The sequence below is a fragment of the Solanum dulcamara genome, chromosome 9 (genome assembly GCF_947179165.1).
Source record: "Solanum dulcamara chromosome 9, daSolDulc1.2, whole genome shotgun sequence".
NCBI classification, from domain to species: domain Eukaryota; kingdom Viridiplantae; phylum Streptophyta; class Magnoliopsida; order Solanales; family Solanaceae; genus Solanum; species Solanum dulcamara.
Genome location: NC_077245.1, coordinates 74248321 through 74320409, shown reverse-complemented (window position 1 = coordinate 74320409; position 72089 = coordinate 74248321). Strand labels below are relative to the sequence as shown.

Sequence of the window (72089 nt, the reverse complement as noted above, 5' to 3'; positions counted from 1 at the left end):
TTGAACATAGTTTCTCATTGATTCCTTGGCACCAGATAGCAGTGACAATCTTCTCCTCTTCTCTTTCGTCTTTCTGGCATCATAAATCTTCTTGGATGCAACTCTTGTAGAAGATATCGGAGCCATCAAAACCCATGGATTAACAGCTGAAGGTCGTGCACGCTTGGAGCGAGGACGTACGGGAATGAGAGTGTCATGTTTGATGGGTATACTCTTTCCACCAGAGCAGGAGTTGCTGCCTTCAAGAACTGAAACTGGACTCTGTGTCTGGAATGTACCAGTCCCTTGGACCTCGGTAAATTTGATCTGATAGAATAGCACTAAATTAGGAATTCATGTGATATAACTGAAAACAGTTTCTGCACTCTACCACTATTTAGAGTTACAACAACAACATACCCCTACCTCAGAGTAGTCCCCCAAAGTGGGGTATGAGGAGGGTAAAGTGTAAGCAGAACTTACCTCAGAGTAGTCCCCCAAAGTGGGGTCTGAGGAGGGTAAAGTGTAAGCAGAACTTACCCCTACCTCAGAGGTAGTTTACGATAGACCTTCGGCCTCAAGAAAAATCAGTACAAAAAAGTCAAAAAAAGTCAAGAAAAAGAACTAACGGAAGTACAAGAAACAACAAATAATAACAAAAACAATAGATAGTAATAGAACAAAAATTACAGCAAAACAATATGATAAACAAGGTACAAGGAACGATAAATAGTACTCAAATGAAATAATGAGTTAAGAAAAAGTTCATAAACCTTTGGTCTCATGAATTAATTTATTAGGTGGACTTTTTCCTGCAAATTGTTTTCTAATACTTTTCAATGCAACGGATTAGTTTTTTTTTTTTTTACTTCGCAAAAGCAAGACTGCTGTGCTTTAAGAATAATCCTCTTTTCTTAATCTTAATGGTCAGCGACTAGAGTGCCTTCACAAAGGTTAAATGTCCTCTTATATGAAACATAAATTTACTCTTCATTGAAAGATCAAAACTTTCTATGACAGATAGGTCATGAAGAAAAAGGATTTTCCAGAGAGATGCAAGAACTTCATCTTTACTGACTCAGTCCATCCAAATCTTTCCAGAAACATAGCAACAACAACATACCTAGCATAATCCCATAGGGTAGAGTGTACACAGACCTTACCCCTAACTCGTGGAGGTAGAGAGGCTATTTCCAAAAGACCCTCAGCTTGAATGCATTGAATGCAGCAAATCAAAGTAGTTATGAAAAAGGAAATACAACAGTGGAGAAAACAGGTCAATGCGGAAAGAAGTACAGGGCATCGAAAAAAGGAACAGTAACAACAACAAAACAAGTAACAACAACGAAATAATGCGGTAATTGAAACACAAGGACAACAAATGGTAACAGACATAAAAGCAAGAACCTACATGTATAAGGCTAATACTACAAAATACACGATGCTTCCAAACTCGCACCAAGACTAATCCCTCCAAAAAAAGAGACAAAGCTCAACTACCTACTAAACTTAAGGTTAATTAATCTTTAAGAAGAACTTTAAAAATGAATAGAGATATCTTTAATAAGTCAGCTCCAATGGCAGAGACTGCGACTTAACGTCACTAGTTGCAAGCGATCATAGTAACTTATATAAGCCACATTACAAACTTCATTCTTTAAGCAAGTAAACTACTCACAAGATACTCTTATACCTGGCCAATTTCTACAGTACATCATAGCACTACATGTCCAGCATACACTATAGCACATGAAGAACGATTGTGATTAGAGCAAACTATTTCCAGTAACGAATTTTCATTAGCAGAAGAGACAAAAAAGGAACAGCTACTGTAACCCAATCTTCTATGGTTGCTTTTACATTGGAACACTTGCACTTTTTTGATAAGCACACCATATAAGTTTTCTTTAGTGGTGCCAATTTAAGTAAAAATTAAATATATATTTCATCCTTCCTTTTCAATCCTGTAACATTTGCAAGCTGGTACAGTATTTGATTTTATCTTTCAGGCGGAACTCCATGTAACTGGTCCTGGCCTTCACTCATGAAGCTTTTACAAATGAAAAACTTGGAGGAATAGAAAAAGACAAACAAAGAACAGGTGTAACAAGGAAAGAAATAGAAAATTCTTTTTTCCACACAGCTATTGGGGAGTGCAAAGGCTATTTTTTGTTTCTCAAACATTGGATTTCAAACAAGAATGTCATTGCTTTCATATGTAAATGCATAACTCAAAACTGTAGAGGCTTGGCAGGAACAAGAAGATAAAGGTATGTCCAAGTAAAGCCGAATTCACTCCATGCTATTACTTTCATATGTGAATTCATATGAAAGCAATTCATATGAAAGCCAAAAAGATAAAAGGTTACGTGCCAGTAAAGCCAAATTCACTCCATGTCATTGCTTTCATATGTCAATTCATAATTGAAAATCATAAGAGGCATGGAAGGAACATGAACATACAGCACATGTGCAAGTAAAGCCAAATTCACTCTTCAGGAGGCAGGGAGCATTAACAAAAAAAAAAGCACAAATTTCAAGTTTTGACACTGACCCTGGTATATAGACTTTCAAAATAAATTACCCAAGACCCCCCGTGTTATCAACAGCGAAAACCACAAAAGAACTCTAAGGTACATCGGGGCTTTAAGCGCAAACCACAACTAAAGCGTGGGCTTTAATCAGAAAAGGCGCAAATGGATAAAACATATAAATAAATATGTTTAGTTCAAGACTAATAATTACAAGCATGAATAACAATTGAAATTTCTGCAAGGCGAACGCTTAACGTGTTTTGAGCCTCGCTTTAGGGCTTAAGCATACTTTGACAACACTTGTTCACCCTTCTTATCAACAACACAATAAAGAACTAAAAATCAACTACTAAAACCCCAAAACCATAAGTTTGCACCAACTCCCATATTTATTTAAACACAAATAAAATCAAAAAACACACATAGCTACATAGAGCATTCATACATTCACAAGCTATACAAGTAAACTTAAAACACTTACAGGAGGATCTGATTTTGCCACCGCATTCACCTGACGATTGCCAATGTTGCCTTGAGGCATGGGCGGAAAATCCATTAGAGCATCTGTAGGGATTGGTCCAAAATCCTTGGAGTCACTACCATCCCACTCTACACCACCTAGTCCATCTTCTTCCAAACTTTCCATGGGCATATCCAAGAAATTGAGTATGTCATCAAAGTCGTCATCAACAATAGGACCAGTAGGAATTCCATCCATATAACCACCATGCTCAACCATAGTCATCTTCTTCTTCTGAGGTACAAAAAAAGATTGTAACTTTATAACACCAAAAAGTTATAACAAGATATTAACCACTAAAAAGTATTCAAAAAGAACTCATACACAAAATTTATACAATGTAACTCACCATATAGATTATATTTTTTTCCAAAATTATCTATCACTAATTTAAGTAATTGTTTTACTAATATTTTTTAAAAAAAAATAAGAGTAACGCCTATCTATAATGTTGGATTTATATTTACCTATTCAAATTTTATCCCTATTAAAGGGTACACGTTTTTTTTTTACCTATGCAAAACCTTAGTAGTTAAGAAAGAAAATTAATAGACATATTAGGTTAAATGTACTAAAAATTATATCAATCTAATTATGCTAAACCACTTACCAGATTAATTAATTAATTAATTAATAAAATAGCAATACCACATTACATTAATTATTTTTAAAAAAATATATCAGAATAATTGCAAATATATGGAAAATCCCTAATACATTAAATCAAGGGATTGCTGCATAAAGAGAAATCTTTTCATCAAAATAGTAGTAATTCTTAACCAAATTAGGAAAAAAGAAAAAAAAACACCAATAATTAAAAAAAAGCCATTTTTTCCTAATTAAAAACGACGACGTTTTATCAGTCACTTTCCTAAACAGTACCACAAAAAAACTTTTGCCCTAGAAAATTAAGCAGCCACAAACATGTCGGCTAAACAAAAAATAGAGAAAATTAACCCCAAATTAACAAAAAAAAATTCAAGAACTATACATTTTCAGTGACCCAAAAACCCAAATTAACCATTTAAACCAAAAATAGCTTTAAAAAACTCCATTTTTTATACCCATTTTGCTTCAAGAAGCTAGAATAACTTGGGTTTGGGGTGGGGTGGGGGGGTTCCTTAAAAAGATTAATTTTTTGGTAAAATGGTGAAATGGGTATGAGGAAAAAGTACTAAATTTTATTTTTTTTGCATGTAGAGAAGAAATTGTACTTACATTTGGAACAAAAATAACTCTTAAACCCTTGAGAAAGCCATTGAAGGTTAAAGAAGAGGTTTTTGTAGAGAAGAGAGGAATAACAAAAAAGATAGGGTAAGAAAGAGAGGATATAGATAGAGGAAAAAAAACAAATAGATTTTTTAATTTTGTTTTTTTTTAATTTTATTAAAAGTGGGGGAAAATAAAAAAGAAACTTTTTTTGAAATCTTTTATATCTGAATGGTGTTTATTTGGAGTTTTGGAATTTCAATTTTTGAGAATTTAGGTTTTTGTGCCAAAAAAGAAGAAGTGTAAGGGTGTGTTTGGTAAGGAAGAAGTTTTTTATTTAGGTTGATCAAAATATTTGAAAAATATAGCTAATAATTGACTATAAATTTTAGATTAGATTTCAAAAATTATTCTTAAATATTTGTTTGACCATAAAATTTGATTAAATTTTGAAAATATGATCTTCAAAGCAGTTTTTAGGAGAAAATTCATTTCCATTCACAATTTTTTTAAAAAAAAAATGTCAAGAGAAATACATGTCGAGACACAATTTCAACAACAAACTTAATTTTCAAGTTTTAATTTCAAAATCTATCGACAAACGGGAGTATAATTTCTGAAAAAAAATAAGTACTTGAAAATGAGAAATAACTTTTCTAGTGAATCAAAATTAGAGTTTATTAATAATTAAAGACTAAATATCATTGTTCCTAAATTAAAGTTTAAGTGACAAATGTATGTATAAAGACATACATCTTGTAATTTCAAAATGAATTTGTTGTGCAAAGATTATGTCATAATTTTATTCGTAAAATTACACTAAATATACTATTATTATTATCGAATACAAATAAGTTTTTCAAATAATTTTGACGGTATGGGACCTAAGATTGGTGTAAATGTTAGTATATGATAATTGCTGAGCTGTTGAGTAGGGTCCAAAATTGGTGATGGTCCTTCTGATCAAAGGGTAGAACAGTAAAATAATCCATTTCTTAAAAAGAATTTTATCTTTTTGGGTCTATTTTTCTTTGACCCCATAAAAAAAAATATCTGACAATAATAATTTGACCAATAATGTACATGGTTTGATGTTACTGTGTGCTGATTGGACAGTTTTCTTTGTTGAAATGATTATTTTTTTTTGTATTTTTGAATCATTATTTATTGAAATAAGTTTTGGAAAATAATTGTTATTGGATTTAATTGCACTATACATGATGTTTGTCGATCTACAAAAATATATCATAGAGTATCGCGAAAAATCGTTTGATGGGTGATGAAAAAAATTAATTCATATCGAATATAAATATAACAAAAGATATGTATGAAAAAATTATGACAAATCATTATATTTGATACATAATGAAGTCACAAAATGTATTATTTGTAGACAATATTGTCAAAATTGACATAAACTTATGAAGGTATATTTTGGAAGTAAGTTTGAATATTAGCCTAATTATAATGAAAAGATCAAAAAGAAAGATTTTGGGAAAATACACCAAAATTTTTGCCCTAGGTAGTATCAATTGAGAGTTATGATTAGTTTAGTCAACTTTATTAAAAGGGAGAGGAAGAAGTTAAGGGATGAGATAATTCCCTTTTCTTTTATTCCAAGACATATAATAGGGTTTACACTCATAAAGAGAAAAAGAAAAAAGAAAAAAGACAAGACTTTGAAATTCAAGTTATACCATCACCTTTTAGTTTTAATAGCCATGGTGTATGAATTAATTTACGCACATATTATCTTTCATCCACAAAAAATATTAGATAGTGTTGTCTATCAAAAGTCGAACAAATGAAAAAACAAAAACCTTAACTTTTTTGCTTTCTCTAAAAATTGAACCTAAAACTTAATGAATCTTGGCCTTACTTCATTGACTACTAAATGCTTAAATTATACCATCATACTCCTGCTGGGTACTGGCATGTTCAACAACATACACAGTGTGAATCCACGAGCTACTGGCATGTTCCTTAGTGAGGTGAAGAAATTGTTTCTGATAAACCCTCAACGCCAAAGCTATTGGCATGTCCCTTTTAGTAGTTAGATTTCAATTAAACATATTTGAAAAATATAAACATTTTTTGCTTCTCTTTGAGGCTCTTGATTTAGCCCTTACTTGGAACAACTTACAACAACAACATATCCAGTGTAATCCCACAAATGAGGCCTAGGGAGACAGTTTCCGAACAGAAAAAATAAAAAGACAGTTTTCGATAAACCATCGGCTCAACTCACTATATACACACACACTACTAAGAACCAGCTGAACAGAGAGGAGAACTGAAATTGATATAAAAAAGCATAAAATTTTACATTAAGCTTTTGCTTTTACCCACAAAATTGCATGTGAGTGTAGTTAGTAGTTACCTCCACTAGTGAGGCTTGAGCAATCTTACATGCTACCTGAGCTATTTTTTTTCTTAAATCTTCCTATTCAATTTCTCTATCTTTTTTTATGGGTCATTTATGTTGGTGATATCATAACTTAAGTTTTGATGTTCTTCTTTTTGCAGTTACATACAGGACAGCAAACAGAAGCACAAACAGCACGAAAACGGCAACAGAAATGGCTTCCCAAGAAAATGCACGATATGAATCACCAAAGCCACTGTCCAGCTGGTTCTGCAAAATAACACAGCCCGATTTGTCAAATAGAATGCTCTCGCTGAAAACCATGTCTTCTGTATAATTATTTAGGATGAGACATTAATGTGCACTAGCGCTATGTAGCGAATGCAACGATGCACGATATGTTGAATAAATGAGAGAGATCACAGAGGAAAACACCAAGTAAATGGAAAGTCCTAGTCTTGAAAATGCAACAGGCTTCATTGATGGGTAAGCGTTCGTAAAAGACCTCTCTATCATGCCAATTGGAGGAACGAATAATGACTCTGTGAAACCCCACATCAACACATAATAAGACACATTAATGAAGTCACTGGAACACCTATATCTCATCAGTATATTTGCTGCGTGAATAATAATTTTCAAAAAAATAAAAGGGCAGCACAGTGCTGCGTTCATGCAGGACCGGGAAAGGCCCATACTCTGAGGGGGTGTGATGTAGACAGCCTACCTTGACGCAAGCATCCCTAGCTGATTCCACTGCTCAACCCACCACTTATTGGTCACATTGAGACAATTTTACTGTTGCTCTATGGCTGCCCTTCGTGAATAATAATTCTCAGAGGCCAGTTTCAATGTAGTTATACAAGCTAATGCGATGAAATCTGAGTGACATACAAAATTAGACTACTAATATAACTAATATAACATGCACATGATATTATTAATTATAAGCATAAGTTCTAGGTCTTCCTTAATTGTTTATTTATCCCATTCACAGAATCAAGGGTATGGACTATAGTAAAAAATACTGGGTAACGTGGGCACTTACTGTGACAACCTTGTTCAGTAACATGCGTTTGTGTTGATTTGCAAAGATCGTCTGGGCATATTTATAAAGCTCCACATCGAGGTGGTTTAATGATGTGATCTCCTGAAGAAGGGCTTCAGACACCTGACGACGTCCCTATCAAATATGAAACTATGATGATAAGAGGCCAAAAACAATATACTTGGATTCATACTTGAAAGTTCACCAATGCTTGTCAAGGAAAATGAAAATAGCAAGCTATTGAAAAACAGAACACAGTTTGGCTACAATACCTCCTTTGTAAAATTTGCTGGATCAATTTTCTTTAGAGAATTTACACGTCTTTCAGACTGGGTCTTCCTTAAGTTCGAAATGCAGCTCTCGTATACATCCATGAGTTTTCCGACAGTCATCTGTTATGGAGGCAAAAAAGTTAAAGTAAGGAAGTTCGCATGTGTTGCAGTTAGAACAGAAACACATCGTCTTGGACTTCATAGCAATGGGCTTACATTTTCCTTTGTTGATTCACCTCGCTCAGCTGATGAGATATGATTGGACTTTTGGTATGAGCTGTTGCTCTGAGGTTTGGGTAAAATGAAGGATTAAGATCACAGCTTAATTTGAAATTCGAACAGGCACTTAGAGCAAGTAGGGAAATTAATGATCACATATCAAGAGAGACATAGATCTTACATGGTGATAAGTTGCATCAAAATCAGATTCTAGTAGTGAAGAGCCCTGTTCTGCGCAAAACCAGATGATGTAACAGTCAAAACTACAATCACGTGTCCTACACTCCAACTTGAACAACACTAAATTCTAGCAGAAAATGTGTCATTCTTGAAAAATCAATCGTTGAATCATATCTATATACTCAGCTTTTGAAACATTTCTAAAACTCAACTTCTAGTTATGACCAATACTGGATTTTTGATGAAAACTAATTATTTTTTTAAAAAGTGGGACCACCAAGATTGGCCTCTCGTAAGGTGGAAGCTTCAGTGACAGGTTCAGTACACACCCCACCCCCCCACCCCTCAAGAAGAAACAAATATAGAAAGAAAGTGCATAGCAGAGTCACTGCATGGCTTGTTCAAATTGATACTCATCCATTGGATGTTATATGCTGCCGTTAGAAGAAAAAGGGGAATATTTCTAGCCAAGGCATCAATTCAGTTAAATTATATAGCTTCTAAACTGACCAGAGCTGTTCTTAGCAGTATGATCTCCATGTGATGTTGATCCAGTGAACTGTGAAATTGCCTGAGTACCGACTACATTAGCAAACATGGTGGCTGATTCTTTGTGGTTCTCTGTGAGTCCAACATACAACATATCGTCCAACCTCTTCTGCAAAAATTTATAGATATCTACAATAATTCCGACCATCATCAAGAAGCGGATGTAGCAGAGTATATTACTCAGAGTCAAACTTAATTTAGAGTGGCTTGATTACCTTTGCAACCTTAAGCACATAATCTCCAAGAGACTGATACTTCAATACACAGTGACGAACATCATGTGCCTCTGTCAGATAAGAGTTGTTTGTAAGTCCTGCGACCTATAAATTAGACACTATCAGCGAGATGAAACAGCTTCAAGAGCATTTCCTTTGGTTAGGGAGAAGGGACCCCCAGAGAGGTGGGAGGGGTTGTGAATAGGGGTGACAATGGTACGGTTCGGGTAGTTATTTCTAAAATTTATACCATACCAGTTTCAGTTATTTTATTTTATATAACCAAGATTAGACTTTTCAAAACTATCCCATCATCTCGGTTTATCTTCGACATCGGTACGGTTAGGTTAATTTTTGGTATTTTTTTTAAAAAAAATTCATGTAAAAGTTATGCGGTAGAAGTTAGAACACGATACCCTGCATACTTTTATCTGACTTTGACAAGAACTCTCCAGATATTTTTAGAGTTTAAAAGGCGGTGAATCAAGAAAACATGAAAGACGACAAGAATAGAGATCCATCCCACAATTTTATAGTAATGTAAAATATAGTTAAACAAAGAAAATATTTTGATCACACGAGCGGGAAGAAATCAAACAAGATGGGACTCGATAACTGAGTCTACAAAAATTAAGTAATCAATAAGAGAAATTTAAATCATATGAGAGGAAATATATCTAATACCTTGTAGCTTACTAGTTACTACTCGAGATGCTAGAACTAATTTAGCTTCAATAGGAGTAGCATAATAGGTTTCGGAGTTGGAACTTTGGATGTTAGTTACCTGTTGGCTTGTTGGCGTTCCCATACCCAAGCCCAAGGCGAAAATTTTAGTGCTCCGTTATTTTAATACTTGTATATGAAATATATTTTTCACGTATAAATTTATTCGGTACAGATGTCAGTTACAGATTTATATAGAACCTACAATTTTATTATGAGAAACCTAATAATCGGTTAGGTTAGGTCGGTTAAGTCATTCTTATAACAGAAGATAGTTTTAGTTCAACCTGATGATGTGGACATTAACCTTGAAGGAAGTTGACACATATGCCACAGCTGCTGAAAAGCTTAAAATGTGGACGTCAACGGTAATGAATGCTATTTGAGTTTGGAGGATGGATGGGAAGGAGGCCAGTTAGATGAAGATATGGAAGACAGCTCCCTTGTGTTTAGATGAAGAAAGGAGGATGGAAGGAAGGAGGCCAATTAGAAGAAGATATGGAAGACAGCACCCTTGAGTTTGTTTAGGATGATATAGAAGGAAAGTCGAAGGAGATTTTCTCAAGGACAACAGACCAACTTGGAAAGTCAAATGGGAATTTTTGTTCCAATTATAGCTTTGGTATGAAGAAAATATTCCTCTTTTGCATGGGTAGCCGGATGGATATTTTGGAGCTTACAGTTATATCTGTTTAATATTTTGACACAAGTACGAAATGAAAATAGTCATTTATAAAGAAAAGAGAGAGAAAATTGTTTATATCCTCAATTCAATGTAATTACGAAAACATTGAATGTTTCAAAAAATCCCTTGTTAAAATAGCCCACGAGAAATATAGCAAACAGCACTGTATCTTTTTGGCACACAATGTATGACGCCAGCCACAGTCAACGACGTGATATGCAGTTGGATCTTCAGAAGAAGAAAAGAAGGTGAAGGATCATGGAGGTTAACAACTTTGGCTCTCATGTAGATATTGAAGAAAGAAATAAAAGAGCGTTTAAGGGGTGAAAAGTACTTGTTCACATACTAGGGAAAATTATTTTGTTCTGTAAATTTTTGGGGCACCACAAGGTTCCAATCAGTATAGTTGATTGGGTGTTATTGGTAGAAAACATACTTTTTGTGTAAGCTCTCATCTTTTGTATCCACTTGTATGCCAACAACACTGGGTTGTTGTTGTTGTTGTATGCCAAGAATCTTTCTCACCAAATCAATAACTTATTATTTTGTCAGCAGAAGATAGCCTACAAGAATGAGGTCTGGCACCTTGTATGATGCACAAATGAGCAAGGGCGGAGGGTAGAGTGTCGCCTTCAGGTTCGGCCGAATCCAATAACTATGGTTTAGGCCTTCTATTTATCTTCAAAATACATTGAATATGTATAGATTAGAACCCGATGAGTTAATAGATCAAAATCTAGAACCCATAAGCTTCAAAACCTGGCTCTGCCTCTGCAAATGAGCAGGCACAAGCTCTTCACAACGGGGAACAGAAAAAAATTAAAAATAAAAAGCATCCAACATTGCCATCAAGCCAATCTGGAAGACGATACATGCTAGTAATTTTTGGTGCATGTATGGCCAGAAAAAAACAACAAATGTTTTGAAGGTTTATCAACTCCAAATCACTCCCTCAAGGCTAGATGTCTTTTGTATCTACATAGTTGGCAGAACCTTTCACCCATAGGTTCCCCTGAGAACTTTTTGAACTTTGTTAGCTCCCTGGTACTATAGTCTTTTTGTAATTGAGCTAACAAAATTTTGTTATCTTCCCTACTTTTGTATCATTCTACATCTTCTTAATGCCAACAATGAAATTTTTATTATTTTACCCAAATAAAATTAAAAAAACAAGAAAATCCAACATTGCTCTTGCATACAATAATGTTTTTTTTTTCTTTCAAATCCTTAAGAAAGAGTCCCTCCTATGCTACACCCAAAGAAATGATAAAGCGCCTCACCTTATATCATTGTTACTTCTGTTTTTTCGGCATTAATTGAATAATCTGTTTAGCAGAGACTTTCTCAAACAACAACAACAACAACATACCCAGTGAAATCCCACAAGTGGGGTCTGGAGAAGATAGGGTGTACGCAGACATTACCACTACCTCATAGAGGTAGAGAGGCTGTTTTCGAAAGACCCTCAGCTCAAAAGTCACAGTTCCAAACCCGAGAGAAAAACAATATATATAACATAATAAAATAGAAAATAAAAAATGCAAAGTTTTACAAGACAAGAACAATAACAATAGCAAAGCAATGCGATAATCAAAGGCAATAACAACACAACTATAAAGGCACGCCTAGACCTACGACCATCCTAAACCGACACACGGCAAGACACCATTCAATTCCTACTAGTCTTCTACCCTAATCCGTGACCTCCACTACTTTCTATCTAAGGTCATGTCCTTGGTGATATGAAGTAGCGCCATATCTTGTATGGTCACCTCTCTCCAATACTTTTTCAGTCTACCCCTACCCCTCTGCATAGCCCCAAATCCAACCGCTTGCACCTCCTAACTGGGGCGTCGACACCCCTCCTCTGTACATGCCCAAACCATCTCAATCTCGCTTCTCTTATCTTGTCTACCACAGATGTCACTCCCACCTTCTCCCGAATAACCTCAAAAAAGTAAAATTGTTGCGGCAACAACAACAACAACAACAACATACCCAGTGAAATCCCACAAGTGGGGTCTGGGAAGGGTGGGATGTATGCATACCTTACCCCTACCTCATGGAGATAGAGAGGTTGTTTCCGAAAGACCCTGTTGCGGCAAGAGACTGTTTTATGATACAGCATCTAGCCCACAAGGCAGTATCTGAGATTGGTCTAGGGTCAAGATATTCAAAGTTGAAATCAATTTGCAATTTCATTTCAGTTTGTCAATGTCTTCTGAAAAAAAGGAAACGAAAAAGAACCCAACCACAGTTCTAGTAACCAGTTAAACAACAATTAACCAATAAAGCAGAAGAACAATATGAAATTTATAGTAAAATACCAACATAAGCATGTGTTCACAACCTTCACCCATAAGTTCCGAGTTGGATCCCTACTTTTAGCTCTTGTAGAACTCCAAACAATATAATTCAGAAAAAGAAAAGGACAAAAGGTTTCATATTGTAAATATAAAACCACGCAATACCTGAAATGTGGCTCCGTTGTGAACGATATCCCGAGCAATAGGGTTGTTGATATACTCATGTAGAGGCATCAACATCTCCTCCGTATCATATGGATTAGTGCCTGTAACAACAGAATGACCATTTTGTTCTCTTGCTTCCCTCTGCAGTCCAGGGGATATGCAAATGCAACATATTAATGATTATGCAAGATAAATTCATAATGCTACATACATATGCATGACAGAAGTTCCCCCCACCTTGCTGCCCCTGCCTCCCCTCCTCCACATCAAAATGGGCAAACCCACTAAAAGATTATTAATCATTCTAATTGTATTTTGTAAATACAAAAAATGTTCTGAATCCTGATGTTTTGTTGAGATATGGTTCCTATTATGCTAATTAGTTAAGTTTGGCAATCCTTTGACAGTGCTAGCAGGATAAATGGATAACAATACTTACACTAATCATCTTAATTCCTCTACTGATTAGACACCATTATCAATCACAAATAGATAGACAAGGTTATGTGTTTTGGACCAGTTGTTGTACACTAGGAAGAGAAATTATCTACTATTATTAGCACAAGCATATGGTAATTCATTTAGCAACAAAATAAGTGCAACTAAGAAGCATCTAAATAAAACAGAGAGGCAAAGTATGATGAAATGTCTGAGAAACAGGACATCCGCGATTATCACTGCCTCAAGAATGATACAGAGTACAGACTACACTGTGGAACATGCTCAAAAACAAAACAATGATAATTTATTCTTTCGATGGCAAGGAAGCAGCGAATGATCAGTAAAGGAGCCCATTCGACAATGTGGGCTAGTAAGGAACTATCTGATAAGCATATTGCCATTGACAAAATCTAAATATATTTGGAGGAAGAGGAAGCGAAACTAGATAAGACAATTATGCTTTTCGGTTGATATATTTAGTTGAATAAGGTTTTTAGATATATATGCTATAATTTGTTACTATAGAGGCAAACTCAGATAGTAAAGCTCATTGGACAAGAAGATGAATTGACAAATGCTGTTAAAAAGACATACTCGAGCAAATAAATCTTCTCTCATCCAAGGGACCAAGTACTTCCATGGCCAGATATCTAGAGTGCTTATTGTATTTTTTGAACGCAGCCGTCCAGACATTTTGGTGGCAGATGTTAAGTTAGGGTGCACCAAGAACCTGGCTGCTACCTCCACGGAAAACTCGTAGGTACTAAAAACACGGTCAATTGGATTCCTAAGTATTGTCACCACAGAAGTTTCATCCTTGGGAAGTTTGTTCATCATGCTGTAGTCGTCATGAGTAACCAACAAGCGGCATTTTGGTTTTCTGCACCAGCAAACAGTAGTAGTAGAATTGACAGCAACTATTAATAAATTTCCTGAAATTGAAAAGGTAAAGGAAAAGAGGAAGCAGAGAATAGATGGAACAAACTGTGCTAATCAGAATTGTTTCTCTGTTACAATATTTCACCATAAGAAGACTAGCTGAAGTACAAGCAGAGCGATTTAGTGCTCTTGCACACTACAAAATGATTCATATAATAGCTTCTACCTTGGAAGCTTTCAAACAACGAGATCTTACAAAATCTGTATTTAAGTTTGGCAATCCATTTATTTCTACTCAGTAAAGCTAAATACTTCAATATTTCTAATGCATCCACTGACTATAACTTCCAAAATACACAAACAGGAGTACAACAATAATCAAGTGGATAAAAGTGACCTTATCATCAGCAGTGTTTACTTTTTCTAAGACAGCAACATCAGTATTCATTATCAGAGGCTCCACTGGAATGCCTAATGCAATTTCTTATTTCAACATAAGTTATAAGTTTGCTTTGGTGATGCTCCATCACGACTATACTTTAGTTTCCACAAAAAGGCCTTCTTACAGCTTCTAACAGAACATCTAGCAACTTTGAATATAGAAATGTCCAATATTTGCCAATCAATTTAATGCATAAAGAACGAAGAAATATATTACCTTGGATCAATCCTTAACTTATCATACGAACGTGGACACTCCAAAGAACTGGCATAAAGTTTTTTAAGAAAACTGCACAGACAAGACAATACAACCATTAGCCAATATATAAATTATACTATGATTAATTCATAGAAACAGTTTTTTTCCTTATCTCAGTCAAAGGGAAAGGAATTTATAGAGGGAAACCATTTTTACCAATGAAAATATGTTCGCCCTCCAGTCCTGGGGACATGAAGAAAAAAGAGCAAGTTCTGCAAGACATGTTTGTCATCTTTGACTTCCAAATCAAGTGAAGAAGATGCCCACTGCTTGACAATGTGTTCACACCGCTTGAAGCCATCTTTGCTCTCAGTTGCCTTTGTTATGGTAGACACTGGGCGCAAATAACATTATCAATCCCCAGATAAATATAAATCCCCATTCCCCTAAAGTGAGCTCAATAGCATGCCTTAGAGCAAATCTCTATGAATTTCATATGAATTGTATGTATAATGCTTCGCTCGCAAAACTTCACAATCAAAAAACACAAGCACTGATATTTTTTTTTATATATCCTCATCATGACAAAGCATCAATGTCATGGAACATCCAGCTTTTGATCAGAAGAAAAAAAACTGAAATCACAACGAGGCCTCAAGAACTTATCTCCACACAAGTCCAAGGTCAAACTTCATACAAATCGCTTCGAGGGAGAACTTTTTTGCTGTCGAACTTTTCATAACATGTTGTTCAAAGACTCAATTAGCTTGTTTTAACAAGCTTTAGTGTTCTCCCGAACCCAAGGAAGAAAAAAAGGAAATCAAGAGATGTATGTACTAGCAAGAAGTACAATGTCCATGAGCTATACTACTAGGACTAGAAATAAACAAAGAGGTATAATTTTAAACAAGTAGATAGAGAGAAAACATACATTTCTTCAGGACATAAAATCATAACATTAAGTGCAAAAAGTAATGGAACAATAAAGAGACATACCTGAGAGCAGAAACACCAGGATCACAAAAACATCAAATATATGACCTCTCTGCCTCATTCCCACCTCCAATCTATCCCAGAAGTCAAACTGAAACGACCCAGAAAAACTTTTAATGTCAGAATCCTCCAATGAACTGTAACGCACTCATAATATTCAGGAATCAAAGTAAAGATTCAAACTTCCTCAATTTTAACCAGGATAAACGGCCATTACTCCAAATTTTAACACCCACCCAAGTACAAAATCCACAATAAAAGGAGGGCAAGCGAGTTCTTTAACATTCAACAAGCTGAATTCGAAGGGCATATACACTATATATATATATACACACACACACACACACACACTCGTAATATTCATGAATCAAAGTAAAAGATCCAAACTTCATCACTTTTAACCATGATACACGAGCCTTAGTCCAAATTTTAACACCTACCCAAGTACATAATCCACAATTAAAGGAGGGCAGGGAAGTTCTTTAACATTCAGCTAGCTCAATTCAAAGGTCATATACACAGCATACACACACACACACACACGCAGAGAGAGAGAGAGAGAGAGAGAGAGAGAGAGAGAGAGAGAGAATTACTCAAGAATCCAAGTAAGCATTAAAAATTTAGCATTTGTAATCTTAACATTATATTAAACACCCACCCAGCTACGAAAACACTAGCCCAAAACTTAAAAATTCAAATTAGAATTTCTAACCATAAAATTATCAAAATTAAACACCCACCCAGCAATGAAAACACCAAGCCAAAACTTAAAAATTCAAAATTTAGCATTTCTAACCATAAAATTATCAAAATTAAACACCCATCCAGCTATGAAAACCCAGCCCAAAACTTAAAAACATTCAAAATTTAGCATTTCTAACCTTAAAATTATCAAAAAGTAGCACCCACCCAGCTATGAAAACACAAAACTTGAAAGTTTTTTCTCTTTTTTTCCCCCTGTGAGTGGGTTAATTACCTTTAAAATGCATGAAAGAAAGAGAATTGAGGAAAATTGGGGCTAACCTATTATGGAATTTCGAGATCTCGTGCTCATAAATATGCACAAAAAACTGTGTCGAGAATCGACAAAAACAAACTTCCTCCACTTATCGGGAAATTGGTGGGGTCCACTTCACTGCCGCCGGCAAACCTCTCCGATCGGAGAAGTATCCGGAATCCAAACACTGAGATTTTCCCACCGGAAAATTCGAACACTGTTTCGCCGATAGATCAGTGTGAAGGTATGTATTTATGTCTTTATTAAAAGGGAAAATTAAAGTCATAAAAAAAAAACATTTATTAAAGTATATGTTTTATGGTAACTGAAGTTATTTTCTTTTTTCTTAAAAAAATATTATTCAATAAATAATTTTCGATGTATAATATTTATTTTTTTGAGAAAACTATTTCATATATTAGCACTAACAACCTATTCTAAGATTTGAGAAGGATGGTGTGTAGAAGGTTTCATTATTTTCGAAAGACATTCGACTTAAGAAAAATATAACAAATTGAGCATGAAATAAAAATACAGTAAAAAGAAATCATGTTGAAAATAATAATAAAAAAAAATATATAATAAATAAAAAAAGTATTACATATTAAAGATAAATAATAACATTAGCACGATCAAGATATCATTAAATGAATTTCTCATTAAAACCATACATCGGATATAAATGGGCTTTTACGTTTTACTATAGTATAAAAGTCTTCAAATTGCACTAAAATGACTTTTTTACCTTTAAATATTTATTTCAATATTTAAATAATCAATGCAGTGTCTGTAAAAGGAATTCCAAGTGATAATAAGTAATAGTTCTCAATTTTAAGAAACATTTTTTTAAAAAAAAATTAGCAAAAGAATATTTTAAATAACATTCTTAAATAAGTAAAATTTACTTCCAAACGCAACTTTTAAGTTTCAAATACTCCTATTTAATTTTTTTCAGTTCAATTTTGAATAATGTCCAACGTCTACGTGGAATTTCACTATAATTGTCGATTTTAGAATAGTTTTGGTGGGTCCACCACTTGAGCTTTTTTTAGAAATATTTATTATTTTTTCAATAAATAAAGCTTATCAGTATTTGAAAATTCGAAAAGTAATTACTTGACTTACAAGCTGGATGTGTAAAACTTTATTCTTAATTATCTTTTACTTTCTTTTTCTTTTCTGATTTGTAAAACTTTGATTTTATTTTTCTTTTAACTTTTTAAGTTTTACAGCACTTGCGTTGCACATTTATGCCGAATCATATTATTTTTGGAATTCCATAAAATAGTATTCCCTCTGTCTCAATTTACTGAGGTAGTTTGATCATGCATAGAATTTAAGAAATATAGAAAGACTTTGCAGTGTTTCAAGATTATCATTAAAAAAAGTACGCGTACACCTTTATAGACTTTTTATCATATAATTAAATGGAACCTAACTTGGGTGAATTGTTGATATTATCATTAAATATTTTTCAAAGAAAAAGATGTGTAATTTTTTCGAAATTGAGTAAAAACTATACATGAAATAATAAAGTATAAATTTTGTGATTGTTTAACATATATGGTGGTACCATGACTTATGTAAAGAGATAAGATGATTGAATATCTTATGAAGCTACGAATTTTTTTTCATAATTTGATTTCAAAAATGAAATCTCAATTGTCTAATTAGGAAATGTGAATGCTACCTAATAACTTAATAAGACTTATGAAATCAATATGGTCATCCATCATCGTTCCTACATCACTTCATCAGATTCTTGGTGTTGATGTTTTTATTCGTGTTTTTGCTATAGTTAATTTGGACTTTTTGTAATTTGGACTTGTAAGGCAGTCCCTGAAATTAAAAAAAGATACTAGGGATCTCAATGAGAATTGAATTTTTCACCCGAGACATCAGCTAGTGAATTTGATATGTTCTAAATCTATATTCTAATTTTTATCAATATCTTATTTGTGGAACCAAACTTTAGCCTTATGCTTGTCGTCGTTATGTTCTGAGGTATTCATTTGAGAATAAAGCATACACGGTTCTCAACTTAAAATAGATTTTTACTGTTATTTTTTAGGGTAGTCATTTTCTTCTGATCTATAATTATATTTGTACATTCCCATCTTCTATTTCTTCGTTTACTTTCATGCCTTTATCCGTTACTAATATTTCTGTATATGATACTACTACACATTTCTCTCCTCTAATAACACAAATTCCTTCATTGAGAAAGTTTTTAATCCACATTGGGTGTTTACACCTAATCAAATAATTAACGTTAAGAATCAACATTATGAAAGTGATTATACATATCACTTAAATATGGTTAAGTGTTAAAAAGTGTATATATTCAAGATATATGTCTTATATACATTGGCTTGGTGTAAAATGCAAACAGATTTTTAACAGTTGATATGTCATGTGGAAATACACTTACAAGTTACAAGTACTCTTAAGAGCAACTTATTTCAGATTTATAGCACACAATTTTGAATGTGCTTTTTAATTAAGTGAATTAAAACTGAATCTGACTGGTTCTAATGAATGCCTAAGGATAGAATCCGTAAAACATAAACACCATATATATTTATGATTATGTGATTTGGATAATTTAAAGTGATATAATTTATATACACAACCAGATTAATTTTTGTGTACTTCATCATAGTTTAACTTGTGATAGTACGTAGTTTAGTTACATTTTTTATCAAATTAGTAATTACTATTTATACTAAACTATTTTAATATTAGACCTCCACAACAAATAAGGAAGGAGTGTTTATCTCTGTTATTTTGAGTACAACATGCAAATTGTAAGGGTCTGCGCTATAATGTTAACATAAGCATTTGCTGAAAAAAGATCCTTATGCAAAACTTGTTTTGGAGCCATACAATCTGAAAGAAAATTTTCTTTCTTACTGTTATTACAATATATCATATCAAATAAGACTAAATTTCTGTGAACATACTCTAGCTACCATCCCAATAAATATTTTTCTAGTGAATTCAAAAACTCTTCAATAACTACAGGTAGATATAAACAAAGCATCATCGGTTATGTGCATTATCATATAGAATAAAATGAAGATAAATATCTTGCAAAAAACAAATGAAAAAGTATACATCAATTCATGATTTGTACAGTACGATCTAAAAGAGATAAATTTGTGGGTAATATCAATGATTTATGTTGACACAAAAACACAAACAGAACAATAGAGGGTGAAACTTTCCTTCCCTTTCTGAAAAAAAGCACAACAAAATCTCTAAACAAATTAAAAGGCGGAATATTCAGTAGCAGATTCAGGATTATCACTTAGAGAGTTTAAAAAATAGAAGTATAGTGTCTAAGATTTAAACTTGGAATCTCAAGATAAATTTGGGAAAACTAAATCACAGAGTCATCAAGTCTTGTAGTGAGGGGATTCAAAATCTCTATATATACATAGAATAGAAAGTAAAAAAATATATATTAATACAGTCTAATTTTTATCAAGGAGATTCGAACGAACACCCTGACACCCTCTTAAATCCACCCCATACCGTGACAAAAAAAAAAAGGCAGAGCAACACAAACCAGACAATAAAGAGCAAAAATCGAACACAGCGAAACTGAAGAATCTTGAGGCCAAGCGGACGGTTTTGCACAGTTTGTAGTGTATTGAAATTTCACATGTGTAATATAAAATTCCATAACAACAGTTATTTTTCAATTATAAGGCCGAAAACAACAACATGGTGTAATCCCATGTGTGAGTCGGATAAAGTGTATGTAGATTTTACCCTTATCGCATGGAGATAGGAAGATTATTTCCGATAGACCCTCGACCCAAGGCATTGAGGTATAAAAGTCTAATGCATGATGAACTCAAAAACCAAGACTAAAGGGCCAACATCCCCACATGAACAGTTCCCTAGAGGCAAAGCCATCCTTTACCTGTTTCATAATTACTGCTCTTGAGCCTTTCCCCTTTTGAGGTCACATGCATGAAACTCATTTCCCACAACACCCCCATTTGGTTCCTTTTAAAAGAGAAAACATTGCATTTGAAAAAGAAAAGCATGTTTCCTCACAATAACTAGAAACAGCACACTTTTGTTGACTATACAAAAAGGAAAGCCGGTACACTATACTCCAGCCAGGAAAGAATTGGATCACAGGTGTCTATTATACGCAACTTACCCTACATTTCTGCAGGATACTGTTTTTCCACAGTTCGAACCCGTGACCACCAAGTCGTATGGCAACAACTTTACCAATTACGCCAATGTACAATTTTGTTGGCTGTACAAATTACACTAAATGCAGCACTATGCTGGTGTGGCTTTTGATTGAATCAATGAATTGGACATTCACTAGTCACTTTACAAGAAGTTTTGCAGTTTTATGTTGGTCATTCATGTTTCCTGTGCAAATGAATACCCCTACCTTCCTGTAAGCATATGGACTAACCTAAAATACACTTGAATGTTTAGAAACCAACTGAGATTATACAAAGATCAAGGTTTCACTTGCACAGCTTTAGAAACGTCCAGATGGTTAAGACGGCAGGTACCTAGAAGATATTCAGGGAGTTCTTCGGGCGTGTTAGCCTGTGGAGAAAGACAGTCACTGTGCTTTAGTAAAATTCATATCAACAAAATGATCATAACAAGTTGCAAATTGATAGAATACAGATCACGAGTTAAACTGTCAGTCTATATGGGGAATAAGGACATGGAATTTTACCTGGACAAGAAAGGCCATCTCAATGACTAGATTGTTTAGGTAACCAACAACAAGGCTGACAACACCTCTTGCCACAGTAGATGAGCCAATATCAATACCAAGCTGAAATTACAACAAAACTCTTCAGGTTCACATAGTGATTTCCGTCAATATTAGTTTCGGGTTCCACTTATACTTCTTAAGATAGTTAACAAGATATAGCATACTACCATTTTTTCCCAAGAGGCAAAAACTGTTCAACATTTACCACAGTGGTAATTTTTACAAATCCTTAAACTGTGAATGTTTAACTGCAGTGAGGATCAGTTCCTAACATTAGGACAACACTGTGCATCATTTAGTGCCAAAATACTCTGGTACTTTACCTCTATGTAGTTCTTTCCACGAAAATAATTAATTTCTAGCGCTTGACCAATAAGACAAGCTTTCTTCCCAACACTCTGCTTGACTATCCATGATCCCTGAAAAGTGAATGCTCAAGTCAAAGTATCCCAACAGCTAAGACAGAAATGGATGACATATGTTCAAAGTACCTACAGAAATGCTAACAAAAGAACACCGTAGAACCAAAACGTGAATAACTACCATAACAAATTACAATCTTCTGCATGGAAAACAAGACTCTAAAGATACATGGGTTTCTGAATAATAACATAAGCATGCAACATCCTTGTGTCTTCCTAGACAACCTTTCTGCATTTCTCTAGGCCCGAAAAGAATTTCTTTGGCCATGATCCTTTCTCATATAAATATACCCTTGAAATTGAAAGATTTGCCGTTGTTAATTTTCATTACTGTTGTTTCTAGGTATAGTTACATTTGCAGAAAACAAATTAATCAATTGGGGATCTAGTTGTAGATTTACTCAATTTGAGCCCTTGGGAAACTGAAAGTGCATCTTTTTAGTGGAATAGAGAGGGTATTAAATTTGCTTGCTTAAAGAGTTCCCACGAAAAATAAGAACCCATTTAAACGGGTTTCTGTTTCTTTCAAAGTTGCTGATCATTTTCTTAGAATGAGGACGAAGTTGTGGGTAACATAATGTTGATTGCCTTTTAACATCTTTATGAAAATCTTCAACAACAACAAACCCAGTGCAATCCCAGGATGTACGTAGACCTTATCCCTACCTTTATGGGGTAGAGAGGCTATTTCCAATAGACCCTCGGCTCAAAAGAAAAATCTCTATGAAAACCTATCTGCTAAAAAAATAAATCAAAAATGACATTTAGCTTTTGCTAAAACATGAGCACACTACCTACCATAATGCTTAATAGATGAGAAGGAACAGAAGAGAAGTGTAATCATATGGACCAGTGCACATGCTACATGAATGTAGATGTGCCATAACCTTTTGCTAAATGGACTAAGCAACTCACAGTAAAATTATGTTAAACCTTATACGGAAAGTAATTTTGTCCATTTCCAATTAGCAAACCAAACCTTGGATATGTATGGTATGAGCTTGAACCTCGAGTTTCTATAAGCATCATCTCCTTTGACAAAACTCTCCAGCAAAGGTGAATCCTCTAAAGGGGTATCCATCATATAGTAGAGAGTGAGAGTGTATGTTGTTAAACCTGGGACCTGAATACAAGTGACAAGCCATCAAAATGAAGCATTTGGGTAGCAGCTTTATAGGAAATCAAAGTATATGAAGGAAACAAGAGATTGCATACCTGTATGTTCACAATGAAGAAGAATTCTGGACCACCCTTTGCTGCATATTTCTGCAGAGAAGAGATATTGAGCAGTAGGCTCATAGGCATTAAACAATATGATCAGTGTATTTTCATTGAATAACAGAAGAAACCTGAACAATTCCCCCAGGTCGACCACCAAGATCATCTTCTCGTTTGTCAGACTTCAACCAATCCGCACCCACCATTTGCATCAAAGTGCCTTTAGCCTTGTTCTGCATAAGAGACATATAATGATTAAACGGCATGACAACACGAAAAGTATCTAGATTCTGAAATACAGTAGCATACTTAAAGAATCTTTTAACATTAACAAGACAAGAACATCAGAAATCCCACATGCTCTCCAGCATAGCAGACACCTAGCCAAGAAGCATGCAGGATTTTCAAGATCTCTACCTAGAGTTTCTTTACCATTAGGCCAATTTGCACATGTTTCAAAAACATGAAAATAATTATCTTTCATACAGATTGACTAACTTTTGGCTGTGACTTGAGGTATAGCATGTTCTGCATGATGTTACCATGTAATGATTAGAAGGTAACTATCAGACCTTAATCTTTAGTCAGAAACCAAACAGTAGATGTCAATAAAACAATGGGAACCATTCCAAAATACCCAGATCAGTCAATGATAAGACAACACAAAAATTGAACCCGGACATGTTTATAATAAGCTAAGCATGAAAGCTGAATCAACAACGAGACTTCACCTTCTTACGATCATCTAGGTAGGTCTCTCCACGAATAAGAAAAGTAGAAGGATCTGTTTCAGTCCAACTGCAAGGCAAATTACAGGTTGAATCTTTTGGTAGAGTGGATCCGTAGTGGCAAAATGATGTATCTTCCTTTGCCATTTCATGCAGATCTACATAACCCTTCTTCTGAACTGCAGCATTAAGAGAAATCTTCTGTCCTTAGAACTTCAACATGCAGATTTTAATCAAGTTTTCTAACATAGCAACAAGCATCAAACATGCCTGCAAGATCATGCAGCCTCTTCACGAAAACTGCAGCAGTTGACAATTTGGGATGACGCGCATCCTGTATAGTCAAAAACGAGCATACAAATGAGGAGATACGAAGAAACATATCCATAAAGAATAGATCTGCAACCAGACGATGGAAAGAAAAAACAAATCAGAGGATTTAGGTTTTGATGAAAATATACTGCCCTGTCCTATTTTATTTGACAAACTTCCCTTTTTAGTTTGTCCTCCAGTGACCCTTAATGATATGATTCTATAGCCACACAAATGTCTACAGCCTATTTTAGACCATAAGTATCAAAAATTTGTGTTTCTTTCTTAAACTCTGTGTATGGTCAAACACTCACACAAAATCCGATGGAGGGAGCACGGTAGAAAATATAATTCTTTCAGGTGGGTGTTGAAAAAATGAAGATGTATTAACAACATTAGGAACTAAGATCTGGAGCTTCTTGAGATATTACATATATCCTTAGGTCAGTCTATATACCCCAGACCAGGTTAAAGATTCTTACTGTTAGAAGACAGAAACAAACATGAAGCTCTAAGTTAGGTAGAGAATCAATTGAATCAAAGTGTATTCATTCGATACTAGAAGGCAATCAACAAACATGATTTCACAATGGAAGACATGTCTCGTGCAGACTCCTGATTTTGTAGGATGCTGCCTGTTTATACAGCAATTCACTGAGCTTATGGTTTAACTAGGTAATACCTGAGAGTATGTCTCAGGTCCAAAATCAGAAGACCAGCCATTTTCTGATTGGTCATAATCCAGTGGCTCAGAGACATCAAAGAACTCATCTGCCGCATCGTTTAAACCCATCAAGCTTGAAGGTGTTTTAACTGCTTCTTCCTCCAAATCTGCTACATTCTTTCCATTTTCTAACCGGGTTCGCACTTCAAGCTTAATTTCTTCTTCAACTTCACACAATCTTTTGCTTTTGATCAGCTCCCCTGAGACATCAGAGGGCAAGTAATTTCCTATTTTTGCACTGAAAAGCTCCCGCAAAGCTGCAAATGCAGTGGAAAATAGTCTAATTGTGTCCGGTAAATGTCAAAATATGCAAATTTGGACAAATCAACTGATGAATTTGACAGAAAGAGAAACCACATAGAGAGCACACCAGCGAGTTTTCCTAGCATGCGTATTGTTATAGATTTTGCTGCAGATGTTCGTACATATGACTTCCAGAATTTCCAGTCGATAGCAAGCATATGCTTGACTACTGATCCCTTCCCTTGATTCACAGGTGATATAACATATCCTCCACCTGCAAGGATTTAGGGGATGTCAATTTGTATGACTCCCAATTTAAAGGCAGAGAACATGCAGAGCTGTTAGAGTAGTCTTGGGGAATAAAATAGTAGAAGAAGCATGTGGCTGGTTCAGTGTTATGACAAATCTACATCAACAACTCAACATGCATAATGTACTAGAAACTCTGGCATCTAAGCACAGAAGTAATTTTAGTTTGTAGTTCATTCCTGATCCAAATAAAACATCTGGTTCATAACAGTGATAACAGAAAACCATGTGCTTCTTTTATCAAAAAATACATGTGCTTATACTAACTCTACTTTGCAGGCATACATTACTTTTAAGGCAGGCACGAACGTAGCCCTGTTGAGCTGCACACTTCCGGTGAAACACTGAATGGTACAGAATAACTGCAAGAAAGAAACAATTGGTTATGGTGGATCTAGCTTTCTAAGAAGTAGCTATAGACCAATCCTCAATAGATTTGGTACCGTAGGTCCCATCGTCCTCCCTTCTCCAATAACGCTGCAAAAGAAGATCTCTTCTAGTCATACCCCTGCAAAGTCTTATGTCAATTATAACTCTAGGACAGGACCAATAAACTTTTCCAGAGTTGAAATATGAACCATACATACCAAGGTAGCCAATCCCGATTTAAAAGCTTATGAACTATATCAGTGTGACCATCAAGATGTTCAATCACACTGCCCTTGTAGAAACAGAAATCCCATCTGCAACACAAAGCACAATATATTTCAGTCACAACATAAGAGGAATCAACAAGATAAGTATATCACTACAGTTTAAAGAACTTGCAGATGATAAATTGTAAAAGGCCATCTCTTGTCCAGCTCTCTACACTGAAACCATGTAAACTGCCTATAAAAATTTCTTTTTGGGATAGTATACGTTGTGCAATCTACTTGACCTCTAAACGCTTATATGATCTATATTAAGTAGTGAGCACAATAGAAAGCTTTATAACTAAAGGTGCCCATGCAGAAACTCATACAACTCTTCTGCATATCTCAAAAGAAAATGTTCACCTTGAAAAGAATAATTATTGATGTTTTTACTTTTTATGCTTTAAAAAATGCTTTCAATGTTTATTATATTCCTCTGATCTTTAATATTTAAAGAATATGTCCAGTCTACTAGTTATACACACAATAACTACTACTCCAAGATTTCATGGTTAACACCTCACTTCGCCTTTGAGGCCCTTATCTAACACAAGCCCATAATATAAGCATCAGCAGGCGATTGAATCTATAAAAAAGCAAATAAATTTAACTTAATGTCATGTGTTTTTTTGCACTTGGGTGGCCTAGTGGCTAATAAAGTGAGTTGAGCACCATGAGGTCACAGGTTCCAATTCAGTAAAGACAAAACATTAGGTGATTTCTTCCTAGTTGTTCTAGCCTTGGTGGACCTGATGGGAGGTGGCAAGGTATCTCGTGGAATTAGTCAAGGTCCGTGCAAGCTGGCTCGGACATCATGGTTATCAAAAAAAAATTGAAGGAAAAAGAAAAGGGGGACTTTACTACTTTAGTGATTTACCTAGCTTATATGTGGCGGTTTAATAATCAAATTCATAATTTGGAAACTAAACCCCTTTTCCTAATACTTCAATCTCTAAGCATCAAAATGGAAAAGAAACGAAATGAAAGCTCCATAAGTGTGTGGATGTTTTTTACCTTTTATCTTCTCTCCCTTTTTTCATTGAATTAAGGAGTTTTCCATAAAATTAGGAGAATATTAAATGCAAACTACAGGCATAATGTGGAAGTAATCATGGAGTAACGAGGAAATAGAAAAGAAACAAAGCGCAAAAGGAGGGGAAAACTACAAGAAAAACAAAGATTCATATACCGAGTCGATGAAAAATCAATTTGAAAAGAATAATTCATTTAGTTTGTTCTATGTGTAGAGTTGGCTAAGATGGATCTTTCAGTTAATTGAAATTATCTTATCTTTTACTATCTTCCTTTATTCAATTCTGAAAAGTAAGATAGAGTTACGAAAAATATATGACTATACAAACAAATTAAATATACAAAAAAAAGAATTATATACTAAAATACATACAGCTATACATTTGGTAAGGTCTTTATATTCTGTACAAATTATCTTATTCTTTATTTATACATGGTAAGCTCTTTCATTTTGTACTTTACCTCATTTTAGCTTTTCAACAATAATTTAATAGATGTACTATATTTTCACATGCTCTACAATTCATATATGGTCTTGTGATATTCTGTGTCAAATTATAGAAGTGCACAATATTCAATTGACACTAAAATCTATTTTACCATTTTCTATTTGCTTTTTCTTTAAGTGAAATATTATAATTTGGTAAATTTCCTTTATTCATCAAAGATTATTGTTCTTTTAATTTGGTGAACATATGCACTAGATAGGTAAGTAGAACTTTTTCCTTGGTTTAGTTTTTTCCTTTTCCCTAAACTATTTCTTTTTTAACCGTGGTGGCCGGACCAGCTTGCACGCACCTCGACTAGTTCCACGGGATACATGTCACCTCCCACCAGCAACACATACCAAGTAACTCTGTCTACCAAGGTTAGGACAGATGGAAATAAATCACTTAGTGTTTTTCGTCTCCGTTGGGATTTGAACCTGAGACCTCATGGTTCTCAACCTACCTCATTGACCACTAGGCCACGTCCTTGGGTGCCCTTTTTCCTAAATTGTTTTTTTCTTGTTGAGGATATATTTGTTAAATTATTGCATTTGAGTTGTTTTTGTCTAGAGAGAACATAACTCTCTGCCCCTCTCGTGCATGATCGTTTACCCTTTATATCTTCTTAGTTCTTACTTATCGTATAATTAGTTTTAGTAGTTTACACTCCTACGAATTAACTATTCAACCATGTGGATCATAGTTAAGAAAACTTAATGGATTACAATAACATTGGTTGAAGTAGAGAGAAAATGTGAAAGGTTTAAAAAGAAAGCCAGGGTTTTAAAGCTACTAAAGGAACATCCAAGATAGAAAATGGCATACAACTTCTGCATTTTTACTGAAATAATCCAAACACTCTTGCATGGGACACATGTGTCCAAATACTAGTCACTGAAAAGAACAACTGCTCCATTTCATAAATATCAAAAAGGGAAGGGAAGTACTTCCCTTTCCCGGAGAATAACAAGGTACACCATTCGATATTCTAAAGAAGTGTAGTTATATACATGATAGGATAAAGATGCTTCACTGGTATTGCTTATACAAGGAAGCATGTCCACTTCAAGGCTTCAAAAATCAACTGACTGTCTGTGAACCAAACAATTTTGAAGTATATCACATTCATAAAGCAAGATACCCTAGTCAAACAAGCACAGCCCCTGCTCTATATCTTTTCAACTGCACCCTTTTCAGCAGTCATTACCACCCCACCCACCCCCAAAAAAAAAAAAAAAGGAAAAAAGAAAAAGAGCAGTATATGATTCCCAATTCACTTAAATTTTCAGAGAAGAAATTTGTTGTGGATGCGTTGAAAGCAATAAATTAAGTATTTAATTATATATTTAGTAGCTTTCTTTATTATTTTAGAATAGGATTTATGTTTAATAGCCTTATAAGGATTAGGTCTAGCTATAGTTATTAGTTTGGAATAGGACTTAGGTTTCCGACATTCATAAGGATTAGACTTTCTATTGCTGTAATTAGACTCCTATTTAAAGGGATTTTTGAGGAATAAATCAGTAAGTCATATTTAACCAAAAAACAAGAGATCAGTGTTATCTCTTCCATTGAACTCTAAGGTTTCAGCATTCCTTCAACGAGCTGAATTTATATACAAAATAGGTCGATCTAGGAATTCGAACAAAAGCAAAGGAAAGTCAAAGTCAATTGATTTAAATTTTCCTGTGACTCGATCCTTCTCTAAAAATCCTAACAACTTGGTATCAGAGCCTAACACAATGGACGATGAGATCAATTTCAGGTTTCAAGAAGAACGTGTGATTACAGAAACACTAATGGACTCTAAATCCGCAGCGATGGAACGTCTCAGCGAAAGAATTGTCCAAGTCAGTCAAGAACAATTTTCTAGCTTGGGAATTGGCTATACAAACCAGCAGTCCACGGGACAGAATCTAGTAGCGCCTCGGCAACAGGTAGATCAATAAATCCAGCTACTAGAGGCAATACAGTGCCTATTCAACTGGCTGATCAGAATCATCAAACTAGTGGTAATTCCAATTCGACAATACCAAGGTATGCAAGGATGGATTTGCCTACTTATGATGGCACCAATGACCCATTAATTTGGGCACATCGTTGTGAGCAATTTTTTGAAAATCAACATACAACATAGGCTGAAAAGGTTGGAGTGGCTGGGTTTCACCTTGGGAGAAGCACAATTATGGTATTATCAACTTAAACGGACGAAGGGCCCACTGGGTTGGGAAGACTTTCAGAAACGATGTTTCCAGCGATTTGAATCTTCGAAAGTAGCAACCCGGTGGGTTAATTGGTCACGCTTCGACAAACTGGTACAATTGAAGTTTATCAACGACAATTTCAAGAAAAGTTGGCTAAGGCTGATGAGCTTATTCCAGAACACTTGCACGTGGGAATATTTATGGCAGGGTTGGATAATTCAATCAAATTGGACGTGCAATTGCTCAAACCACCTGACTTATTGACGGCTATGAGTGTAGCCAGGGCTTTAGAACAAAAGCAACAACTGCAAAAAGTAAGTAATATTCACGGGCAGCAGCCTCAGACAAGTCTTGGCAGCGCAACAACCTCGGCAAAATCTGCCGCTAGTTTAGTCAGTTCAAGTACCTCGGCTAATGCCCAGTGCAGCAATCAAATCCCTTTTGTCAAGCGATTAACTCGCACAGAAATTGCAGAGAGAAGAGCTAAGGGCTTATGCTATAATTGTGACGAACAATATTCAGCCACTCACCAGTGTAAACAACTTTTCTAGATGGAATTGGATGATTTAGCTGACAACGCTATTCCAGAAGTTCTCGATGATTGCCGTGAAATTCGAGCTTGAGGACAAACTCTTTCAACGTGAGGGGGGTAACGTTGTGGATGCGTTGAAAGCAATAAATTAAGTATTTAATTATATATTTAGTAGCTTTCTTTATTATTTTAGAATAGGATTTATGTTTAATAGCCTTATAAGGATTAGGTTTAGCTATAGTTATTAGTTTGAAATAGGACTGAGGTTTCCTACTTTCATAAGGATTGGACTTTCTATTGCTGTAATTAGACTCCTATTTAAAGGGGGTTTTGAGGAATAAATCAGTAAGTCGTATTTTAACCAAAAAAACAAGAGATCAGAGTTCTCTCTTCTATTGAACTCTAAGGTATCAGCCTCCCTTCAACGAGCTAAATTTATATACAAAATAGGTCGATCTAGGAATTCAAACAAAAGCAAGGGAAAGTCGAAGTCAATTGATTTAGATTTTCCTGTTCATCGTCCAGTGACTCGATCCTTCTCTAAAAATCCTAACAAAATAATCTCAGCTAAACAGCTTATAATACAAACTGACAACGAAATGTTATTGCATGATTGATGTGATTCAATTCCATTTCAGGACTTGCTCAATTTCAATATCTTCTTTGTGGTTTAACCTTGAATATGTTATTTGGGCTTTTATCCCTAGAAAATTAAGAAGAACCATCAGTTTCTTTGACTCTTCTCTCTTCATAACTATCTATTTCAATCTCCAATCCCAATTCAAAAAGTGCTGCTTTCTTCAACATGATTTAAGTGATGATTTGTCCAGACAATTTCAAGTGTGGATAACATCTACTGTGCTTGTGACTTCTATACCAGTTATGGTGAAGTGGAAAACTTCTATTTCTTGATTCACTTTCTTGTTTACTTGGTGTTAAATTTATATTAGTATCCAAACAACAAATTTCAAATTTTGAGAGTCAATAAATTGCTTTCAGATTACTTGAATCATACAGAAGTTTGGTATTCATTCCATTTTACCTGTGTACACTTTTACTTTACCCAAAAATTATTGCGTAATTCTTAATTTGTATGATCACAAAACTCAGATTACAGTTCTCAAGTTGAATCCTGAATGAACAAACTATGAAAAAAAATTCATTTTTGTGCTCACATTGAATCCTGATTTAACAACCATGGGGAAGAACCATCTAAAGTGCAGAAGACATGGTTACTGGCTAAAAATGTATCTATATTCTTAAGCACATGTTTTCTGAGATTGCTTTCGTCAAGTTTTAATTATATTTCTGTCAACAGATAAAAAAACTACTAGCAGTGAAGTCTTCCTATAAAAAAACTGACATGGACTTCGCAACTTACTCTGATCTTGAAGGACCAAGTGACATGAGTGTCTGGAAAATGGCCTCAGAAGTTCCATTGACTACTCCAACAGCCATTATCGCGGGGTGATCATCCCACTGCAAAACATAGAACAAGTTCCGCAGCATTAGATGCATATATTTACTGCCATAGGAGCTGGAGAACATCACTTACCTTTCCAAGAGATTCCCTATCTTTAGCTTCCTTAAAGAGCCTAAGTCCTGCATGCACAAGTGATTCAAGACAATTGGCAAAAAGAATTATGAAAGGAGATGAGATAGACCACTTGACTATCAAAGAAACAACATAATATCAAATACAAAGGAACCATTCAAGGATGTCTATATAAATTTTTATTCGCCAAAAACTAATATTGAAATAAGGCTAATTGTTAGAGTGGGTAAAAAGTCCCACATTGGTTGGGGAATAGACTGGTGGTCTCCTTATATGAACTTGGGCAATCCTCCCCTCATGAGCTAACTTTTGGGGTTGAGTTGGGCCCAGGTGCCATATCTTTACATTGGTATCAGAGCCAGGTCCATCCCTATTTGGGCTCCTGGTCCACGCTCCAGTTGGGCCTAGGCATAAAAGAGGGTGTTAGAGTAAGTCCCACATTGGTTGGGGAATAGACTGGTGGTCTCCTTATATGAACTTGGGCAATCCTCCCCTCATGAGCTAACTTTTGGGGTTGAGTTGGGCCCAGGTGCCATATCTTTACATTGGTATCAGAGCCAGGTCCATTCCTATTTGGGCTCCTGGTCCACGCTCCAGTTGGGCCTAGGCGTAAAAGAGGGTGTTAGAGTAAGCCCCACATTGGTTGGGTAATGGACTGGTGGTCTCCTTATATAGACTTGGACAATCCTCGCTTCAGGAGCTAACTTTTGGGGTTGTGTTAGACCCAAGTACCATATCTTTACACTAATAAAGCATGACTTGAACACATAAGTTAAAAGAAACTATAAACTGACACCCTCAAGAAGCTAAATTGCAAAATATACTTCATCAATCCACATTAAATAGTTCCAAAATTTCCTAAGCAGATGTGAATTGGTCCATGAAGTAGGAATTACAAATGTAATTTCAGCCGTCTCAAAACACAACTATAAAATCAAAACCTACCATTCTCACAACCAAAGATTGTCCAAGGTGAGGGTGCAACAACATCAGACGTCATAGCATCTGTAACTGAGGATGAACAGACAGTCCAATCAATCGAATTCAGACGATAAGACTTGTTGGAACAATTTAACCTGTGTGCAAAAAAAAAATGGAAAAAAATTGTAATAATGACAATTACAGTCCTATCATAGAGCTTAATTGGAAACTTTTTCTAGAAAGGTAATACTTAATTGGAACCATTTTTGCACAATGAGAAAAGAAACCGACACTGTCCCTTAAAGTAACTTATACTCCTATGTTGCATGATATGACACTCTTACCTTTTTTAGTTTGTTCCAAGAAAAATGGAACCTTTCTATTTATAGAAACTATTTAGCTTTAAACATTCCAATGATTTATAGCCATAAATATGTCATGGCATGTGTAGGGTACTTTTCTTATGTGCCAAAAATCTTTCTTGCTTTCTTGAACTTCATGTTCGGTCAAACACCACCATATAAAATGAAAAGCAGCGAATTACTTATATGTTATATCCTGAGCAAAGAAAAAGGGTAATGCACCAACTAAATGTACCTCAAAGACTGTGAACCACTGCTTGAAAAATCAACTTCATTTCCTCTGTTCATGTCTGCCTAAATTTACGCATTATTGTGAGTTACCAAAGAGGAACAATATAACAGCTCATAATGACCAGTATGTACCTTTAAAGCTGCTTCCTGAAATGCCTGGATCCACCTTGCAGCTTCCTCAGGACTGCTTGCTCCTAACTGTCGTTCATAGATTTCATTTATTCACCTGTTGCCCAGAAAAATAAAAAATAAATGGAGGGGGATGATTTCCGTACCTTCAGCTGATCATTATGATTTGAGGTGTTATAAAGTGTGAAAATGAAAAAGACCTGGAAAATTATAGAAGTAAGTTTCAGCAGAAAGTTTCAGTAAAGAAACAAGTCCATTAAATCGGAATAATATAGCGAGAGCAAAAATCGTCTCCGCCATGAAGTGAAACTGGGATGAAGATCATACTTTTCTTTGAATGCTCTCTCTACCGTTGTCTGTTACACGAATGCAGGAATCAACAACTGCACTTCTAATAGGATCCTGACAAAAGAGTCACACGACACATTGCAATGAGTCCGGGTAATATGGCAAATTTGTAATTCCAGCAAGTGAAGGCAGAAGAACTTCATAAACAGACATATCTCCCACTTAAGGAGCTCAAAACCCTTTAATATCAGAATAAAATGCACAGGAAAAAGAACCTACCACTTACAATACAACTAGGTACAGAAACACAACAAATTACTGAATATTTGTTTATTAAACTAAAATGCACTGAATCTACCATTTACAATACAGCTAGGTAGCAGAAACACAACAAATTACTGAATATTAGTTTATACTCAACCAATTCACACCAACTTCCAGATATCTCCCAATCAATAAGCAGTAAGGTCCTGATTATGTGTGAAGTGCAAAATACTCGACTCCCAAGGAGTACACTGAAGACTAGTGAAGGGATACACTTACTGATCAAGATATATGTGCACAGTTGAGTCCTAGTTATCTTTTTTTTTTTTGGATAAGTAGTTGAGTCCGAGGTATCTTCAGCACATGGATTAGGCAATCCAGGATTATTCTCTAGAGAATCAACCATAGTACCCAGACATTTGGGCTCCAAACATGCGAACTAAGTTGCTCGGACTCTTCACTTTCGGTGCCGCATTCATGTCGACACCATGTGGGTGTGGGTGTGGGTGTGGGTGTGGTCAAAAGATTTCGGGTACTTTGATCAACATCGAAGAAATTAGGGATAGATACGATGATATGATTTCTATAGTCAAAACAAAAGCTAAGGTGAAATTGAAGAAAATGAAATATATATATAAAAATTTCTATGTCAGTCTTTTTCCTTGTTTCTCCTTCTGGGATTCTCCTCTTGATTAACATTTTCTCTTTGGAATACCATGTTAGTTATCCACATAATGTCTCATAATTTAGACATTGAACTCTAATTTTAGATATTTGAATTATTTCTAGTTGAATCCCCACACCGGTATCCGTACCTAGATCCATACCCCCGAATCTTAGAAGTTAGATCACAAGGATCCGACCTATAGTTCCGCACCCGAGTCCGAGCAAATTAGCATGTGAGTACCTTCAGCTCATAGGACGTGGGAATTTTTCATTCCTCATTAATCAAGTAAAGTGATCACTTAGGATAATATCCAACAAGAGGATTTTCTGGCAATGAAGCAGGAAGTATTTGAAAGACTGTGAACCAATATTATGAATATCAGCATAGGTTGACATAAAATGCAAAAGTTTCTCTGAGATCCTCTTTCTTTGCTGAAAAAGTAAAATTTTAGCCTGTCTAATGTGTATCAAACTTAAGAAATCAAATTCTAAGATATTCCAATTTCCAAACAACGATCATATGCAAAATATGAACGAAAGCAAGGATATGGAATGAGGGTATAGTAGCCAAAATCGTAAGTCATAAGATGTTCTGAGTTCGTTTGCAAACGTCCTTTACTATACAACCCTCGTCCAGCTTCATGCAAATCCTTTGGGAATCAAAACAAATAAAGTAATAAACTATATCTTATGGGTTCAAGCAACAAGTCCTGTTTTGGCAGCATCCGGGGAAGGGACGTACCCCAGGAGTGTGACGTAGACAACCTACCCTAACGCAAGTATTAGTGGCTGCTTCTAGGGCATCACACAAAGACAACTTTACCGTTACTCCAAAGCTCCAAATAAACTGAATATAATCTTCAATTTTCCACAACATGCAACTCATAGAAAAAACAAATCTTGTTAGTATAAGCTTAAAAAACAGCACAACCAACTAGGAATGGAAAATCAAATTGCAAAAAATGGATCAGAAGTTATTCTTCATCAAACAAAATAAACTCAATCGTATCATCAGTACAAGGAAAAAACAAAAAAAATCCCAAATCCCAAATTACCAGCAAACACACAACAAAATGGTTTTATCCAATTTCACTAATCCAACAATATATGAACACCCAGATTATAATTATACCTCATTTTCAGGAACTGGTACAGATTTGTAGCTCTTAAGAAACTGATCCTGTAGAATGAAGTACCGCTTTCTTGAATACTGAAGTCCAAAACGATTTGAACGAATAAGATATAACCAACCTTCCATCCTACTATGATCATTCTGTGAAACACCCATTTTCAGCCAAAAATACCAACGACCCACCACTCCAATTCCCTTAAAATCTCAAGTTCCACTATCAATTTCCAGTTGTTAAACAAAAAAATTCTGTGAATTTAAACACACCCTTTACAGAAACAGAACCAAAAGAGGTGGAAAAAAAAGAAAAAAACTCTGACCCCCAATGAAAATTCTTCAATGGGGTATCAGAGATGATTTGTTACTCTGTTTTGGTGTGTAAAAGGAGAATTTTTTTTCTGGTTTTCTCAATTCTGTGTGTATTTTGAAGAAGAAGAAGAAAATGGAAACTGAATTTGTGTATACGTGAGACAAAAGTTTGGCTGGCAAATGATGAAAAATGTTATTTGACTATTTTACCCTTTTTGGTTTTCCAGAAAAGGTGTGATTGGTAGTTAAACGAATCTGTAAAGTTACAAATTAAAGTTAAGAACAGATATTGGGAATCGTGTATGCCAATAATAATAATTTTAAAATTATTATTATTGTACTGTGACTAGGAGATGCACGAATAATCAGAGGTGCGATAGGTTGGATGTGAATTATTTCAACGAGAAGTAAAATTTAGATGGAACAAGTGTTGAGAAAATATGATCAGAAAGGAAATGACGCAGTTTCAGCTTATCGAGCAAATAATCTTAGATGAAAAAGGTTTTGAATGACACAAATTATAATAGAAGGTTAGTAGATATGAATGCATTGTCTTGTTGTCCGTCCAGACGAATAGTCATAGTATTAGTCTTTTGTTATTCGATTTTTGTTACTATATATTGTTTTTGTACTTTAATTATCGTATTATTTTGTTGTAGTATTATCTTGTTTCTATATGTTTTTTCTTTATTATTTGTTGTTTCTAGTATTTTCATTATTTATTTTTTTGAAATTGCTTTGAATTTATTTTTTTTGAGTAGAAGGTCTATCAGAAATCCTTTTCAAACCCCACTTTATGAGATTACACTTAATATATTATTGTTGTTGTTTTATTATTATTGCATTGATTATTTTTTTTATTTTACTAGCATGGTATTGAAATTCATTGATCCGACTAATTTATATTTGTGGTATATAAGAAGCAAGAGGAAGTACCATAGTGTATGGTATTGACAGACGATGTAGTATTTATCGACGAGAGACTCGACTTCAATAATAATGAACTGAAGATTTAGGGACAAACCCTAGAGTCTAAAGGTTTTAGACCGAGCAAAATTAAAACACAGTATATAAAGTGTAAGTTTTATCTGAGTTTTAGCAAAATAACAAAAATTATGATATAATGAATGAAATTCTTTTACTTTTAATCAAAAATTTTGAGTTTAAACTCCGATATCGAGTGAGAAACTAAAGGTAAGTGAGATACCTGAGTCATATATTGCTCCAGACGTGGGATTGAAATCCTATATTGATTTTTCAAAGAAGAGAAAAATAAAATAAAGCAGTTGTTAAGCTATAATATTCAAGAAAAATATATATTGGATTAGTCAAATCAAGTCCAAATTATTTAGACTTACTCAAGAGTCAAGAATAGTGAATAAATGATATGCATTACCAGATTTTGTTTATTCAAATCGTTGCAAAACTAAAATAAAAATATTGACCAAAAGGAGAAGACTTTATTGATAAATATTTTTCTTTGTTTTTTGTTTATTTTATCGATCTCAATTAGATGGTATCATTTAATTGGATACGAAATTTAAGAGAAAAATAAAATAAAAATTTATAATTTGAATCAAGTATTAGATATTTGTGTAACTGTAATTTAATTTAAGTTTATTTTTTAAAATTAATTTATTTTTAAATATAAAATTAATATAAGGACGTCCAAATTAATTAACTAAAGCCAGTGGTGCAAAGGTGACCATGCAAAACTCACTGGGTCAAGTCTTCAATTAAAGAATTTAGTGGAAAAAGTCATAAATTATATTTTTTTAAAATTAAAATTACAAAAAGTGCCACCACAGAGAGAAAATCACCGAAGGCTCCATTTGGATTCAAAGTTTTGGAGATTATTTGAAATAATTGTTTATCAAGTTGAATCATTATTTTAAATTTAAATATAAAATATAGAATTTAATATTTGAAAAATAATTTTAATGAGTTTCAAAACAGAATCGAGTCACTTAAAAAAATTTACCTTTATTTTCATACTAACACAATTTTTCAAATATCATTATATTTAAATTTTGAGTTTTTCTTTTCAAACATCAATCAAACTTTCCAAACACTTACTTACTGACCTGTCTGCAATGGAAAGCTAAAATTTTGATTAAGGGAATTTAAAATCTGAAGAAATAAACACACGAACTAATCAAAAAAGATTCAATATCTACTAAATATACTTAAAAATTATTTTAACCAACCCCTTACCATAAGGTGGCTCCACCATTGCCTTTCTGTTGGATGGGTTAAATGGGTCATGCCGATATAAAATTTGAATTAAAGTTATACTATACTCTCATCATGAAACTATCCATCTCCTATAAAAGGTGGATTAAATTTAAATAGTTTTATTTAAGCGCGTTGATATGCCACTTTCAAATGTCAATATAGTTATGAAATAATCCCACTTGCTCCAAGTTTGCAAATATAATTTAGAGATTGTAGTAATTGCTCATAAGCAAAAATTTGCATTTGTAACATGGACTTAATCATAAAAAAAGAATACGTATTACATTATAATTATAACAAGTTGTAGTCCTAATTGCTAATTGTCCTCTTAATTATACATATATTAAGTTACGTGACCATCTCATCGATCTAAAAAGCTTATAAAGTTGTTAGAAAGAACAATGTTTAATATTTAATTATAAATTTTCAACACATTTCCTCAAATGTAGATTTAATTTATTTTCGTTGGTCAAACAAGTTTTTTTTTTTTTTATAATGAGTGACAGTGAAATTTGAACCTAGAATTTCTATCTATTTTGATACTATATTAAAACGTATGATCATCTTACCTGAAAAGTTAACTTGATAGATAAAGAACAAACTTTTAAATTCTAATATTTAATTATATCCAAAGAGTATAACCAAGAGGTCCAAGACGAAGAGAATAATACGACCAACATAATACATAAATATACCCTTTAATTTGGCTCAGTTCACATTTATGTCTTTCAACTATGTATGTGTACATACACTTAAATTTGTACAAAGTTGAACAAATAGAAACACACATCCTATATGGCATCCTACATGACAATTTGTGTCCTACATGTACTATACCATATAGGACTCATGTATCTATTTGATCAACTTTATACAAGTTTAAGTGTTTACTTATGCACATCAAAAATTGAAGGACATATATATGAAATGATGTCAAATTAAATGGCACATTTAATACATTATGCCTTTTCTTTTAATAGTTAACTTATAAATATAATGAACGCTTCAGAATATACGTAAATTTGTTTTCAAAATTCAAGTTGAAAGTGTTACATAATTATTTTCTTTAGATGTTCAATCTAAATAAATTACGTATATTTTAAATGTCTAAAATGAAATTTATCGATAAATTTAAAATAAGGTTGATACTTTGTTATTTACTCCTTTGTTGAACTATTTTTTTTCCTTAATCATTTCGAGATTCCAAACATTCCAACTTTTCCTCTTTGAGTGCTGCTTTTTCCTCACTAAGCATCATGCTACTAATTATTACACCTTTAACGGATTATTTGATTCCTAATTAAAGTTACGTAAGTATTAATTAAATAGTTTTAATATATGCGTAGTTTTCATAACTAGAAAGAAAAAAGATAAATTTATTCTTAAATTATATAAAAATATTCTCTCTCTATCGATTATCATCGTGACAATTAATTCACTTCACTCTTAGAACATCACTTGAAGACCACCACCATTCCACTCCAATGATAATCACATAAAATGAAAAAAACACAACAAAAATAATAATTCATTTGAACGTCGATCATTTTAATACCTTCATTTTTATTATTCACAATTTAAGAAAGATGATGATGAAATTATGTTGATAAAGTTGCCATTGCCGGAATAATAGGGGAGACGCTTACGATATATAAGATATGCATGGCTATATTTCTAATGTACCAGTCAAATAAAAAATTAATTTCATATATGATCACTAAATTTTATCTTTCGACTTTCATTTTTGTAAAATTTGATTTTGTCCTTTGTTTTGTCTATTGCTCGTATTGTCCCTATATGGAAAAAAAAATATGTGGGAGTTGCAATCTACAAAGCAAAATAACTCAATAAAAAGTTCTTTATATCGCGGACTTAGGCTTCAATTAAGATTTTTATGCGGTATTCGATAATTTATTCACATCACTTACACAATTTTGTAAACTCAAGTAAATTTTTTCAAATTAAATCGTTAAAGGAACGCTAAAATAAAAAAAGACAAAAACAGAGTTTTTGAAGAAGACTTTTGAATTACTTGAAAGATTCTTCCCCTTTAGGATGATAAAGTGGCGGATCATGACATTTGTCTCACATAAAAGTCTCCTTAAAAGTAGAGAACATGAAAGCATTTATTCATAAAAAATTAGCGCCAATGTTAAAATTTTGTCGATTATGAATTTAAATATATTATGAAATAAATTTTATCTCATTTTATTAATTATTGAATTTGTAATTATATATATATAATTAATAAATTTTCTAATTTTAATTTTAAATAAAAATTATTGTGTTATTTGCCTGAATCCTTACGTAATATTAAGTATATATGCCTTTTTCACGAAGAAAAAGTGAAAGTAATTATTAGGTCTTTATCAATGTTAAGGTGCCAAAACATGAAAACAAACATTATTAGATGCTTTATAATTCATGTCGTAATCGATGAGTGTTTATGCTTTTGTGTACAATTTATTCAAAAAAAAACTATCTAAATAAGTATACGTCAATTTTGTCAATTAGTGATTTAACTAATGTACAAAAGTCATTGAAAATGAAAGAAATTTTAAAAAGCGTTATTTATGACAGATTGATTTAGGAGCACATACATGGAACTACACATTACTATCATAACTGTCAAATGAATAGGTTAAATTGAATTTGATCGAATTAAAATTAATTAAATTAATAATAAATAAATTATTAATTTTTTAAAAAATATTATTTCAGCTGAAATAAATTAAAATGCAAATAATGTTTTAACTCATTTAATTTTTACTATATTTTAATTATATTATTTATTCTTATAAATAAATTGAACTGATAAATAGACGAATTGATAATTCACACAAACTTAAATAAATTAAACAAATTATATTTAAGAATTAATTTTATTGGAGACAAAAGGTCAGGAATCTACGTGCTGACAAATTTGTTGTATTCTTTATTTGAATTCATTCAAATGCTTTGGAAACTGAAAGTTGACTCAATCTGTCAAGTATCAACCGTTAATTTCGGAAAAGAATATTTGAAATAATATTTATGTTGGTTTATATTTAAATATAATTTTAAAAGTAAGAAAATAAATAATTATTTTATAAAAAGTAAATCTTTTTATAGACAAACATGTCCATAATACTTTTAAGTTCCAATAACTTGAATTAGTCATAAGTTTAAGAAATGAATATTCGAAGGAAAAAAATTGTTTGAGTATCTATTTCAGTATAATGTCAGCATAAATCATAGGTTTGAAATCTAACTTGATAAAGTCTAATTTGTGTCTAAAATTTTATATGATTAAAATTCAAATATATATGACTGAAATTTAGTCATTTTTGTTTGACTTTAGTTATTCATGTCCAAATGTTCGCGAACATATGATTGAAGTTCCAACAAAAATTGACTGAAATCAAATCAATCAAATATAACTGAAGTTCAAGCGAAAATATTTTTAAAACTATGTTACTTTTAAATATGAAATAATGGTAAAAAGTTAACATTATACATCAACAATTAAACAATTTAACACTCAATAATTCGTTAAATTTATGAATATTCATAGCCAAAGGAATATTCAACCATTTTGCTTAGTCATGAAGACATGACATAAAAGTTAAAAGTGGTGTAACAAAGAATTTTTATGTAATCACATTTGTCTACATGGAATAAGTCAATACAATCTAGCAAATGACCAAATCTTGGAACAAAAGATGATGGTATTTTATGAACCAAAAATCATTTACATCCATCTAAGTGGAATATAATTTCTCTCAATTGAAAATAAAAACTCTTCTTTAATCTCCAAAAACATTTCATTTTTCAACCCTAAAATTTAAACAAGGGAGTTATTTTCTTTAACTTGTCCATTCTTCCCAGCTAGAAGTGGTGCAGTAGTATCTTTATCTTTAACCTGGCATGACAACAAAAATGTAACTTTAATACAAACAAGGTACAACGATTTATTGCACAAAGTACAACATTCTTCAAATTGTTGTGAGGAGGAGAAAGTGAGAGAAAATCAAGTAAATTTTACAAATAGCTACTTCACAGCTCATGAAATTGAAAAAACAACCAATGTCATGAAGTTTCAAAAAGAAATTATCATGAAATTTCACCTTTTGAATTTAAATTTTCTAGGTGTAACTTTAGCACAAACAAGGTACAACGATTTATTGCACAAAGTACAAATATCCTTCAAATTATAGCAAGGATGAGAAATGGAGACAAAATTGGGTAAAATTTATATAATAGCCACTTTGCAACCCATGTAGTTGAAAAACACTACTATCATGAAATTTCAAATTCCATAGATGAAATTCAAGAATAATAGTCATTGAGTCTCACTTGCGCAATTTAGGACTACATGACACTGGCTATTTTTTAAATCAGGTTGAAAAGTGACTAGTGAATGCTATTTTTACGAGAAAAACTTACTTGGGCCATGGAAGAGAGGTCTCCGACTTGTTTTCTTTTTGTTTCATGGACACAAAAATAGGAATATAATCCCATTCCAATAATGGCCACAAGAATTCCAACAATGTTCCTTGAAGTGAAAGGATCATGCAACAATGTATAGCCAAATCCAAGAACCAAACATGTTTTAAGGTGACCTAACACTTGATATGTAACTGGTGATGTCTTTCCAATCACTAAAAATGTGCTGAAATTCACTGATACAGCAATCAAACATGATAACACTATAAATCCCTGCATTTGAGAACACACAATGCAAAAAAAGTGAGTATGAACGCGATATCTACCAACAAGAAGAAAGAAAATGAATGAATAGAGGAACTCCCGAGCATTTGAAAATCACAAATGTGTTGAAGGTAGAAGTGACTCTTGAATTTAGAATTGTAAGTCTGATAATAGGCTTTATTTCAATATTTTTACATGATATAACAACCCAAGTGTCCCATTTAAAAATATAGCCCTTATATATTTTGTTATATATAGAATTTAGCTAGTATAGTCATATATAATCTGTGTATATACACTAATTATGTATTTGGTATACACTTGTTATACATTGGGTATATACTTAAGTCTGCTTCAAAAGGTTACGACTAAGCTCGTATAAATAGTTTTAATAGGTGTCTAGACATGAACTTAGTTGTATTTGAAAACTAAAGCAGTATTTCAAATTGAATCTAAAACATGTTATTTGAAAGTTGAAATTGCGATTGGACATGCATTTTATGTTTGAAAAACTATCTTCAACAACTAACTAAAGAATCATTCTAATGTATAACCAAAATTATTTTATTTTTTTTGGAAAAAAATATAAAGAAAATATGAGTAGTGTTTTCTTACCACAACAATAGGAGAATATTTGTAGGCAAAAACATTTTGTTTGGTAAGGAATTGATCCACCACAGGCCCAGTAACAAATAGAATAGCTGCTTGAAATGGGGCTGATTGGTACAACAACTGTGTGGATGATATGTTGAGCCTCTTTTGAATTGTGTTGGTAAGCTAAATTGGAGAGTTAAGGTCAAATTATGGGGAAAAAAAAATCATAAAAATAATTATTTTATACAAAAAAAAACAACAAATTTCTTCTATAGTAGGTGACTAAAAATTAAACTTCAGATAACCTTTTATAGTAAGCGGATTAAAATACACTAATAACGTAAAAATCCATTTTAATTATCAGTAGTGAAATCAGAATTTTCATTAAGGACATTTAAAATATGAAGACAAAAGTATATATCAAGAAGTTAAGGGATTCAACATAATATACTATATATAATAAAAAAAAAAATTTGACCTTCTATATACAATATATATTTGACCCCTTGTACCCTTGGTTCTGCTCCTGGTTACACTGTCAGCAGGGCCAGATGCATAGTTATAGTTATAACTTATGCAAAACCCGACCAATAACTTGACTCAAATTTTGTATTTATGTTTTAAAAAATACTTTATTTAATATGTATAAATAAGCTATTTAGAACTCGTAAGCAAGAAGGGTCATAATCCAAAATACGTGCTAAAAACTATATTAGTAATCTGTATGAATAAGCTATCCAGAACCTAGTAAGTGAGGTTCCATCCACTGAAAATTCAAAATCCGCTACTGTCGGTATGTATATAAGTTAAAGCCAAATAAATATTGAGACAAGTAGAGATAATCAAAAGGATACAATTTGTCCAGCACACGTTGTAACAATGGCTAGAAGTGAGAGAATTGTTCCAACAAAATTGAGTTGAAGATCAGTGATAGAAGCAATGCCAACTCCAATAAGCAAAATGAATAATGCAAACTTAATATTTTTGCTGCAAATATGTAAAAATAAAATAAAATTATTAATGAACCAAAAAAGAGTAATATTTTTTTATATTTTTAATAGTAGAAATTAAAATTATAGAATGATGGATTTAATTACCTGAATTGTTTTTTCAAGAAAAGGGTTTCTACTAATACTGTAAAAGGTATAATTGCTAGCTTTGTCATCTGCAAACACAACATAATATCATACAAAGAAGTGTTAGGGATTTTATTTTTATTTTTCTTGCAACTTATGGAATTTTTCACCCACCGGTTAAAATTTTCTTTTAAGCAAACAGAATATCTTATGAAAAAAACGTTTGACAACGATATAAAATCTTTTAAGCTATTGCAAAAATTAAACGATAGTCTAATATTTTATTTGTAAAGTTGAATAATATATAAATAAATATTAGACTTGAATCTAACGTTGACTAGAAGAACAATTTTTTAATAGGGGCAATATTTGCACAACATAAAAACATACAAAGAATGTTAGGGACCTTATTTAAAAGAATCGGCCAAATTTGAACAATTTAATGTTTTATTTGTGAGATTGAATAATACATAAGTGAATATCAGGCCCGAATCTTCGTTGTTAAGAAGGGTAATTTTCCAATAAGGGCAATATTTGCACAATCTTTTAAAATAAGGACAAAATCTTAAATGGTAACTTAAAAAAAGAAGAGACATTTGCATAAATCTCCATTATGATCAATTATTTGACCTAGCCAGACTTTGGACGAGTTAGGTTGATTTCATTGTTTTAATCCATTCAAATTTGACCAGATCCGTCCATTTAAATATATATAGATGTAACTATAGTTTGACATTGATTTTGTATTATACCTGGTAGAAGCCAATGGAATTAAATCCAAGGCTAAGGTTGAGAAAGCCAATAGATACACCATTTAATATGCCAAAGAGCATCACAGTCTTCATGTCAATGGGCTTATTCTCAAAGAAATTGAATTTGAGTGCCACATGAAGTGTGCAATAAGTGACCATCAGATGCCAACTTGTTAATGTTGTGGCTATAATTACAAAATAAATAGACATTAGTACATTAATAATCATTGGAAATAAATAAATAATGATCTTCAATATTTTAAATATTGACATTTTATTTTTGATTTTTGTGATTTTTGGTTTACCACATTAAACTATGTTGCTTGAGCTTTTAAAAAATGTTGGCGCACTGATGTCAAATTCTTAAAAGATGTACTACGTTTAGAGAATCTGAAGTGCAACCATCGTCATTTTCAAAGAGTCCAAATGACATAACATTTAACATTCTATTAGTTGACATGAGATGCAATACTTTTGATCACTCAATCATTCAATTAAAGACGTGTTATGATAAATGTAACGTCATCATAATTCTAAAAATACTCTAGATATCACATATGTCCTACTTAAAGAGATCAAAAACACATATTTCAGTTGATTAAAAGTTAATTAAACGTGTTTAGCCAAATATTACAAGAATGTTGTTAATCTAAATATATCATTTTTTTAATATAAAGAGATCAAAAATACATATTTCAGTTGATTAAAGATTAACAATGTGTTTAGTCGAATATTACAAGGATCAAAACGAGAATTTTTCAATAACCGAGGGACAAAAGTGCAATTATCCCATTTTAGAGAGTCCAACTAACTGTTTAGGTGTGCAACAACTGAGATATGCTTTATATTTGCATGTTATTTTATTACAAAGTTTGGTGAGTACTATGATAAACTTATACATTCTTTTATTAAAATAAAATATTACAATAATAATAATATATTCAGTAAATTCTATAATGTGAGGTATGACCGTACGAGGAAGGTACAATATATATAAATCTTATCCGTAGCTACCTCGAGGAGATAATTATATTGTACCGATAAATTCTTCGCACAAATAAAGCATTTTCCAAGCAGTTTTGAAAAAGAAAATATGACAGTAAAGAAAACATATCATTCAAAAAAAAATGAGGAACGCTATCAACAATCAAATAATACGATAACCAAAGCATAAAGAATAACACGTGATAACTGATATCAAAAAACAAGAAGATCTAAGAATAATGTTAATACTACTGATAAAAAATTGAAAATGAAATATTACCAAAAGGAAAACCAAGATTACTCATCAATGCTTTATTGCAAATAACAATGGAAACTGATGATGCCACTGATAGAAACAATGCTCCTACTACACCCAACTGGAAACTTGTCATTTCTCCCATCTTCATCAACCATAAATAAAAAATAAAAAATATTAGAATAATTTTATTGGATAATATATAATTTATCATACTCTAAAATTATCTGATAATATAATCTATTAACAAATCACCATCGAGGATTATGATGGGATGTATGAAATCTCTCTACTGTCAGAGGTCTCGAGTTATTCTAGCCTCTTGTAGGAATGAAAAAAATTACATGTAAGGAGTGTTTCTCTTATAAACGAATCATACGAGACGTGAATTTGAATTAATCAAGTGAATTTCGAATACCCGATAATTAATATTCTTAGGTCTTGATTAGGTTTATACTAATTATAGACATTCTTTTTGGGAAAAGGTGAATGAACCTAAATGATCTAATGGAGTCAAAATAAAAACAAGAAACATGAACTAGTCAAAATAACTTTATAAATTTTCAGTTTTCGTCTTAACGAACAAAATTCATGTAAGACACCAATAGAAAGAAAAAAAAAAACATGACATTGAAAAAAAAATATGGAGATTAATTACCTCTTAAAAATTGTGATGATGTTTGATTATACAAAAGAAAATTGAAGAAATAGAATGAGATTTTTCTTTTTTTCTTTTGTTGGGTGTGCTGTTTGAATGAAAATATGTTGGTACTATATATATATATAACGTTGTTAATATTAGTTGTGTGTTTGGTTTTCAAAGGCCTAACGGTTTTTATAAGCAAAGCAGTTATTATTTGACTTACTTTAGGTTAAAAAAATATTTTACTACTATTTTTTAAGGGATCTTAACATTTTTTTATTTGGCGAATAATTTTTTATACTCATAGTTGTAATCGTTTGTAATTATCGTTGGTATTGGTATACATCGATGTATAATATATAGATACTGATTATATTGATCGAAGTTTGTAAAGAAAAAAGAGATTAGAGTTGTTTTCTGTTATGAGCTTTGTTGGAATTGTTGTATAATGTAAAAATCTCATTTTATAACGATGATTTTCATGTCAGTTTGCACGTATTTCGAGATTAATTTGCACAAATAAACCACCTATGTGACCCAATATTTAGAAATTATTTTAAATTAGAACAGTCGTTTAGTCTGAAGTTAAAGTATAAAGTCAATATTCAGACCATGTGTCTAATTTTGAAAAAAAAGGTCAACGTACAAAAAATGATATATCACCTGGTGTAAATACGTTAATACTTTGATTACTATATCGAATATTTGCTCCCACCCCAACACGTGGACAAGATATTTCTGTCCATCAAAATTTAGACATATATTAATTTAACAAAAAATCCTAATTAAATTAACCCTAAGATACTGGACTAAACATTCACACAACAAAACGATATATATATGTGTGAAAAAAGGTTATGCATGTATTAGTACTTTTTTTCTTTTCCCATTTTTTACTTTTTAAAACTAATACTTGTATTAGCCTTTACTAAACCTCTAAATAGATCTCCTAACAAGAAACTTTATACAATTAACATGTCAATGGCATGGTTTTATTTTTATTACATTTAAACCTAACAATGAATTAATTAAATATGGATTTTAATTGGTCAAAAATTAAATAATCCTTAATTATTTTTCCTTTCTTAATTACACTGAGAGAGTGAGTGATATTTTATTTAAAAAAAATTGTTGGCTCACCTAATTAGGAAATAAATAAATAAGTCTTAATACATAAGCCAGAAAGGTGAAGTGAACATTTCAATATTATGTGACAATGTACCTGCCAATACAATGTGTTTGGTGAGAATATAAGACTTTAATTTTACTCCAAATATGACAAATATTCAACCATGGTCGGGTCAGATATTTTATCCATTTTTAATTACCGCTTATGTTTAATCTGACTCGTTCGTTTCTCACTCATATTTAAAATTAAACCTTATAACAATAAAAGAGAAAAAAAATTCACTTCTTTTTGAGCTAAGAGGATGCATCTTTTTTTCAAATGATCTGAATATTTTTCTTTGGATCGGGAGGGCTTCCACTAGGGAAATGCAAATTTTTCATATAAAATGAAAGAATTATATATTAGAAGAAATTTGACATATTTGGAGTACTATGTCTAATGAAAGATAATTTAAAATAAAAATGGTTATATTATCAATTGAAAAAAAATATATTAGAAGAAATTAATTATATAAAAGTTATTATCAATTTAAATTTGAGGCCTTCATTTGATTTTGGCTTTAGGCCACTAATCTGCTTAAGCCGCTCCTGACCGAGGCCATTCTTCTAAAAAATAATAAAAGCAGGGCAATAGTTGATTCTTCACAATTACCCCATCTCAACTTTCATTGAAAATCTCCTCAATGAAATAATAAAAAACCGTTCGCTTCTCTATCATAACCAACCTCTCTAGCCTTCACAAAATAAAAGTCAGGTTTCGTACACACCACCCTCTCCACGCCCCAAGCCCTCCTCGACATGTTGTTGTTGTTGTTGTTCCACTTATTAAATTTGAAAAAAATTACAACATGATAATAATAAAGCAAGAAAAGTTATACCTACACGTTTATAATGATACATTAATCATACACTTATTAGTTATTATATATACACACATTTTTATATATTGAGTATATACTGATGATAATTACATATGGTTACAAAAGGTGTGCGAATTTTTATTTTTATTTCGTCCAACTAAAAATATTAAGATCCCAATAGAAAATAAAGAAGTAATACAACTTGTATAACTTTGTTGATGTGATTGTTTAATTTTTTTTTTATGACCTGTGATGTCGGGACTAACTTTCACGCACCTCGACAAATTCACGGAATACATGCCACCTCCCATAATTGATGTGATTGATTGACGTCCATAATTATTGTCTTAATAATTTTAAGCATGCCTTCTAATTTCTAGAATTAGTATATTAAGCTGCCAATTTCTTTAATTAAAGAATTTTATTACTTAACCATTTCTTTAATTTTTGCATACTTTAAACAAATATAACTAATTTTTTTGTTCGAGGTCCAACATAATTCAAAGATGAGTGTATGATTTGGTCATGTGATAGGTAGATGGAGGTTGAGTATTCTCAATTTTACTACGAGATTTATGAGTGCATGCTAGACTAGGCTACCTTGAATGATGTGAGCAGCATTCGGGAGACCCACACGTGCGGTTTTTAAAAGGACCTATTCGAAAAACAATCCAAAGTTTTTATGAATCATTCTTTTTTATTAGGAACATCTAAGGGCATCACAAACTTGTTATTGCCTCAAATTTCCATGGCTTAAATCGCCGTAATCCCTGTAAGAAGCTGGCTGCGAAGGGATGACAAAATTAACCACCCATAGAATCAAGAAAGAGCTCTTGGTCTGTCAGTCAACCCCTAAATCGTAATATCTCAAAACAAGGAGGCCATAAGGAAACTTGTTTCTTTATTCTGGTTTTGAACTTCGTGAAAAATCACATTCTATCTCACTTGTTACGATATGTCGATAATAGTGGCAAAATCAGAAATTCTAGCCAGAGAGAAGTAAAACAAATTCAAGTCTAAACCTACAACCTAGAGTAATTTTAAACCCTTTTTATCATTATACTAGAAGCTTAACGTTTAAGGGATTCATAGTTTAAAAATAAACCATTTGTTTTAACCCTATTTGTGTATTGTTAACTTCTCAACAAAGGGAATTCAATTGAATCTCGATCGGTAGGTAAGAAACCATGCTAATTGAAGTTAAAATGGGATGATTTTATAATTTCACCCTTTAAAAAGTTACATTGTAGCAGGTATGTACTTTGACGATATACAATTCACGTTTTATATACGTTATTATCGGTATATAATAGCAAGATACACAAAATATGATCTGCATACAAAGTATAATAGCAAGATACACAAAATATGAACTGTATACAAAGTATATAACTGTTGAATATTTAGTATGAAATGTAATATTTCTCAAAATGGACGTTTTCGCAGCTTTTGATTGAAGGCGAAGCTAGGGTTCAAAAGTGCTAATGAAACTGGCAACAAACCCTCGTATTTAAGTGGAAAAGGATAAAGAAACGTGTCAATTATCCATCCAATTTCAAACCGTGTGCTATTTATTGGCTCTCGGAAATTTCTCGATTATCCAAAAAAAAGAAGAAGGAATTAAGTGCTGAAAACATTGACTATAAACCTTGTGTATCATCATCTATATGCACTAGAAACCTTCCAATATCTAATGGTTTTAGCATTCACTAGCTACATAATTTCACTACACTAACATTGAAATGAAAAGAACAGATACTGAGAAAAAGAATAAGCAACACCCTCTAGAAACCGAAAAAAAGGAGAGAAAATAAGCGAAAGAAGCAATGTACAAGGCGTATTGGAGGCGTGTTATACTCAAGTTTTTCCATGCTGGGCAAAATACGCTTTATCTGCATTTGATAAACGATCTTGGAACATTGCCCATTCATTTCTACATCTCTCTCTTACCTAAAAAGAGAAAGCCATTCACTTTTAGCCACAAGAAACTGGAGGCAAATGACTATCATATTCCGAATAAAATTTGAGTGAAGGAATGGATATGCTTACCCCTTCCCATGGAGCTTTGCCATTCTCGGGCTGACCCTGTGATCCAAGAAGATGAGAACAGAGTCAAAAAGTGACTATGTGTCAGTTGCATTACCAAAGAAACGAGTAATACATGTAAATCATAACAAAAAAAATAGCATATCTAAGTATATAACTCGAGAAATAACCTAGCGGGAGCTTCAAGATCTAGTTCTATACAGGATTAAACTCCTACCAAAAGCAGCATTCTTTCTCTCAGTTCACCACTTATCTCCCGCCAGAGAGACAAGCAATATTTTTATCAAATTTATAGCAAGCAGAAGTAACGATATATATCCTTTAACATAAGTCTAGGACTAACAAGAAAGGGATAAAAATGAAATGGTTTTCAATTTTACTTGTCAAAGGAAAAAAGAAGTGGGATAAGGTATTTGGCTTTATTCATTTGAATTCAACTGCTATTATCGCTAACGAAACACTGGACTTCAGTCCACATTATCTCAAGGACTCAGAAAGGTGAATGCTTTGGATGCTTATTCCTATTAGAGGGTGCGGCAGGTACTTGACATCTCGGTTATCAGAGAAGGGAACTGGTAAGAAAGATATATGCGATTATATAAATATCATGCTTTCAAAGAGCCAGAGAAGATTTGAATTCTCATGGGGTGTTATTAAACTTGTTCATAATCAACTTGGACAGCTTAAATTAACGGAAATGTAATTGACAAACTATCAATCTGTATTCTAGTAACTGCATTAGGTTCCTTGAAATTTCAATTGACTAACCTGATTCCCAAGAGAAGGAATAACTTGATGCACAATCCACTGTGAATCGACCACACCAATTTTTTCATGAGCAGGCTGCACAAACCAAGAGATTAACATTAAGATTATACCAAAGGGTCCACCATGCTTTGGATCAGTAAAAAATTCATAGAAGAGTGAAGAAGACTATTAGTTCCGTGTCTCCGGTGTTATCAATGTTTTCCAGGTGCAGCTCTCCCTCTTTTACAATGGGAGGAGAACTACTAACCTCTACACATCTTCTCAGTGCAAAATCCAATCCCCATCCATGCACCAAATCATTCTATAACCAACCATCAAGTCAAAGTACAAGCATCAGTGTAACATTATAGAAATGGACACCGAGAGGAGATGGAAGTGATAATAAATGTAAAAACTACCTGAATCATATGCCAAACACATCGCCAAGCTTCTCTAGAGAATACAGGAGCCATTATTTCCACAAAACTGTATATAAAAAGATGGACCAAGATAATAACTATAAGTTGCAGGAAAAATTCTAACTCAAATTTCAATCTAACATCTTGTGAAACACAAAAAAAGGGTACAGCCAATGGCATGCTGTTCAACTTGTAAGGTGGAAAATTTCTTTCTATAATAACATATAATGAAAGTAAAAATGACTTGTGCAGTCTTAATACTAAAGAACAGCTAGTCCAATAATAACCAAACAATATAAATATCTCGGACCCCCTCCATCACCCCAACAAAAAGAGGCACGACAAAATGATACAACTAGAGCATAAAATCCAGACGCAACCTAAAAATACTAGCGGATTAAATAATCAACACAAGACTAGACACGTCAGTCAGCATTTTTTTTGTCAGTCAGCGCTATTAGATCTACTCTTCCTTGATGAAGCAAAACTTTGCACATGGGAATATCATTGCCTATCAGGATAATATGTCTTAACCATGTGTAAAATGCTCAACAGTGCTTCATTACTACCTTAGCTGGAGGAAATATAGCTTGATGAAAGAGCACAGCCTTACGAAAGCTGAGGTCAAGACCGTCTTTCTTGCTTTTGGTTTCATGTAAAAGGTCAAATAATTCATTGTGATGTAGGCAAGTAAATACTTAGGCTCACGGTAGTTGAAGGTGCACTAAACGAATTCCACTTTAATGATGTTGCTAAGACAAGCTGGACCAGAAAGAAGCTCAGAGATACGTGCTTAGTAATGCTAATGGTGGAAGTGGAACTCATTAAAGCACATGCTTCGTCTTAAGTTACATACTATCTCAAAAAAAAGGATAATATAGGTATATTACTTGAGTTCTGATTTAGATCAATATTGCTGAACTATATGATCTATTTTAGTATGTGCATGTTTTCAGAAAAGAGCAAAACCAAGCTAATAATGCTATGAGCACACAATAGAGGGGTAGACAGGAAAAATTGTACTCAGCGGTTTGCATACATTAAATATATATATATATATATATATATATATATATATAGAGAGAGAGAGAGAGAGAGAGAGAGAGGGAGTACGCTGCACAAGGAGGCAAATGTGGATCACTGCACCATCCTGGTTTCTCTTCCGTATCCCTGTTTACCACCAACACATGTTAACTTTCAGAGTGGTTCTATCCAAATTAGGGACTAATATTATCAAAGATGAAGAGAAGCTCCCCCTGTGTGTGTATTTTTTTTGGGGGGGTGGGGTGGGGGTTAAACACAACGAACATACTTGTGAACTTCTCTGTCACCTCTCCTCTTAGTCATCTGCCATGTGAGTCCATTGTTGGGTTCAAGACCAGGCTGAGAGATGTCTAGACCATGTTTCTTAACTAGTTGCATATATCTGCCACAGAGTGACGATATTCACATGGAAGAAGATTATAAAGACACCAAATACTTTTTTTTCTGATTTGAAAAGAATAAGAATCATGTGACAGAGCAACGGAAAGGAGCCTACTTCTCGGCATTGAAGTGCTCAACTCCAAGATCTTCATCCCATATAAATATGTAATCATAGGCAGCTACAACATCTGGATGGAGAAACCTTTTTGCATACCACCTGTCATAGAAAGTAATAACAAATTATGGATGAAAAGGGATTGTATTTAACTTGTATACAGTAACAATATAAAAACTTTACACTGTCAATGTATTTTAACCTGTTCTAATATGTAGCCTGTCTTACTTTTCAGGTTACGAGGTCCACTTTTTATGGACAATTACATGTAGTTATTTTTTGTGACCTGATAGTGAAAATTGTTTCACAAAATCAGTGTATCTAAAAAATCAAGAGGATTAGTTATTGTATGCAAACAACAACATTCTCATCATTTTACATCCTATACGAGCCAAACACGCTAATGAAAAGGGACTTCCTGAATTGGTAAGAATTCACTCTTGCGCATAATTCTTGAAATCATGAATTAACAAATAGAAGAGTCGGAATACAAAAGGTAATAACTAAACTCAAATTCTTACCATTTCGTCTGCTTCTTAACACTGATGTGAACTGCACGCTTGGACCATTCAAATTGATCCCACTCACTCGTTCGACCATCATAATGGAAAAGCAAAATTTGGAAATCCTCTGAAAACTAATCCATGTATAAAATATAAGACTCAGTATATGGAATACAACATCAACCGTCAAGAGAAAAGAGAAATAAATGCCAATGCTCCATAATATCAACAATATTTATTCAGTAGAATTGCTTCATTGCTATAACCTTTTTCACCGCTGCATCAATGTTGTGCTTTTGATCCAAACCAACCGTAAATGTAACCAAGTACTTGGGCTTTTTTGTCAGATCCTGAAAATACCACAATTTTTCAACACAACTATACCCAGAAGAAGCACCAACTGAAAAAGACAATTTTGAATATTGCACACAGTCCTTTTCTCAGCCCTACATTCTAGTCCAATCCGATAATAATTGGCCAGAAACTGACAGAAGTTCAACTAAAGTATGTCAAAAAGTTGACAATAAGACACTTCAGGTCAGAACAGGTCATAGTGCATAAAGTTGAACGCCAGTTCTAAAATGCAAGTATAATCCTCATGTGCAGTATCCAATTGCTCGACTTTTAAGGAGCACAAATAAGAAAACCAAAACTGACTCAGACGTACCATTACTAACATTTAAGTATCTAACATAAAATTTGTGCCATGAAGGACAATGATATGATTACTAGAACAGTTGCAGAGTCTTTCTCTTAAGCAGACACAGTTACAGGTTTCATAATCTATTCAAATACCACACGTTCTATTCTTTTTTGTTAAATCAGGTTAAACAATATCATTAGAGATATTTGCTTCATACCTCACTTGGTTCACCCCACAACCTTCGCAAATAAAAATCTGACTCTGAGACCACAATCCCTGGAGGCAATGACTCTGCGCCACGAGGATTTGTTGGGACAAATATCTGCAAAAGGAAAGCAACCCATCAATATTTCAGAACAAATGTCTAGGTGCTCCAGATCCTAAATCAACCATGGAAGTTAGAATAAATATCCTACACCATCTCCCAATGCAAAATAATCATGTATCATGCATTTATGTCTCCAAATTTTTCTTTATTCTACAGGGAATTATAAAAGCTTGTCACAAAGCAAATACAGAAAATTTTGGCGGCTTCAAATATGAACCACGCATACTACCATAACAATGCACCATTGACCCAGTAGTACTCAACTTTCTAACTAATTTGACGATACTACTCACTCAATCCAAACTTTCGTGACATTTAATAAGACAATATGTTTGCCAATAAAAAACATTTTCCTTCGAGAATGTTTTACAAAAGAAACCAACTTAATTCATTCCATTATAATGGTAGATGTGACAGTAGCTGTGGAGAGGGGAGGGGGATCAACTATGTTTGGCGATATTTCTAGATAGTAACACATAATAACAAATGTTGGTAAAAGTGAGTAGTAGTATATATTGGGAGAAGAGACCGTTGAAATGGAGATAAAACTGAAAGCTGATTTCACATATATATCCCCAAGTTTATTTCTCTAAATTTCAGCGTACAGCTTCAATAAAAAATTGCTAATTTGAGTCACAAGCAAGAAACCACATAAGATGCAACCCAGGAAGAATTTAACCTCTTAACCAACAAGCGATTACTGGTATTTAGTTCTATTCAGTTTTGTCTCAGACTAGACCAAGTCTCATAAACACAAACAGTTATTTGCTCAACTTCTTGTGGACCAAGAAAATATGTATTTCCATCTTTGAATATTCAAAATGATACTTAGTAAACAAAAGGGCTAGAACGACAAAAGCAGAAGAACACACTAATTGTCATTGGATGAGCTATATATTACAAATACAGGAAACTATATGCAATAGGGACAAAGGGGCTTTAGTTTCATAGTAACTGTTTTGGTAGCTAAACCCCCCCTCCTCCCCTCTTCCAACCACAAAATGGAGTTAAATGTTATTTCCTTCCACATGGAGTCCCTAAAGCTATTCCACTATAATGATATTCCATCAATCACCAATGAAATAAATACCTGTGGTGTTAAAGGAGTACTACCAGAACCAAGATTCTCCGGGAAAGTACGCTCTATAGCACGTCTGTGATCATCATTGAAGGCATAATCGAGAGTTGATATTAGGCTTGAAGGTAAATTAATCTGCAAATGACCCGAGATTGTAATGAATGAAAAAATTGAATTGGTTTATACCACAAGAACCATGCAGGCATTGAGCTAACATACCTTTGTTAGAGAAACAGATGGAAAAGAAATCCCAACAAAGTATCCAAACACCATTCCCATGATAGTGGTTATAACAAGTCTAGTACTATCATTCGATCTTTTGAAAGCCCCACTGTATCAATAGGAATAACAGAAAGAAGTTGATTTAAGCTATATGTGTTAACGATAAGCTCAACTCTGAAATTCATTAGAGAGACATGCATTATTGCCTACGGACCTGCGGTAAGGGGTTCCCATTTTCACAAAAGTTGCTCAACTCAAAGGTCACCACTAGGCAGAAACCAATTCCTTGAGCATCCTCCAATTTCAAAGAGCAAGATTCACATGCCTGAAAGTTTAAATCCTCTTAGTCATGCGGAAATAAGTCACACATAACAATCACTCAAAAGAAAAAAGTCACACCCAACAACTAAAAGATGTCACCTAATCTTTTAACCTGACATTGTGATCAATTGCTAGTAATGTCTCGACAAAATTCTATTCCAAAAATGTGGATCTGATAGCACATATGAACCATAACTATACAGCAAACCGGGTAAAAAAAATTGGATAACCATTCTCCCAAAAACTCAATCTCTCAATTCAATTTACTTACTAAAAACACCAAACAAAACCAGCTAACAGTTCTTATACTCTGGTCAGATAAAAGTTTTACAATAAAGACATATTTCCTTTCATAAGCAAGTTAAGTTTCTGCTGAAACTTCAACAACATGAAAACAAAAACCTTTATGAATGTAACTTTAAAGTTACAATTTTTACACAACAACACAACATATCCAGTGTAATTACATGCGTACACGGCCTTACTCCTAACTTGTGAAGGTAGATAAACAATTTTCGAAATACCCTCAGCTCAAGTAAAGCACATAAAAATAAACAAGTGTGTAAAACAAATACAAAGTTACCATTTTTACAATTTCCTTAAAAGTGGGGTTAACAAATCTTGCTTACCGATCTCAACCATACACCTCCAGCATCAAAATCAGAGTAAATATTTTAAAAATAAACAAAAACACTTTACTCTCCTATAAATATTACAATGACATGAATCAAATTTAGAGTAAAATATCAACAACGCTGCTGACATTCAATGCGACAAATCCATTCTTGACATAAAAAATAAAAAAACTTCAAAAATTGTAAATAAAATTCTTAATTAAACCCTTTTCGTTACGAAATACACCCCAATCTCCATTTCTATGATAGGCCATTAGAATTATTTTTAAAAAATCTTCAAATTAACTGTTAAAAACCCCAAGAATCAAATAAACTGGCATTAAAATAATCGTAAATGAGAAAAAAAAAACTAGGGTTTGAGAGATTTACAGGTTGCGCCGATGGGTTTTCACGAAGAAGAAAGATAGATCTTCCTGAGAGATCGGTTCAAGGTTTTCGATTTATTGGGTAAGAAATGTTAGAAAATTTTGAAAAAAAAAATATTCGTTTTGCTTTGAAATTGTGAAATAGAAAAAAGAAATGATGAAAAATGTTTTTTTTTTCTAATTTACTATATTATCCTTTGTAAATTACGCTCTCCGTCTCAAAATAAATGTTTCTTTAGCTCATTTCATGTCTATGCGGAGAAATGATAATTACTCCTTTCGTCATCCCAAAAAATATGAATGTCTTTAATCATGCATGTATTTGCATTACTAATACCTAAAAATTCATGATATTAGTAATAAAAAATGTACCAAATAAAGTACTATTAATATACCGAGTTAATGCATGCATTATTTTTGCTAATACACTCTATCATTATTGGTTAAAAATAAATCATTTTTTACACCTTTTCCACCATATTTGTGGAGGGTATCTTTGTAAATAAATATTTTTTTAAAAAAATTAAGCAATGCATGTTATTTTTAATACAATAAATCAAACAATGCATACGAAATATCTCTTCATAATTACTGCAAATATAACAAATGCAAGCATAACTTATACAAGCATTACTAATACACTATATTTAATATTATTTTTATACAAACGACCCCTTAGTGTCTTATGTGTATTTCTATAAATACACTTCAACTATGTTGCTCGAAATCTTTAAAAATATCGATGAGTGTGTGTCAGATCCTCCAACGTAGGATATTTTTGAAAAATTCAATACAAATATAATGATATTTTTGGAGAATCCGAGCAACGTACCTCATTAGTAAGTTAGAAACTCTTATGTACACTGTGGATCATGTATTATATATCGAATGGAGACATTTGCATTTCATGCATCAAACTCAAAGTTTGTAAATAATTTTTTTTTTTTATATATATATATATATATATATATATATATATATATATCAATTTTTTAGCCAAATTATTATTTGTGATTAATCCCATCTTTGAGAATTATGTTATCATGATGGATGCATGGTCTATTACATATGTTGGCATGTCTGTATTGTGTGTCTAATAAATACACTTAATTGAGGTATATAAAACGATAATATACCCAGTGTAATTTTAAAAATGAAATCTAGGAAAAATAAAATGTACGCAAATATTATCCTTATCTTTATAAATAAAAATCGAGCAAATTTAATTGGCCGTCTATGTATACAGCCTTAAAATGATCACATTATTTATGAACATGAGATGACATTATTATATGAAATGGTGGTGAACAAGAAAGACATTTGCCAACATGCTTCTTTCATGTTTTACCTTCCATAACAAATGCATTTAATTTATTAACGCATGTTAGGTAAACCATCTACATTTCTTGATTATTTTGAAGACAAAAAAAAACAAAAAAAATTGTGTCCTTGTATGTCATGAGTTCTACCCTACTTGCTTGACATTGTACTTTTTTTTTCTTGATTTTCATGAGAGGTTGAGACTTGAACAATCAAGAATTTCCATATTGGTATTTGCTGGCAGGACTCTTTCACCCACCAGATTCCACGTTAGTTTAACTTTTGTGCATTGACAACGTATGTTGTATTTCAATTGTCCTTCGTTGATTAAAAAGAAAAATAACGAGTTTATCTACCAATATAGGCTGAGTGAGCTCTTCCACCTAACAGACTAGTCGTTTGGTTTTGGACTCTCAAGCATGTTTAGTTTATAACAATTGGTATCAGAGCAGGTCGATCATTACGTTTTCATTGATAACGAGATTTACGCAGAACAAAGAGGATACAAAAAGCCACTTTTGGCTGCAACATTAAAGCCTCATCTTTCTCTGTACCAAAAAAAAAACAATTCAAAACAAATTCTTGGGAGATAAACAAAAGAATGTGTAGTCGAAACGAGTATGGAGTTATCAGAATCTTGCACAATGTGATGGTAAACCTGTATCGTGGTGAACGGATACTATCTCTGTTGGACTGCATTGAAGTACATCTGTCCCGAGTTTTGCTCCTGCTGTCTTTAAGCCCTTTAATGAAACAGGTTGATTGAAGAGATTCAACGAAGGTAGCTTGGAAGCTTGAGGCATTTTCCCATTTGGCAAGAGGTTCTTGAAATCATCTTTTAGTAATGGCACCTCAAAATCAGCCTTGTTATGCTTGATTACATTGTTCTTAGCTGCAATGTGAGCTCCTGGTTCCATATGGTTTGTTGAAAAGCTCATTTGATTTGGAAAGTTCGGATAAAGGCTAACGTATCCTCTTAAGTACATCATGTCTATCAAGAACTTCTTCCAAGAAGCTTGCCATCCATTTGTTCTTGATTTTGGTATCTGTACTGGATTTTTCTTTGGATCTTCTGTGAATCTCATGTTCATGTACACGTAGAATTCCCTCCATTGCTTGGGGAAAAACACCGCGCCCCAACTGCAAGGCAACTGATGGAGATAAGGTGTGTTTGGATGAATGTGCTTGAAGAACTCAGTTGCATTCCATTTAGGCCTTTCTTTTACAACTTCCACCAACCGTGGCGTGTAAAGTGAGATAGATGAGAGCTCAGGGAGTGATATTTGAGGGTCATAGTGGTAGGCCAAGAGAGCATATTTGATCCAAAGGTAATAGTAAGGGGATACTTCGATGTCATCTTCGAGTAAGAGACCAAAATCATCATCCGATGAGGGGTACCAACTCTCACTAACAGCTCGAATTAGGCCTCCTTGGATTATCCTTCTTCGAAGAGTTTTGGTTCCGTGAGGCCAATTGAATGAGTTAACAAGCTTTATAGTTGCTTCATCCACCTTACTATCCATGTTGAAAGTTATAGGAACTTGATCACCTATATAGTACGCGTCACTGAGTGCCTTGAGAAGCCTTGCTAGTGAATTAGCTCTGTTCTGTGTGATGATGTTTATAGAAAGCGTCATACGGTTCCAATCTGCAAGTACAAATTGCATTGTTCAAAGCAGTTTTGAATAAGAAGTAACGGAAGTACAAGAAACAACAGATAACAGAAATCGAAGGACAAGAAACTACAAATTAAGGCTATAAGGGAAATGTAAGGTATAAGGTTCATCGATATCTTACTTGGCAATGCTGTAGAACGAAGATCAGCCATCCAAAGAACCTTACTGACCGACGATCTAGGTAGAAGAACCAAGTTTGAACTGTTTGTGTTAGCTTCTATAGCCATCTTGAGTGCTTTCATAACATTAGAATCTGCATCAGCTACTGTGATCACGAGGCTCGGATTGTGAATCTTGATTAGTCCTTTCATGCTGGCATAGACTGCTTGAACGACGGGGACTTCTGAATTTGATATCCCGGATAGAGCACCAACACCTAAATCCATAATCTTGAACCTCCTTTCTTTGCATACTATTTGAGGCCATTTCAAAGCTGCAGCAGCATCTTCACAAGGGCAGAAACTGCCTCCTGAGACAACAATGTAGGCCTTTTTTCCAACTGTTGACCTGAACTTTTCAAGAAGAGGCGCGAGAGCTTTAACTTCATCGACAGAGTGAGCGTAGAAAAGTACATCGATTTTCTGAGGATTCATCGCTGCCCATTGCGTTATGTAACCAGTGGAGAGTGCTTTCCACCACTGATCATCTCGGACTTGAACCGTGTCCTTGAATATTACAGTGGTTTCGGATACATAAGCAAGTCTATGCTCACTGTCACCCCATGTTTCTTTGTCATTTGGATCAACTGGTAGCACAAATGAACCAGCATTTCTGTACTTCTGAAGCTGATAACTGCATATATTTTTTTACAGTAAAATGAAATTCTTAGAAACTTCAAACATGTAACTGCTTATTTATAAGGCATAATACATAAACAAACACTCAAAACTTCGCCTCAACTGACAAGTAAACACTTCAACTTCGAGTATACACATCTAGACACCTCAACTCGTCTTAACTATGTCAGTTGAACACTCCAACTGATAAAATAATCATCCAGACACCTTCAAAATTTATGTGTCACGTCAGTGTCAAGTATCCACGAGACACAATGAGGACTAGTTGGAGCATTATTGATTATGCCACTCTGATCATACTATATCTATCTACAAGTAAATTGTATTGTATTTTTCAATCATCAAGTTGAACTAATAAAAGAACTTTTGAAGGAACTAACACGGACCATTTCTAACATAACTGAAGTAGAAAACATTACCTTAAGTGTAAGTCTTCTCCTGTCATGAAAGTGAAGGGCGTCTCGATGAAAAGTGTCTTGACAAGTTCAGCAGAAAGAAACCAAGAACTCGAGAGGAAATCCGCTTGAACAATTCTATCCACAGTGATATTATAAGCAGGATCAGGCAAATAAAGCCCTGCCTCCTTGGATCGAAACTTCCTATAGCTCGGAAAAATGAAATCTTTCTGTCTAAAAGGCAAAATCCTACCGATACTTCCCAAAACAGAATTCTTATACTTGTCTGTCCCAGCAACATGTGCTAAAATCTGCAACATCTTCTTCCCTGGGATCATGTCATCGTCTACGATATATAGAAGATCAGCTTCTGTTTGCAAAGCCATTTGAAACCTTCCATAGTACTTGAAATCATAAGATGAACTGATAAAACTTATACGCGAGTCATTGTAACTATCTACAATCTTCTTGAGTAATTCCTCATTAGGACTTCCAAATGCAACTACCCAAACATGATGAAATTGAAGAGTTTGTCCAAGTAAAGAATCAAGCTGAGCACACAGAGTTTTCCTCTTGAAATGATTCAAGATCACTGTGATTTTTGGCTTGTTTGGAAGGCGTAAATCCCATTTGGACTTCATTAACATTAACTCAGAAAGAGTCTCAGTACCACCAAGATTCTTGTTCTGAAAATCCCTCAATTCTTGATACAACTCTGTCTTCAACTTGATCATAAGTGCATCATTAGACTTCTTTTGTTCAAAATCAATCTTCTCATGTTCACAAACATCAGAAGGACTAATAATTGGTTTTGGTTGAACAACATGACTAACAACATGTGGAGGTATAATGAAGTGTTTCCACGACTGCGCGATTCGCGTAGCCCAAGTAAAATCTGGTTTAGTACTTAAATCTATTGATGGACTCATGTAATACAGAAGGAATGTAGCATAAACAGCAAAAGAAAACTGCAAACAAGTTAATATTGTCACAACTTTAGTTGAAGAACTTTTTGGTGATCTCATTTTTGCTGCTTTTCCTCCCATGTAGTCACTCAACATCCCTTCTAAGGAATCTCCACTTCTTATATTAGGATTTCTAGCTAACCCCATCTCATATGTGAAGCCAAATCAAACTATCCACCTACAAAAATGCTAAAAAAATACAAAGTAAAAACCAAATCTTGAAAAAAGAACAAACGAACATTTTAACTCAAAGACTATAGCGGAGCCAGGATTTTCACTCAAAATATGAAGAAGTCAAAGGGGGTTCACAATCTGTTATAACTTATATATACGTAATAGATAATTTTAACCATGTACGAACAATGTAATTTTCTGTCCAGGGATAAATATATACGTGAAAAACACCGAAAAGTAGTATAAATATAAGTTTTGTACCAATACTTAAATGAACTATCTACCTATAAAAATGTTAATAACAATCATGTAAAGATCAAATCTTGAAAGAACACATTATTTTCAGCATATATACCATAAATATATATACGTGAAAAACTCCGAAAAGTAGTATACATATAAGCTCTACACCAATATTTTCGAAGAATTCAAAATCTTGAAACTCGTTAAGTTAAAACTCTAAAACTGCCTCTGTTGATACTTAACCAAAAGTATACATTTACCAACACATTATTGTCAACATACACTATAAATATTTACGTGAAAAACTCCGAAAAGTAGTATGAATACAAGTTCCACACCAATATTTTCAGAAAACTCAGAATCTTGAACTCGTAAAGTTAAAAATTCTGAAACTGCCTCTGTCAATACTTAAACCAAAACTACACACTTACCACACAATATATGTCAATAGTTGATCAAACAAGGTTGTTCTATGATTGAAAATGAACTTGTTAACACAATAACTAAAAGTGTTAGGACTTTTTAAATATATTTTTTATGGTATTGGAGTTTGTAGAGCAATGGATCTTGTGCAAGAAATATAGTGTGTATATATATATATATAGGACACTTATTAAAAGTATGTGTGAAAAGTAATAAAGTTGGAATTGAAGGAAGCCATGAGAAATGAGGCAAGATCACATGGGGTTAACGGTTTAAAGCCAATATATAATTATACTATATGCTTTCTTACACATATAATCACTCAATTCATTAATTATAAAGTCCGGTTTTGTTGCCTTAAAAGAAGGCCTCCAACTGCGTTTTCAACACTCCAAATCTAATCTTTGTATCTAAACTATTTTTTTTTTGAGTTTCGTAACTTAACTATCAGTTATTTTCTTTTTCTATCGAACTATCAATATCACCATCTATGTATTAAAAACACCTCGATGTTGATAAGGCCATCAGTTGTTCCATTTTCTTAATTGAACTGTCAACATCTATGTATTAAAACACACCTCGAAGCTTATTAGACCAACTATCACCTATTCCCTAATTTTTCTACTTGAACTATCAGTGTCGCTATTTTCTAATTTTCTTACTTGAGCTGTCACCATCTATGTATTAAAACACATCTCGAAGATGATTAAACCAACTATCAACTATTTTCTTTTTTACCTGAATTTTCACCATCTATGTATTAAAACATAAATATAGAAGTTGATTAGTCCAACTATCCATTGTTCCCTTTTTCCTACCTAGACTGTTACTATCTATGTATTAATTAAAACACACCTCGAAACTAGCTAATTAGTCCAACTATCTATTATTCTCTTTTCCTACCTGGACTGTCACTATCTACTCAACTACGTGTGTTTTAATACATATTTAGATGATGATAGTTCATGTAGAAAAAAAAATGATAGTTAGAGTATATAGACTTATAAACTGACGAAGAAGTGATAGTTGTGTTTTTTACCATTATCTCTATAATATAAATGAGGTTAACTTCTATATTTACGAACAATGTAAAATAAATGTACATAATATCAGGTCACTTAAAATCAGTAATTATTATTGGCAAATATCTACACTAAGTAGAAGTTGTTAATGAGTAATTATTATTAGTACTAGTAGTAATAATACTGTTTTTTTCAAAAAACATTCAGTTGCAATTAATCAGTTAATTAATTTATTCACTAGCTAATTTTTATTTATTAGTTCCTTATAATATAAGAAATACAATCTGAAAACGAATTACTTTAGGAAGGAAAAGTATTTAAATTATCAAAATTTAGAAAGAAAAAAAGGTTGAAATTAGGATATTACTCAAAGTTCTTGATCACATGAATCTTTTAAAGAGTAATAGACTCCATGATTAGGTACATGCTATATTTCACTTGCACAAAACTCAAAGAATCACACAATTTCCAAAATGTTAAAACCACTCAAAATCTCAAATAGTCAAACCCAGCTTCCAAGAATTAAAATAAAAATAAAAATTGGTGTACAAAAAGCATTCCAGGATTCGAAAAAAAGCCGCAATACTTCATGAGGTTCGATGGAGATAACATACTGCAAATATTAGTAACTCCTTCTGCGGCTCGAACTCATGTTTTATAGGTCAAATAGAGATGATTTTATATATGTGACAGATAACTTTTCTCGTTGAATTATAAAAATTTATCGCTAATCTTCTTTAACAATGAATTATCAAAGAATCATGTTAAATAGGAATTATTCACCGACATATTAATAACGACAAACCCAAAATGACTAATTTCATTTCCTTTATTATGATAAAAAGTATTGGTTATTTCATTTCAGTTTATGTGAACCTATTCGATTGAGCAAACTTTTTTAAAAAAAAAAACAAAACTTTTGAACTCGAGATCCGAAACTACTTGTTTTTTAATCAAAATGACTCCCTCAAAAGACACTTAAAATCAGACGAAAGGAATAAAATGCAGTAATGAATACTAAGATACGTGTACATTACCTTGCGAATGAAGAAAAATGACATTAATTTGAAACAAAATATATGAGGGCCTTTTCTTCTTGAGCAAATTAAGCTTACACCAAAAAAATGTCAAATTAATTTATGATTGGGCAATAATAGATTGAGTATGAAGAGATTTATAGTGAAATAAAGAAGTTGGCCTATGTTGACTTTTTATTTAGTATGAACATATACATATATGTATAATATATAGTACATTTTAATTTTTGAGTGGATGAACATTGCAACAATACTTCATGTTATTGCTTTTTTGCCAAACTTTTGGAACAAGTTGAATGCTAGATTAATTTGCTTGCATTTGGGACAATTTGTTTTTATAAAGTTTCTTCAAGGAAACTGCATATATGCCGCCAATATAATGCTTCTGAAAATATGTAATTAGGCATGTGAATAAAGTCTTATATTAGAAGCTAATGAAAGAAATAGAACTTATATATATGGTGCAATAATATTCTTGTGTTTCCTAAGAACGAAATTTTTTAATTTTTTTTGCGATAAAGTAACATTTTTCAGAAAATCAAGTTTCCTGCTTATTTTTTTTATGTTTGATATGTAAATAAAAAATATTTGTATATAATTAATCTAAAAAAATATATTATGAAAGGTGGGGTGTAGGGTGCATGGTGGGGATGGAGGCTACAGAGGCGGCGGGTGGAGATGAGGTTTATGTTGGAGGTGCCGATTGTAGAATTTATTTTCTCTATTTTCACTTGAGAAGTTATTTTCCTCAACTTTAAGGACTTTGTTTTCGCCCTCAAAAAATATTTTTTCAAATATTTTAATCAATCGAACATGAAAATAATTGGGAAAAAATTGAATAATATTTTCATCCATACCGAACACCCCTTTAATGGTATTGAGAAAATATATTTAAATTTGGTCCAAAGCGAATAATTAATATTACACCAAATTGTAATTAAGTGGTATCTTTGGATTAATTATTTTAGCCCAACAACAAGTATCACAACCAATGTCTCAATGAGACATGTATGAAGATGGCAGAGTAATAGCGTGGAGCTCGACTAATTAGTTCGTTTGCCTATGTAAGGGAAGATTTACTCGATTTTCGATGAAGTTTTCATTATAATAAAATTCATAATGACGAGTTAAATTCTGACGTTGAAACATTAGTGTTTTCTTAGTAACTTATAAATGACGATAAATTTACGCATGAAACACTTCATGACAATAAGACCAACGCAAATTAAGTGAAAGTTTAAACTAGATGAAGAAAATTTATAAGTATTTGTTTTGTCATTAATTCATTTAATTAAAAGTTTGGTGAACATTAACATGAAAATAAGGATTCTGTCTTTTGTCTTTTTTTGATATGATAATTATTAGCGTAAGCAAACTAGTTTAACCAAACAACAACATACTTAGGGTACGTAGCCTTACAAGTGAAATATGAAAAATATAAAATTTTTGTGTCGAAGTTAGGAATTTGGTAAAAGGGTATACAAATTTTTTTCTTAGTCATATTAAAAGTGTGCAAAAATTAAATATACATTCATAATATATATAACCAGTGGCGGAGGCGTGGAGCTAGAATTTCGACTAATGTGTGTCAAAATATAAAGAAGTTCAAATCGCGAAGAAGTCAAGGAGTGTCAATATGTAATATATATATATATAACACTCCTTGACTTCTTTGCGATTTGAACTTCTTTAAAAAAATACACACGCACACATTAAAAAAATATTTTATTTAGCTACCATAATGTAATTTTCCGACGAAGAAGTGTCGGTCGACACCCCTCAAGAGTATGTGGCTCAGCCATTGTATATAACTAACATTTAAATATATGTACATCACATAATTTTTCAGTGAAGAGTGTGCACTGAATCACCTTTAGCCTAAATTGACTCTGTCCATAAATAAAATATACGCAGTTTTTATCCCTTAAAGTAGAAAAGATATTCAAGTAGGTTTTAAAAAAAATAAAATGAAAGCAACATGAAAATATACAAAACAAATAAAGCTAACATATAGTAATACGCTAAAATGAAATTTTGTAACTGCAAAGATAAACAAAAATAGTGAAAATTTGCATGTGACATTAATAATGCATGGGTACATAAGTTGAACGTCAACGTAAATACATGGTTGTATAAAACTAATAAACTTTTAATGTTTTGGTCAACGATAAGATCTACAAATATTTTTCTTATAAATATATATTCTTAAATTAAACTTGAGCCCTTAAACATGTAACTACGTATAAATTTATAAAATCGATTTCAACATTTAAAAGTTCTGATTTTCAATAAGTGATAATGTTTATTAATTATTTTTAATCAGGTAATTCAAATGGACTCTTATGTTTGAATCATTCCAAAAAAAAAAATTATATGGTTAATTATATTGACTTCCAAAGTGCTTTATTTGCTGTTCATTTGCTAGTGCTTTATTTGGTATATTTTGTTTTATAGTATAGAAGTACATGATTGACTCTTGAGGATTTAGGGTTTTGACCTTTTCATTATATTTATATTTATAGAAGAATATAGAAGAAAGAAAAAATATTATTTATTTTTAATGTAGAGATTTAGTTTTATTATTATTAAAAAGGAAGCCATAATTCCCTAATCATAATTAAGTGGGTAGTAGGTACACAGTACACACACGTGAAGAGATCCATTTTCTGCGTAAAACTTCATGATTAGTATGAAAACACTAATTATAAAATGAATTAAGTAGATTAATTTTACAAAATTTTACGCTATTAGTATATATAGATTAACATGTTATAATATGTAATTTAGTTTATTTTTGGATTACTAGTTCTTTTTATTAGATTTTTTGAGAACGATGAATAAGAAAGAAAAAAAAAGATTTTGACATGAAGGTCTAATTTTTGTAGTTTCTGTTATTTTTAATCTATTTCTAGAATATGATGCAATTTTTAATGTGTAGTTTCTACAACTTTTTTTAAAAAAATCTATTTTTGTTGTGCTAAGCAATTTTGGGTGTAGCGATTTTCGAGATTTGACGAAATTTTCTTGATATTTTTGATTATATCTTTTTTCACTATCCCCACAAAATATGATAATCAGAATTTGTTAAATATTTAATAAAGATAAAAAATATTCACTTTTAGCAAACTTAGAGGATCAAAATTGCTTCAAAGTATGTTTATGGAGCTAGCCAATTTTAACCTATCCTCAAACATAGAGGACAATTTTCTCCTTAATTAATATGAAAATTCATTTACGTTATCATTGTAACAATAACATCATATTCAATGTAACTCGACAAATAAATTTAAAAACTATAAAATATATGCAAATTTTACTTTTATTTTTATAAAATAAAAAGATTGATCCCCAAAAACTATATTATCAACGGTATTCAAGAAAATTTAAAGTTGGAAAAAAATCATATGGATAACTACGCATGAAATTTATGGTAGGGTTTGTCTAGCTAGTTGCGTAATGCATATGGCCTAACAATATATATAATATATATTTTCCAATTAATAATGTGTTTGAAATCAAACTTTAAACTTCATCTTTTTCTATTTTAGATAAGACATAAACATACATGTACAATTTGCCTATGTCTTTGTCAAGATGAAGAACCTGGTCCTTAAGTGGATGTTAGTTAGATCTTTTCTATGATAATTATATAAGTGGAGTTATTCCTAATTAAAATATATCATCTCGAGGCATTTCACATGCTATAAGGAAACTTCTATGTCCTTCTAATTTTCAAAGGGGATAATTTTATACAATATACTACAAGTCCTAAATAATAAATATAAGTAGAGGGTGATTTGAGCCTAATGTTCCCTATATCAAGGTCAAAAACACTTGTCTTTCTTAGTCGAATTGGTGTAAAATCATATTTATTCCATCCATATATGGAATATATGTCGTGATAGAGCCAGAATTTTTAATAAGGAGGTTCAAAATCTGAAGAAGTAGACACACGAACTAACCGAAGAGGATTTGATATTTACTATTTATACATAAAAAATTATTTTAACCATGTATAAATATGATAATTTTTCGTCGAAAGGGATTTGGATGAACCCCTAGCCATAATGTGGCTCCGCCCCTGAATATGTGGACTTTGCTTCTTCTTTTTTTTCTTTTTACTTCTTTTATTTTAATTTTAAAATAATAATAATATTTTCTCTAGTGTTTAGACCATGAAGGATGTAGATGGGGAAATAGAGAGTTAGTGTCGGTTTAGCTTAACTTATTTTAAGTAATTTATAAGTTAAAAAAAATAAGTTGGGGTAGATCAACTTTTTTGGAGGCTTATAAGCTATTTTACATAAGCTAAGCCTAACAGACCCAATTATTTTTCTGAGCTTATTTTAAGCACAAAATGGATTTAAGTTGGTCAGTCAAACACTTAAGAGCTAATTACATTATACCCCTTCTTTTTTCCAAATTACAATTTTTTTTAAAAATTTGGTGGAATTCAGATACAATCCAAAACATCTTGATACATCACGTGATGTATCCGATGTCTCGATACATCACGTAAAGTGATGTTTCTACGTGATGTATCCGAGAATAAAAGAGAGTATAAATTTTTATAATTTTTTCAAATGATAGAAAATTTTAAAAAATGTGATAAAATAAATTGTGTATGTAATTTTTCCAAAAAGAAAATGCAATGTGATTGAAGAGTTTATTCTGTCGTGTAAGATTATCGAATCAATCACCGAGTATTATATATTTACGGTTCATTTTCATTCTTTTCTCCACTTGCAAGAGGGGTCAGAGAAAGATAATTACTTTCTTTTTTCTTCAACGGATGAAGACTTATATAGATGAGATAATTACAGTAGATGATCATTCAGTTATTTTAATTATCGAAAAAATGATTATTCGGTGTATATTTATGTATATATAGATGTATAGAATATATTATAATATATATTTAATGTATATCTCATGTATAAATAATTTATATTGTATCGTCAGTATATACTTTCTATGACTTTTGACAAGCTATATTATATAGACACGGTATATTTTCTATGATTTTGACTATTTCTTATGTAAATAAAACATGATCATATTTGTCATAAACTAATTAGTTTATGACATATATTTGAAATTGTCTCTATGTATATTGGTAAACTTTTCTACCAGAATATATATTCTTGATCGAAGAGCCCCTTTTGGAGTGAGATGTGTTTAAATAGAGCAAAAGAAATAATAAAAAATAATATAATCGATTCCATCTTGTTTGAAATTGAACCGTATTTTTTTTGTATACAACAAAATTGTATTGTACTCCAATTATTTGTGGTTTTATATACCCTATATATAGTGTTTTTGTAGCTAGGGGCACTTAGTCATGGTACTATATGAATTACATTGGGACTTGTAAAGAAAGAATGGTTATTTTTAATACATAAGAAGATTAGTAATTATTATATCAAAAAGATATTATATATTTTAAATAAAGTCTGGGTATTAATTGGACTAGGACATTACATTATCACGCTATCTATATATTAAATCAAGTTGAAGATTTCATATTTGTCTTATTATTTTTATTTATAATTTTTCAGGATCACTAAGAAACTTTGATTTTTTTAATT

At 32.7% G+C, this 72089-nt stretch overlaps 6 protein-coding genes across 10 annotated transcripts in view; all 6 read right to left on the bottom strand.

Annotated features, from left to right (window-relative positions):
- Positions 1-4381, bottom strand: part of LOC129903237 (GATA transcription factor 11-like) — a 5081-nt gene extending 700 nt beyond the window's left edge. Inside the window, exons 1-3 of the mRNA XM_055978741.1 lie at positions 4252-4381; positions 2995-3267; positions 1-306 (exon numbers count right to left, since the gene is read on the bottom strand). The exon at positions 1-306 is cut by the window's left edge and continues 700 nt beyond it. Coding sequence (XP_055834716.1) covers positions 1-306; positions 2995-3258 — 570 coding nt within the window. The 5' untranslated portion in view covers positions 3259-3267; positions 4252-4381. The remainder of the gene's footprint in view (positions 307-2994; positions 3268-4251) is intronic.
- A 2138-nt stretch (positions 4382-6519) lies between these two features.
- Positions 6520-17173, bottom strand: LOC129902624 (protein-tyrosine sulfotransferase). 3 transcript variants are annotated; one of them, XM_055977960.1, is made up of 13 exons: positions 16946-17173; positions 15926-16013; positions 15146-15323; positions 14948-15019; positions 14005-14290; positions 12970-13110; positions 9091-9195; positions 8837-8984; positions 8328-8377; positions 8144-8212; positions 7928-8047; positions 7665-7790; positions 6520-6877 (listed from the first exon to the last, which is right to left on the bottom strand). In XM_055977960.1, exons 2-13 carry the CDS (start codon positions 15981-15983, stop codon positions 6734-6736), a joined length of 1497 nt encoding a protein of 498 aa, XP_055833935.1. In that variant the 5' UTR covers positions 15984-16013; positions 16946-17173; the 3' UTR covers positions 6520-6733. The 3 variants fall into 3 exon arrangements, with proteins under 3 accessions (XP_055833935.1, XP_055833933.1, XP_055833934.1); XM_055977958.1 differs by having other exon boundaries at positions 7656-7790; positions 16946-17172; XM_055977959.1 differs by having other exon boundaries at positions 7656-7790; positions 15926-15996; positions 16946-17172.
- A 4034-nt stretch (positions 17174-21207) lies between these two features.
- On the bottom strand, positions 21208-36534 carry LOC129902508 (protein ENHANCED DISEASE RESISTANCE 2-like). 2 transcript variants are annotated; one of them, XM_055977778.1, is made up of 21 exons: positions 36080-36534; positions 34057-34131; positions 33876-33929; positions 33733-33798; positions 33605-33663; positions 33032-33162; positions 32087-32133; positions 31913-32010; positions 26228-26323; positions 26084-26148; positions 25931-26002; positions 25459-25605; positions 25047-25345; positions 24323-24386; positions 24056-24231; positions 23456-23557; positions 23322-23372; positions 23086-23229; positions 22008-22103; positions 21643-21744; positions 21208-21506 (listed from the first exon to the last, which is right to left on the bottom strand). In XM_055977778.1, the coding sequence occupies exons 1-21, from the start codon at positions 36233-36235 to the stop codon at positions 21414-21416; spliced, it is 2193 nt and encodes a 730-aa protein (XP_055833753.1). In that variant the 5' UTR covers positions 36236-36534; the 3' UTR covers positions 21208-21413. The 2 variants fall into 2 exon arrangements, with proteins under 2 accessions (XP_055833753.1, XP_055833755.1); XM_055977780.1 differs by lacking the exons at positions 33876-33929; positions 34057-34131; positions 36080-36534 and having other exon boundaries at positions 33605-33659.
- A 5693-nt stretch (positions 36535-42227) lies between these two features.
- On the bottom strand, positions 42228-47726 carry LOC129902925 (UDP-xylose transporter 1). The gene is made up of 8 exons (XM_055978371.1): positions 47630-47726; positions 46996-47116; positions 45732-45916; positions 45001-45068; positions 44758-44890; positions 43925-44086; positions 43046-43318; positions 42228-42521 (listed from the first exon to the last, which is right to left on the bottom strand). The coding sequence occupies exons 2-8, from the start codon at positions 47114-47116 to the stop codon at positions 42444-42446; spliced, it is 1020 nt and encodes a 339-aa protein (XP_055834346.1). The 5' UTR covers positions 47630-47726; the 3' UTR covers positions 42228-42443.
- A 3496-nt stretch (positions 47727-51222) lies between these two features.
- Positions 51223-58656, bottom strand: LOC129903929 (uncharacterized). The gene is made up of 15 exons (XM_055979449.1): positions 58454-58656; positions 57343-57453; positions 57126-57237; positions 56919-57041; positions 55718-55822; positions 55124-55207; positions 54876-54991; positions 54355-54456; positions 54127-54240; positions 53928-53984; positions 52815-52881; positions 52664-52717; positions 52417-52491; positions 51652-51687; positions 51223-51552 (listed from the first exon to the last, which is right to left on the bottom strand). Exons 2-15 carry the CDS (start codon positions 57360-57362, stop codon positions 51460-51462), a joined length of 1158 nt encoding a protein of 385 aa, XP_055835424.1. The 5' UTR covers positions 57363-57453; positions 58454-58656; the 3' UTR covers positions 51223-51459.
- Positions 58657-60224: 1568 nt separating this feature from the next.
- On the bottom strand, positions 60225-64568 carry LOC129904715 (uncharacterized). 2 transcript variants are annotated; one of them, XM_055980294.1, is made up of 4 exons: positions 64451-64568; positions 62662-63791; positions 61567-62237; positions 60225-61417 (listed from the first exon to the last, which is right to left on the bottom strand). In XM_055980294.1, the coding sequence occupies exons 2-4, from the start codon at positions 63747-63749 to the stop codon at positions 60399-60401; spliced, it is 2778 nt and encodes a 925-aa protein (XP_055836269.1). In that variant the 5' UTR covers positions 63750-63791; positions 64451-64568; the 3' UTR covers positions 60225-60398. The 2 variants fall into 2 exon arrangements, with proteins under 2 accessions (XP_055836269.1, XP_055836270.1); XM_055980295.1 differs by having other exon boundaries at positions 62662-63780.
- Positions 64569-72089: the final 7521 nt, after the last annotated feature.

What these genes read in the sequence shown, in the direction of transcription:
- LOC129903929 (XM_055979449.1), bottom strand. Translation starts at nt 57,362, where the DNA reads ATGGGAACCCCTTACCGCAG. An exon ending in TGTGGGGTGAACCAAGTGAG is followed by an intron (nt 55,208 to 55,717) that starts GTATGAAGCAAA and finishes TGGTATTTTCAG; the next exon opens with GATCTGACAAAAAAGCCCAA. An exon ending in TTCCTTCTCTTGGGAATCAG is followed by an intron (nt 51,688 to 52,416) that starts GTTAGTCAATTG and finishes CTTGGATCACAG; the next exon opens with GGTCAGCCCGAGAATGGCAA.
- LOC129902925 (XM_055978371.1), bottom strand. Translation starts at nt 47,116, where the DNA reads ATGGGAGAAATGACAAGTTTCCAGTTGGGTGTAGTAGGAGCATTGTTT. An exon ending in TAATCTTGGTTTTCCTTTTG is followed by an intron (nt 45,917 to 46,995) that starts GTAATATTTCAT and finishes TTGTAATTATAG; the next exon opens with CCACAACATTAACAAGTTGG. An exon ending in ATTCCATTGGCTTCTACCAG is followed by an intron (nt 45,069 to 45,731) that starts GTATAATACAAA and finishes TTGTGTTTGCAG; the next exon opens with ATGACAAAGCTAGCAATTAT.
- LOC129902624 (XM_055977958.1), bottom strand. Translation starts at nt 15,983, where the DNA reads ATGAGGCAGAGAGGTCATATATTTGATGTTTTTGTGATCCTGGTGTTT. An exon ending in AAGTTAAGGATTGATCCAAG is followed by an intron (nt 14,291 to 14,947) that starts GTAATATATTTC and finishes TTGCTGGTGCAG; the next exon opens with AAAACCAAAATGCCGCTTGT. An exon ending in TACTGAACAAGGTTGTCACA is followed by an intron (nt 6,878 to 7,655) that starts GTAAGTGCCCAC and finishes GTTATTTTGCAG; the next exon opens with AACCAGCTGGACAGTGGCTT.
- LOC129902508 (XM_055977778.1), bottom strand. Translation starts at nt 36,235, where the DNA reads ATGGGTGTTTCACAGAATGATCATAGTAGGATGGAAGGTTGGTTATAT. An exon ending in GAGGCTGCATGATCTTGCAG is followed by an intron (nt 24,232 to 24,322) that starts GCATGTTTGATG and finishes TTAATGCTGCAG; the next exon opens with TTCAGAAGAAGGGTTATGTA. An exon ending in AGATGGCCTTTCTTGTCCAG is followed by an intron (nt 21,507 to 21,642) that starts GTAAAATTCCAT and finishes CTTTCTCCACAG; the next exon opens with GCTAACACGCCCGAAGAACT.
- LOC129904715 (XM_055980294.1), bottom strand. Translation starts at nt 63,749, where the DNA reads ATGGGGTTAGCTAGAAATCCTAATATAAGAAGTGGAGATTCCTTAGAA. An exon ending in GGAGAAGACTTACACTTAAG is followed by an intron (nt 62,238 to 62,661) that starts GTAATGTTTTCT and finishes AAATATATGCAG; the next exon opens with TTATCAGCTTCAGAAGTACA. An exon ending in TCGTTCTACAGCATTGCCAA is followed by an intron (nt 61,418 to 61,566) that starts GTAAGATATCGA and finishes TTGTACTTGCAG; the next exon opens with ATTGGAACCGTATGACGCTT.